Below are 72,089 nucleotides of genomic sequence, written 5' to 3'. Positions count from 1 at the left end.
ACAATAAAACAGTAAACAGATCTGCCTACCTGCTTTACTCACTACACACCTGAGTACATAGAACAGCTTCTGCCAGGTACTCAAAGGAGAATAACAAAGGATTCTGGAAGCAGAAACTCCTTTGTGTCTGGGTCCCAAACTTTACAGTCAAAAGGCCAAAGCCAGTGTCCAAAAATAACATAGAAGAGGGTGGTGCACTATCAGCTCTATTGTTCAGTGCATATGAATGGGAATACAGGAGGAAGAAATGGGGAGTATTGCCATCTCTTGGATGAATCCACAATTCTTCTGTAGGAACAGAACATGCAAGCTTTGATGCTTCCATTCAAAACCCAATCTTGATATGATATCGGTATTGCCACATGTTTTAAGGAAACAATACACAACAGGACAACAGGACAAACTCTGATGCTGTTTCTCTAGAAACCACAATACCTTGCTCAGCAACTGTACATTGCCTGCTTATCTGTTCTTTTTGATTAAAAACCAACCTACCCACAACACAATAATCACACAAAGCTTTTGAAAAATTCTAGGCCATGGAGAAGGGTCTGGTTGGAAACAGTATATTTAACCATTTCCCTTCTGCATTTATCCACAAAACCTTTCTACAAACCATTTTATAAGGACTAGAGATGGGATCTGTTACCCCATATTATTTTTTAAAAAATGGGTAGAAGGGGAGGGAAAGGTGGGGGGACAGGGAGAAAAATTAGGCATGTTCAGTTCTTCTTTTTCCCATCATTTTCCTTCTCAAAAATTTCATTCTCCAGTAACTGAAGACTGAATGAGGCAAAATATACAGATGATTGCATTTCCCGTGTAGCTTCTTAAGTATTCATATTACTCTGGCAAGATATATTGCTTTTCTATTATTCAAATTGTAGCAATTATTTATGAATTTGTATTGGTATGTGCACATTTTATGCTGTTTTCAATTTCCCTCCTCAGCCTAAACCCCACCCCACCCCACCCCACCACCACCACTATAGAGCTGTGTCTCAGCTGCCAAGGTGGCACAGTGGTTAGAGTGCAGTACTGCAGGCTACTTCAGCTGACTGCTAGTTCGGCAGTTCGGCTGTTCAAATCTCACTGGCTCAGGGTTGACTCAGCCTTCCATCCTTCCGAGGTGGGTAAAATGAGGACCCGGATTGTTGGGGGCAATATGCTGACTCTGTAAACCACTTAAAGAGGGCTGAAAGCCCTGTGAAGCGGTATATAAGTCTAACTGCTATTGCTATTGCTATTGCTAAAATGTAAATTGTTGGATATGATTGAGGCCTATTTGCCAATGTGCAATTTCTTAGTGGATATACATCAGAGGTGGTATTCAGGTTCTGGAGAACTGTAGCAGAAATGTTGAGTAATTCGGAGAACCAGCAAATAGGCTGGTCCTTCGCCCATTGCCTCCCAGCTGATCTTCTTTTGTTGCCCTGAACAGGAGAACGGAGCTGGAAAGCAGGTTAATGGGGTTGGGAGGGAAAGGGGATTTTGCAATAACCTTTCCCCAGGAGTGGGGAGGGAATGGGGATTTTGCAATATCCTTCCTCTGCCACATTCACAAAGCCATGCCATGTCCACAAAGCCAGTAGTAAAAAAAATTGAATCCCACCACTGGTATACATAAAGCTATACAGGGAGGGAATTAGAAAATCTGATTAACAATATCATATCTGACAATAAAACTGAACTCATCAAAGGAAACAAGTGATTTGTGGCTTCTGAGTTTATTTTATTTTGCCTCCAAGCAGTCACTTGATGCTGCTAATACAGCCAAGAAATATTGGTAGATAAGAATCATGACTTTAAGGGAAGGATGCTCATTAAAGGAAGTATCTGATGCCTTCTACAGCAAATTGTCACTAAGTGTAGATTTATGTCCTATCTTACTTCCTGGAGTCAAGGCATTGAATATTTGATATTTTTTATCATATCTGTTGTTCACAGGAAACCTGGATTAGAAGCTGAGTACTTATGTTAACAAGTACGTACAATGCTATTGATGAACTTAAAGAAATAAACAACCTAGGCTTTTTGGGCTATGTACAATAAACGTCTTTAGTGATCATAAAGGCATCCAGAAGCACCGGTGCCTATAATCATAGAAGCAACAATTCACTCATTAAAAAACATGCAATTTTGTGACTATATTGAAGACTCTTATCCTTCAGGGTTTTGCTCTGTTTTGTAGTCCTGTGATTATTGCCATTTGGAATTCAAAGTGTTCCTGAACAGGGAACACTGCGTAGATGTATTGTTAGATGAGATGAGTCATAAACTCCCAATTTAGTCTATAGCCCATAACTGAGTTTCACATTACCAGCTTTATGGAAGAAAAGTGTTTACACGTGGTCCTTATTTAGTGACCACAATTTGGACTGGAAACTCAGTTGTTAAGCAAAAATGGTTACTAAGTTAAACATCAAGATTTAACAATGGAACTTCAGACCTGCAAAGGATGTAAATGTAACATCTGATCACAAAGTCATCTCAAATGAGATGGGCACTAAACAAGGACTATCTGTGTGTCTGAAATTTGAGTCACAACAACTGGATTCCTTTTCTTTATTGGTTTGAAAACCTTCACTGCTTATCCCAAAAAGAAAGAAGTTCAGTTGCCATGACTTAGTTTCCAAAACAACACTACCTGGATTATTAAGAATCTACAAATGTGAGTTCAAGTTGCGAACAACCATGAGGGGGCCAAGTTTGGATAAATTTCCTTTCAAAGAGGGAAGCTATTTTGAAAACATCTTCTTAAATCCATCTAAGACTATGAGATTTCCTCTGGACTTAATATCAGGATTAACTATGATTTATTTCATCATGAGATGATCTGGCTGAGGGACTAGGAATGTAGAAGTGGACATTCATTATCCCATGCACTCAGAAGCAAGACAGTGAACAAGGAAAAATAAAATTCTATCAGAATTTGTTTTAGGATAATCTACCTTGCCCATAAAAATATCTATTGCACTTAATATAACTGCAATCTACATTTAGATAAAACACATTTACAATGAATTAGTAGAATCTGTGATTCTACTGGGTTAAAGTTCACCTGTTAACAAATACCATAATATTGTTGCATACAATAGACAGGTGTATGTTTTACTGTACATACATATGCATGTTGCAAGGAGGAGGTTGTGCTTTGCAAACATGCAGCATGAACAGTGGCAGCATGATTAGACATAATTCCTTCCAATCTGGGTCAGTCACCAGCACCAGAGGTTTACTCTTCTGAGCTTTTGGACTCATGCTGGAACCAATCCTCAGGGAATTTCTCTCTCACCAGAATGTAATTCCTTGTTTAGGCATTAACAAACTGGTAACCATATATTTATGATAAGAAAAAACAGAGATGAACATGCATTAATGATGACTATATTCAGTAAAGAAAGTAATGAGCCTAAATAATCTAGGCTGTCATTAGATGTAAGTACACATCCACCTAAGAGCGAATAGAGGCTTCATTATTACAATTATGGGTGTCAGAAGGAATCTGGGAGCAAATGCAATGCCAAGAGTTTAGCCATGTTGATTGAAGAGGACTCAGTTCCCTGTGCTTGATAATGCTCATAGGACTCTTCCCTAGGTGGAGGGACTCTTCCACATTAGTGACAATATAATAGCAATAGCAATAGCATGGATGGATGGAAGTCTGAGTCAACCTTGAGCCTGGTGAGACCCGAACTGCCAAATTGCAAATTGCACTGCTCCACCAGTGCTCAGTCCAACCTCACAACAAATCGGCCTAGGAAACTAGAACTGAACAAATCTGCCAGTTTTGATTTTCTTATTCTACTGATAAAGAATATGAGATCCATAGTTAGCTTTACTGTATAAATCTTACATTTTCCATTATTGTTAAAACTGTGCATACATTTCATAAATGAAGTTTCCAAAAACACATTTAAAAAATTCAACTTTGCAGCTACTAAGATCGTTAGTCTTAGGCTCCAACACAAGTCCGAAAGCTTCATTTTTCCCAATATATATTTCAACGTACTTTTCACAGAGATTGAATACTTCAGTTGAGTTCTGTCCAGATTTTTCTTGAAAGATCAAAGCCGCAGGGGCATTGTACTGGATCAGACACTGAATTAAGCATATCTGAGTTAGAGGTTCCCAACTCATGGCATCATGCTATCTCAATGTCAAAGTCTTCTCTGACTAATTGCTCTCCAGGTTCCTATGACAGGTTCCGAGATTTTAGTTTAAATATTTAATCATGAGACTCTATGTACATACCGTAGCTAACAATCAGTTTGCCTAAAATGTTTGCCAATTCTAGATTGGATTTCTCTTTCATAGTTTCCATCCCTTACTTCTTGTCCTTTCTTCAGGTGCTTATAGAGCAACCATCTTCCCCCCTACCCACTCAAAGTGTGGCTGGCTTCATCCCTTTTGATATTTTGGAAATCCCCCTTCTCTTAACCTTTCATTGTAATTGTATTTTTTTTTTTATACACACACACACACACACAGTATGCCGGTCAGAGTAATTTTTTTCAAGAAAAACCACTCTTCCACCTAGAGAAGAGTCCTATGAGCATTGTGCACCTACTTGTTGTGTTTTGCAAATCATAACCTATGGGATAGTTTAATGTGTAAACCATTAAATCAGGACCATCAGATCTGGATGCAAGAATCTGGAGGACCACTAGATGGCAGTAGAATTAGCATTCCCTCTTTCAATATTCTAGCAGTCACTCAGATTTACAGCCCAGATCTGGCAGTCTTCATCATAAAACAAAACTATAGTATTGCTTATGGCAATGTGTGAAAGGATTCACTTCGTCCTTTGAATTCTCACTGACATTTGTATATTCTCTGCAATCCTTCTTTAATCAAACTCTCAACTCTGTGGAGATTGAATAAGCAGTTAACTAGAAAAGGAATTCAGGAACTGGACTCAGCTATTCCCCAAGTACTGTACAAGTAAAGCAAGAAGTAGAATTGGGAGATTAATGCCAGTACAAGAATTTACTTCAAAGGCATTTTATTTTGCTATTTGTTTGCTTCAACTACTAAACAGGTGCTGCTTAGTAGAATTATAATAGTTTTCCCAGAGACCTGGTGTTTTTCTTCATGTTATATCTCAGGCATTTTTAAGAAGACAGATAGCCATCCAGCCTTTAATCTACAAAACAGCCAATATACATATATCCTACTCATACACCCTTTTTCTCCTTTTTTGCAAGACTGCCAAGCCATTCCATTCCAGAGTAGTAGAAATTGGAAACATTACTTCACTCTGAGGAACAGTAATCTATTCTACAAATTCTGTGACCTGGAGTGCCCATTAATCTGAACTGCAGATTTTCAGATTTTTGAGCTGTGTATAAGAGTTGAAGGATCTGAAAATCAGGCTGAGCAAATCTTTTAAAAGAAGTACTTCAGAACACATGGAAGCACGTAGAAAACAGCTCTTTTTGAGTCATTAGAACACTGGGTTTCCCCCCCAAAATTTGCAGGACTTCTTTAGAAGTTTCTCCCAGATGTCTCTGCAAAATCAGGTGGCTGTATGTCCACACAGATGTGAAGACAGGAAGAAGCAGCTTCTGAAACATGCCTGTTTTAACCATTCAGAAAGAGATGCTACATCCATATCGTATCATTCCTGTCAAGATTTTGCATGGTCCTCATAAGAATTACTTCTCTAATAAAGGCAAAATTATATTCTTTAAAAAACAAAAGTCCAACAAGTTCAGAGGGTTGTGTACTGATGGAGGAAGAAAAAACAAAGGATTTATTGGAAGGATAAGCTGTGCCTCTAGCTATGTATAACCTCTATATTTACAAATACATTCAGCTATTCTAAAGTACCATTAGCCTCCAGTGAACTCCTTGAAAATAAAATAAAACCTTGGAAATTGCTCATACAGCAGAGAAGTCAACTAATGTCTTGAAAACAATTGCATGAGAAGACAGGAAGAGAGGTCATTTTTCATAGGCCTTTACAGTATTAGGTCTGTGCAGCACTTCAGACTTGAAGGCAATACAATATTTCAGATGAGACATGACTGAAGATGTAGCATCTGTCTGAATTCAAACCACATATGTCATTTCCAGAGATTGTACAGCTACTATGGAGGGCATTCATATGATTCCAGGAAAACACCCAATCACGTTAAATAGTTACATTCACATACTTGCCAAAGGCCCTTTTTGCTTCATCTCCAAAATGGCAATAGCACTTAGACTTATTTACCCCTTCACAGTGCTTTACAACCCACTCTAAGTGGTTTTACAGTGTTAGCGTATTGCCCCCAACAATCTGGGTCCTCATTTTACTGACCTCAGAAGGATGGAAGGCTGAGTCAACCTTGAGCCAGTAAGACTCGAACTGCAGAACCGCTGGCAGCCAGCAGTCAGCAGAAGTAGCCTGCAGTACTGCATTCTAACCACTGAGCCACGACACCTTATATGCTACCTTACCCTGGCCCATATATTCCATGTACTCAATTATCAAGAAATATAATTACTTGTATTATTACTGTACAACTGTGGCTTCAAACTGAAAATTCTAATTTGACAATTGTGCACTTCTCATCCTGTTTAGAATTGAATTGCCTACAGAGGAACAAGTGTAAAGTTCTTTATTTTGACAATCCTTTCCTAATCTGGGTATTCTCAAAATATGTAGATTTCAGCTTCACTAAGTAGACTAAACCAGGAGATCAACTCCACAGTAAGAATAAAACTACTTTTATTGAGATTGGAAATAGCAGAATCCTATAAATCTTATTGTTCTAAAACTCCCATTCCTTCTCATATTTTATTGAATTAGGGAGACATCCAGAATTCATTGCTAAACATATCCATTGATAGGATCTGATGTCTGAAAGCATTCAAGTTGGGAAATGCTGATTGTCAAAAATAAGAATATTTGGTTGATCATATAGTGGAAAACAATTCCACTTTTTGGACAAAGGACTTTTTTCTATGCACCCATAAAGACAGTAATCTAACTTTGATATTAATCTGTTATTTTATACCTTAAATTCTAGATCTTGTAGTTTCATGTAATCCCCTTATGAATTATTTTTCATGAAATCCATGACAAGATCAAAATACAGTCTAGATTTTTTTTAAAAAAAAACTGCTATTTTTAGTTTAGGTTTATTTTGTATCACAATATGTGAGTCCTTATATTTTTAATATCAATAGTAAGAAAAATTCTTATAGTTAAATTTTGTAATAGAGTATTACAACTATATGTTAATAATGTCTATAATTATTTTACTGATTAATGATTTTATTAACTATTTTTTTATACTTTAAATTCTTATTCCTGAAATGATTGTAATTGTTTAGAATCCTATGTTTGCTAATCTTTCACATATCATGATTATAACTGAAGGAAAAATAGCAAACCTTTCCAAGTTTCATTACACTTCAGTTAATAAAAGCCATATACTGATACAGTAGAGGAATGCGTGGCAAATTATTGTGCTTACCATTCATAAATTTTCATTTCTAAAGGGAGTATAAATCCAAAGTGGCTTTACATAGCTGCTTTTTTCAATTACAAAATATCTGTACTTATGGACTGGTTTACGGTTTACGGTTTATTAGGATTTGTATGCTGCCCACTCTCGAGAGACTCAGGGCGGCTTACAGATAAAAGCAGGAAGGGGGAACATATAAAAAATTAAAAAGAACAAACATTAAAATTTCACAACATTCATATAGCTTAGAGTGGGGCTGGATAAATCAACAGCCCCAGGCCTGCCGGAACAGCCAGGTCTTAATCGCTTTGTGGAAGGCCGGAAGAGTAGTAAGGGTCCGGATCTCCATGGGGAGATCGTTCCATAGGGCCGGAGCAGCTACAGAGAAGGCCCTCCCACGGGGAGTCGCCAGCCGACATCCGGAGGAGGACTAGTCTGTGTGATCTTATAGGTCTCTGGGAGGTAAATGGCAGGAGGCGGTCTCTCAAGTAGCCAGGTCCTAAACCATGTAGGGACTATTTTGATAAAAAAAGAAATGTAAACCGCTCTCACCCAACTTGCTCTCATACTTTTTTTATTCTATCTGTCTGTCTGTCTGTCTGTCTGTCTGTCTGTCTGTCTGTCTATCTCTACATCTCTACATCTCTACATCTCTACATCTCTACATCTCTACATCTCTACATCTCTAGCTCTATTACCTAGCTAGCTAGCTATCATCTCCTACCTTTAATATTTTTACAAATAACTCAAGGCAGCAAGCATATCTAACATACCTTCCTCCTCCTATTCTCCACATAACAACAACCCTGTGAGATGGGTTGTGCTGGGAATGAGTGACGGACCGAAATCACCCAGCTGGTTTTCATGTGCTTTCTAAAGTCCTGCTTAATAGTGACAGTTACAACTTTCAACTCCTGAAACTTGTGAAGATTCTGAATTTCCAGTATGATGCCTGAAATACCAAAGACACCATGCTCAATGACACCTATTTTCACAACTACTGTCATCCACCTGCTTTACATTACTTTCATTATTTCCTTTCATTCGCTTTCATTGAAAACTAAATGAAAATTAGTATGCTGATTCACCATCTATTTCCAAAACTTCTTTCCATATATCCCTAGAAGAATTCATGGGATAATACATCTTGGTTGATTGAATTCTGGTATTATGAAAAGGTGTTCACCCATGCAGGGAAAAAAGACAGTGAACAATAAGTTGGTAGAGAGTCTTTTGAAAAGCTAAACGGTGATTAGGGGACTGAAGACTAAAATATATGAAGAACAATTGCAAGAATCGGCTGTGTCTAGGTTGTTTTTTTTTTTGAAAAGAAGGATTAGGGGTGGCATGCTAGCAGTGTTCCAATATCTTAACAGCTGCACAAAGAAGATGGGGGTCAACCTATTCTCCAAAGCACCTGAAGGCAGGACAAGAAGCAATGGATGAAAACAAAGAGAAAAGCAACCTAGAACTAAGGAGAAATTTCCTGGCAATGAAAACAATCAGTGGAGCAGCTTGCCTTCAGAAGTTGTGGGTGCGCTGACACTGGAGATTTTAAAGACAACATTGGACAACCATTTGAAATGGTATAGGGTTTCCTGCTTGATCACAGGGAGTTGGATCAGAAGACCTCCAAGGTTGCTTTCAACTCTATTATTCTGTTAAATAGGATACACTAGTGACAAGCAGCAAAATCCTCTATTGGTTTTCTAGTAAATGGGGTTTTATTAGTAGCCAAAGAATGCAATCACGGTTGCTAAGCGATGCAATGTTTGATTCATTAAAGACTTTAAGATAGTTGTGTTGTGACTGCAAGTAGTTTATTCCACTTTGCAGAAGACATCAAAACATTCACAAAACATTCTTTTGGGTTTGCTGTTCAAGATTTGTTTGTTTGTTTAAATTTCTACAGCCCTCATCTCACCTAAGTGATTCTGGGAAGTTTACAATAAAAATATACAGTATTGATTAAGAAATAGATATAAAACAAAATTAAAACAAGGTTAACTTAAGATAGGAATAGTAATAACATTTATATACCACTTCACAGTGCTTTACAGCCCTCTCTAAGAGGTTTACAGGGTTAGCATATTGCCCCCAACAATTTGGGTCCTCATTTTACCCACCTTGGAAGGATGGAAGGCTGAGTCAACCTTGAGCCTGGTGAGATTTGAACTGCCAAATTGTAGGCAGCCAGCAGTCTGCAGAAGTAGCCTGCACTACTGTACTCTAACTGCGCCACCACGGCTCATGATGTTAAAAAGTTGTGTTTTTTTTTAAAGGAGGAGGAGGAAGAACCATCTTCAAATCATCAACCACACCCAGGGTTGTATATTACTTTTGGACCTCGTGCCAATTGTTAGAGTCAAATCTTGACACTTTTCTGGGAAGCCAGAAAAATGGGGACCCAACTATGTCTGTGTAATGGCAGAAAAAGGTCTCTTCCTGGATCTTCCCAGTCAAGATTTCTTATCCAACAAAATCTGCAACATAGATTCTTGAAGACTGCATCATTTCATACTTATATGACAAAAATGAAAATGGTAAGACATAGATACTCTAAGAGGTTCTCATAGGTTCTCTCTGTTTCTCACTTGGCCTATTGTTAGTAAAATTAATCTTTGTGTTTAAGAGGCAAATGAATTTCTTATTTCTCTCTCTTTCTCTTTTGCTTCTTTCTCTTTCAGGTGTTCTTTAGGTAGAAGCAAGGCTTTTTTACAACTTCTAAACTGCTTACAATAGCAGAGTTGGAAGGCACCTTGGAGGTTTTCTAGTCCAACCCCCTGCCTAGGCAGGAACCCTATACTGTTTCAGACAAATGGCTATCCAACATCTTCTTAAAGACTTCCAGTGTTGTGGCATTCACAACTTCTGGAGGCAAGCTGTTCCACTGATTAATTGTTCTAACTGTCAGGAACTGTCAGTTCTAAGTTGCTTCTCTCCTTGATTAATTTCCACCCATTGCTTCTTGTTCTACCCTCAGGTGCCTTAGAGAATTGTTTAACTCCCTCTGCTTTGTGGCAATCAATCCTTCTTTTCATCCTCATATATTTCCCAATCTATTTTTATTTCATGTATAATGAACATCTGTTAGCATTCATTGATAACTGGACCAAGACCATTTTGCATCCAAGGCAACTATATCTTGAGCATTTATTTATGTCTATATCTGCCACTCTGCTACTTAACAAAGTTTGCTCTGCTCATGAACCAAAGCACGTATTATATCAAGGGATCATGCTAAATTCAAATTTCCACATATTTATGTGATCCAGCTCAGCCTCCAATGTGTTGATAACTGAAAATGAAAGATTATAAAAGTAAATGCACAATATGTAGAGAAAATAGCCAACTAGGTTTTTTGATTAGGTTGAGGGATCATAACTATAGTTTTTACTTTGACCATTAGCAAATAGCTGCAAGAGGTAACATGTTCTGGACTCCTGTTGTTTTGAAAAGCAAGGATTAGAAAGAATAGAGCAGTTTTGGCAAACCTTTTTGGCACCAAGTGTCAAAACGGGAACAAAACGGGTGGATGGGAACACCAGAAGAGCAGCAGTGCATGAGCCTCCAGTTTCCAGCACATGCATGTGTTCTGGTCACCTGCTGTTCTGGTTTCCAGTGCTCCCACGCAAAGACCAGCTGAACAGGTGCGCATGGGTGTTCCGCAACCTGGAAGAGCAATGGGCAACAGCTGACGTGCCTAGAGAAATGGCTCTGCGTGCCACTTCCTTAAGATGTGCCTTAAAATAAAGAATCCCAATATGAAGTTTGTGTGTGTGTCTATATCTCTGTGTGTGTGTGTGTGTGTGTGTGTGTGTGTGTGTGTGTGTGTGTGTGTGTTACCCATATGCATAAAACATGACAGGTGCAGTAATACTATTAGCCAACGATTAAGCCACTGTTTGGTAAGAAAGATACAGCAACAATTTTATGATGAGACACTAAATCCTTAGTGTGAACACTACAAAGAGGTGTTTTATACTTTGCTCAGGAATAAATATGCTAAGAATGTACAGGCCATTCAATCGTTTTTTAGCTCTCTAGTCTCCTAGGAAACAAGCTTTTCTCATAGATTAAGGAATGAGGTCCAGGAACCTCAGTCAAACCTAATTATGTGATTTCCAAAATATAATTAAGTCCTACCATTTGTTACGGGGATTAGAAAGTTGGAATAATGCTTTAATGTGAGATAACGAGCTCAGTATTTCTGTACGTATATATATCAATGCATATACACAGCACTGTGGATATATTGCATATTACCACATTACTAAATTTATGGTATGTTTGTTTCTTAAATGAAACATTTCAAGTGGCAAATTGGATCCTCATTTCTTTAAGTGGCTATACAAGGGATCACTGGGATATAGAGACAGTTTCTTCCAATTGCGGGTCAGTGGATTGTTCAACCAACTAGACCAGTCATGATAAATATTAGCCGTTCCATTTAATACAGAAAATACATCAGACACAGAGGAGGGATACAGTGAACAAAAGGATTAAAGCCATTTGAGATGCCAAACAGAAATGTTAAACTACCTGTTTGGAGTAAGCTAACCATAGCAGGCTAGCCACAGTGGAAAGGAATGAAAATAAAAAGTTTTTGAAGGCTTCCTGGCCCAGCATGGAAGAAGAGAGATTTTGTAAGATTTGCACTCATATCCTCTTAGGAGGGAGCACCGTTTACACAAGTACCATTTCACCTGGAAAATTATATTCTAAACATTTTAATTGGTAGCACCATTCCTTTAATATTTCTGTTTCTAAGTTCTCGTATATGCTGAAAAGCACATTAATTTTTTTCACTTACTCAACAACATCTACTAGAAAAATAAATTAAAGGTTTCTAAAAATATATGTTAGAATCAGAGAGCTTAAGTTATTAGATTTGACTGTATTGCTGTAATACTGTAGATTTGCCCCAATATTTGAACAAGTCAAAGGAAAACAGAAATGGAATCAGAATGCTTTCTTTGCTGTTTGATTATTTTTCAAGTTTTTTCTCTATATATTTTATGTAAGATAAAGGTTCCCCTCGAACATATATACTATTCATTCCCAACTTTAGGAGGTGGTGCTCATCTCCCTTTCAAAGCTGAAGAGCCAGCGCTGTCTGAATACATCTCCGTGGTCAAGTGGGCGGCATGACTAAATGCTGAAGGAGCACGGAACGCTGTTACCTTCCCACCTAAGTGGGCCCTATTTTTCTACTTGCATTTTTTATATGCTTTCGAACTGCTAGGTTGACAGAAACTGGGACAAATAATGGGAGCTCACTCCATTATGCAGTGCTAGGGATTCAAACTGTGAACTGCCAACCTTTCTGGTTTTATGTAGACAATTATTAAAAAAACAGAATAGTACAATTCTACAGTTAGATGAGACATGTTTCCATTTCTGTAGCCTTCATTGTATTGTGAACCATCAAGACTAATGCTTGCTATTAGGGTCAATTTTCTAGCTCAATATTATTATCATCACCTGTAAACCAGAAGCTTTTAGTGGTAGGCATGTCCAGCATTAGATGCTTCCTGCACAACATTAGAAAAGAAACAATACTGACGAAACACAGATATTTTTGTTGCCTTTTAAAAAAATCATTGAATGTTCTCAATGGCTCAAGTCAAACTCATCTCTTGATGAGATCTCAGACCTGTCATTATAAAACTGAGATCCTAGTTTTCCCAGCTTCTAATTGACATGTGAGGAGACAGTGTTAATTAGCTTAGGCTCCACAGTCCACAATCAGAGCTATAATTAGGATGGGAAATCTCAGAGTAATTTCCCTGCATTTTGAAAGTTAGTAGCTGGTGAACACAAGGGTAGGGAGGTTGTTTCTTTCCCCAAATAAAGTTTTCAATTCAACATGCTTGCACATGGATAGAGTAGCCCCCTCCGACTCCACAATCCATATGGTTGCAACCTGCCACATTCTATTACTTTTACTGAGATATTTCGACACTGAACGTTTCTCTCTGGGGGAAGGAAGTAAAGCCTCTTCTCATTCAGTTTCATGTCTTTCTATAGCTGTCCACCTAAACAGGGTATGTGGGAGTCAGAATTCTCTGACAGAATGAGACTTCTGATTTCAGAAGAATGTAACAGAATAACAGACTTGGAAGAGACCTTGGAGGTATTCAAATCAAACCCCCTGCTCAGGCAGGAAAGCCTATACAATTTCAGATAAATGGTTATCCAATCTCTTAAAAACCTCCAGTATTGGAGCAGCCACAACTTCCAGAGGCAAGGCTGATTAATTGTTCTAATTGCCAGAAAATTTCTCCTTAGTTCTAGGTTAGTTCTCTCCTTGATTAGTTTCAATCCATTGCTTCTTGCCCTGCCTTCTTTGTGGCAGCGCCTTAGATAGTAGAACACTGCTGTCTTGTCACCCCTAATACTTATTTTCATTAAACTAGACATACCCAATTCCTGCAATCCAGTGGTGGGATTCACTTACTTTCACTACCGGTTCGTAAATGTGAGCACGCTCGCATGTTAATTTAGGACTGCATTGACTTTTTGGTAGCTACAGCCCACTGCTGGCTCATATTCAAGTGATTGTCCACTAGGACTCCAAGATCCCTCTCACAGTCACGACTGTTGAATCAGGCACCACCTATTCTATATGTGCATTTAGTTTTTCTTGTCTAAATGTAAAACCTTACTTTTCTCTACATTGAATTTCATTTTGTTAGATAAGGCTCAGTGTTCAAGTCTGTCAAGATCCTTCTGTCAGCCAGTTACAAATTCATCTTTTGGTGATGCTATCTAACCCATATTTTTCTACCTTAACAAATAGCAGGTTGTGATCAACTTTATCAAATGCCTTACTGAAGTCCAAGTAAATTATATCCACAGCATTTTGCTGGTCCACTAATTTTGTCACTTTGTCAAAGAATGCAATAAGATGGCATGATCTGTTTTTGACAAATCCATGTTGGCTTCTGCTTATGATTTTGTTTGCCTCTAGGTGTTTGCAGATTTGTTGCTTGATTATATTTTCTAGGATCTTTCCAGGTACTGATGTCAGTTGATAGGTCTATAGTTTCCTGGATCCATTTTTTTCCCTTGTTTGTTGATGGGAACTACATCAGCCCTTTTCCAGTCATCTGGTAGTTTCCTAATGCTCCAGGATCTTTGAAATATATGGTTCAGTGGTTCTGAGATCTCATCTGCCAACTCCATTAGAACTTTGGGGTGTAATCCACCTGGACCTGGTGATTTGAATTCGTCTAGGGTGGATAGATGTTCTTTCAAGGTGTCATATATATTGTTCACTGTCATACCACCCATCAGTAAATTGCTTGCAAATTGAGGCAGAATATGTTAGCTCAGTATGAACCAAGACAGGAAGCAAAACACAGAGTCAAAGGGAGCCCCTCCCTGCCACTTTTAAAAGCTCATCTGGGCAAGTTATCTTCCTGCTCTCAATTAAGAGCTTAGAGTTTGAATTCTCAAGCTTTGCTAGCCTCCGGCCTTGATCTCGATTGATGCAACTAGTTTTGATTCATTAACTCCTCCCTTAGAATGTTTCCTCCCCCTTCATCAAGTACTCCAAAATGTGTGTGTATAGGAGAGAACAAAGCACAAATGTATAGTTTCTAAAAACATTTTTAAAATATCTGAAACTAATATGAAAATGAGACAAATTGAACTTTAAGTCTAGAAAAAATGAGTAACTAAGAGAATGGAAAAAATGAGATTTGCTAACTTTGTATTGCTTGGATAATACTGGAGTAATAGATAAGCAGGCATTCAGGAATGTAATGAAAAGATTTAGGGTAGTTTGCTTGCTTGCTTGATTAATTGATTGATTTACTAGATTTAAAAGCCATGTAACTCTAGAATGACTCTAGACAATGCATTTTTAAAATAAGTGGTTTTTTACTGTTATTTGGTCCAGGCAGGCCAAATATCAACCTGTCACTCAGGGCCTTACAAACACCTTATCCCAAGAGCTGGGAGAGCAGCCATGTTTTTAACGACTTGTGGAACCAAATCGAAATAGATATTAAATTAACCTCTTGAGATATTTTTTTAAAATAGCATATATGAATTAACTTTTTAGCAATTTCATATGTGGACCAGAATTATTATTATTTCCATACTTGTAAACGGTTAGACTGGGAGAGGGTAAATTGCTCAAACACATTTAATTAATATATAATTGAGCTGCAATCTGAACCAAGGATTGTTCAGTGTTTAATTCTTTTTAATCACACCTGTTTTACCCAAAGTTACAAATAGAGTTAAAACACCAACTGTTCAAATCTTCTTAATTGTAAGACAAATAAGTAGAAGTTTTTTTGTACACTGTTCTCCTAAGAATAAGGACAAGCAGATCAATAGAAAGGAGGCAAGGAACTAGTGGATGTTTTAAGGATGCAAATCTAACAGTTCTACAAGCACAAAAATGAAAAAAACTGTGGATGACACTGTGAATTCATGGAAGTCATAAAATGATGGAAAACAACAAAGGTCTTTGTAATTTACTGGATTGAAGATAACCTGCTAAATAATCTGGGAACAAATCTGTGATAATATGCCACAGGGATCCCCAACCCCCAGGCCCACTACTGGACCTTGATCTCTTCAGAACCGGGCCATGGAAATGTTAGGTGTGCATGCACGTGTGCAACCCCACCTATGCGAGCAGTGGGAAAGCACGGGCATGTGTGTTCCATCTGCTTGAGCAGCAGGAATTGTGCACATGTGCATGCTTCCCCTCTGCTCACACAGAACCATCCGCACTCCTCCCCCCAGCCAGTCACAAAGCCAGAAAGGTTGGGGAATTCTGATATGACAAATATAATACTGTGTATGCTTATTACAACAATTGTGGAGATAGTCTTCTCTGTTACTCCTCCATTAACATTTCTGTCATGCATTCCATTCCTTGGCATGCTTTTATTCTTCAGTATTCATTCAAACTGTGTTTTCTGGAGCCCCAGGGTTGCATGAGAATCAACCAGGGATTCTACATGACCATTTACTTTCATGTTTTTGTGAAATGATGAGATCTTTGTCTCTTTGGCTTGGTTTTTAAAAAGGTGTTTGTCACAAGATATTACATGAAACATAAATTAATGGGTTCTGCTGTCATTTTTCTCATTGAAAAAGGTTTCTTGGATGTCTCAAGGTTTGAAACAGTTGCCCTAGATCCGTGATGGTGAACCGATGACACGCATGCAGATGTGGCCTGCAGAGCCCTCTCTGTGGGCACACACCATCACCAGCTGCTCTTCCAGTGCGCATTGTCTTTGCAGGTGCCGGAAGGCCAGAAAATGGCCTGAAAACACCCCCAAAACAGGCCATTTTTGGGATGTTTTGGGGACATTTTCAGACCATTTTCTGTGCCATTTTCAAGCTAGTTTGTGGGCTGTTTTTGGCCTAAAAATGACCTGGAAATGGCCTGGAAAATGGGCAAAAATGACCCCAAAACAGGCATGCGGGCTCTTCAGGTTTCCAGTGCTCTGGGACATGCGAAGACCAACTAGCCAGCGCACATGTGCATGCCGAAACTCCAGCACACATGCACACACGTTCCATACAGTTAGAAAACTATGTCTCTGCCTCTTCAAAGTCTGAAGTCAGTCTCCAAGAAATTGTAGCTTTCTTATGAAAGTTGTAGAATACTGAAAACATAGGGGCACTTCCACACCATAACTAAAACAGTTTGAATGTGATCTGTAAATTGTCTTCACCTCTGACAATTTCAAATTGCTCAAGGAACAAAAACCACTCTCTTGTCTTGAGCACCTATAAATCCTATAGTAACAGGAATGTCTTCATCCTCATCCCATTAAAGAAAAAAGAAAAAGAAAAGAATGAAATACTTCATCCCTGCTTATTTTTCTCAATGCTATTAAGGAGAAACTGCTAACAAAGCAGCATTTGCAGCTAACAAAGAGCGGTGATGCGGTGGTTAGAGTGCAGTACTGCAGGCTACTTCTACTGACGGCCGACTGCCAGCAGTTTGGCAGTTCAAATCTCACCAGGCTCAAAGTTGACTCAGCCTTCCATCCAGGGGTGGGTTTCTCGCCCCGTTCCAACCGGATTGGTTGGAACAAGGCCGGCGGCGTCCTCACGCACGCACGCGGCGCGCGTGTGCATGCACGCGGCGTCCTCGCACACGCACGTGGCGCGCGCATGCGTACTAGCGTCTGTGCGATGCTCCAGCTGCTCCTGGAGGATCGCGCAGGCGTTCTGCACATGCGTGGAAAGCGCAAAATTCGAAAAAAACGGGTAAGGAGCGGGTGCGGGTGTGCGGGCGCGCGCGGGGGGGGGGCTTCGCCGTTCCCGGAAGTTACTTACTTCCAGGTTCGGCGACCAACCGGATCGCAGGGACCGGTGCGAACCGGTCGAAACCCAGCCCTGCTTCCATCCTTCCGAGGTTGGTAAAATGAGGACCCAGATTGTTGGGGGAAATATGCTGACTCTGTAAACTGCTTAGAGAGGATGGTAAAGCACTGCAAAGTCTAAGTGGTATTGCTAAGTGCTATTGCTATTTCCTTTAGAAAGCCCACAGTTCAGAGCAAAAACCTAGTTTCACAACAATGTCAGTTACGCTGAAGCTGAGCTGCTAATAAATTATCTCAACTCTCTAACCGCACTGACATGGTGGGAATCAAGAGGTTCAGAGCTGCTTTCAGACGGGCACTTAATTATTGCTGGAGGAACCTTTAAACAAATAAATGATATTGTATTGAAAAAGGATACAAATTTAGGATTTTAAGCCTGATGGTGGAGCTGACTCCTCTAGCCACTTCATCTCTCCAAACAGTTGTTGATTTCATGAACAGAAATCTCATTCCAAGAATGTTGTTTGCGTTGAATAAAATAAACTGTTATTGGGGAAATTGAGGTCATAGATGAATAAAATCCAGAAGGAAGTTATCCAGCTGCAGTCCTGACCTTTGAAGTTACTTAGAAATAGACAATTAGCCACTGTTTGCAACTACCAAACTCAGGAAAGTCTCTACTGGGTGTCTAAAAATGAATTAAATACAGGATATTAGTCAAACGTGCAGCAAATGTATGCTAATAGTAAGTTTTCCGATCGTTCACAGAGCAGGGCTATGCACAGCTCCTTGGATATAAGCACCCCTGCATTTAGCAGTCCTTATACAACTGTATCCTTGTACTTCATACCGATATTCTGAACTGGGTCCAGAAATGAGCTGAAAGCAAAGTACAGTATTGAGACAATCTAGTTAGTTCATTTCTATGAACAAAACTTTTGATCCATTTAGGTTTAACTAAAATTCAAATCCATTTTCAAAAGTAGCCTCATATATAATGGTTTGCAATTCCAGAACATATGTAATCCATAATATATTAACTTTGTCTGGATGTCTTATAGTCAGGACATAACCTATACTGATAAAAAGCACTCTGAATCACCATGACTACAGTACTTGCTCTTCTAATACTGGATCCAAGAGTACGATAAATTGCCTGCAATTTTTTCTTTGGCTCATTCATTCAAAAGTACTAGTAAATGAATTCAGTAGCATTCATTCCCATATCTGTGAGCTTAAAATGACATCTTTACTATTGGATGTGTTTGCGATGTTCCTTGTACTTTTACAAATTCACTTTGGTAATATTCTGTCTCTCAGGTAAATCCAATTTTCACCATGTATTCACTGAGTTAGACAGATTCATTTGAAAAATGACACAGTGCCAGCAGATTGTGGTAGAATTGGCAGAAAGAAATTGGTATGTATACAACAGTGTTTTTCAACCACTGTGCCGTGGCACACTAGTGTGCCATGACATAATGTAAGGTGTGCCGTGGGAGAATATATAGTCAATATAGGCACAGAGTTAATTTTTTTTAACATTTTCTAATGGTGGTGTGCCTCGTGATTTTTTTCATGAAAAAAGTGTGCCTTTGCACAAAAAAGGTTGAAAAACACTGGTATACAAGCACAACCCAGTCAGAAAACATGGTACCCTTCATCCATAGTCCGGAAGAATTTAAAGTTAATTAACATTGTTTCTTTTATTTCTGCTGAAATCTTCCAGATCTGAAGTTCTGTTTCTTCTGGCCATTTCTTTTTTTCATCCAGCTTGTCTGTCTTGGCATATTCGCAATGTTTTGTTTATAAATCATTCTTCAAACAGGAACTTAAGTGTAGAAATGATGACATTGTTATTTGCTCTTAATAAGAAAAAGACCACTCTGGACATCTGCAAATGTTTTCCACTTTCTTTGACAGTAACTCTAGGAGAAGAGCAATCATACAACTAAGGTGCAATATGTCATGAGATGTGGTAGAACAATACTAAGGCCCCCAAATAATGTACATTTTAAAATCCTCATATTTTTTGAAAGGAGCTAAGTGAAATAATAATTTTAAAATATATAACACTCATATTTAACAAGGAGAAAATGACAGCAATTCTCATTGCATATTTTAAAGACAGACTCAGTAATAAGGGATATAGTCTAACCACTCAGAGGTCCAGTTAGTGTTGCCCAATCTGTACTAGAAGCCCCTTGCTGACAGTCTGCAAAACATACATCTAACACACCATATAGTATATCATGAGACCTGTAATCATGTTCTTTGTTCTCTTTGCCATTTTCAACTATGATTTATTTATTTTTATTTATTTATTTTATTTCGTCACGCATGAATTAGATAACAGATATAAGTATAAACATGATTATGAATACATGAAATGAATACAAATGCAAGGGAATATTAGGGCAGGGATGGTAGGCACACCCCTTAAAGACTTATGCACACCCCTTTTCTAGTGAAGAAGAAAACACCAGTCACAGGACATCCTGCTCCACCAGCTGACAGCTCATATAATCTTAAATCTTCTTTAATTTATCCTTAGGTTATGGTCCTGAGATACTACAGAATAAGGGTTAAGATAATGTCCTGGACATAAATTATGCTGGCTAGCTATTATAATAGAGCACTAGAGTTGATCCATGCATAGATAGCAGTAGAAGAAAGGAAAGGAATCAAGCAGGTAAGTATACCTTCACACAGAAGCACATCCACATCCTCATTTGTTGTCAACAGCTGGGCATTAGGTTTGGCAACCAGAAAGATGTCTCACAGTATATAGAATTTGGAAGTAGATTTGATGATGCATCAAACCATTTGATGTAACCAGTAAAGTTGGGGCCAATATTCTCATCCATGTATTTTTGTGTCTAAGTGATATTCCTAATGCTATATTTTACATTTCAGGTCAAACTTGATAGATTTCTTCCATTACTGAAAAGAAGGTATGATGCACATGAAAATAGTTGTTACACTGAGGGTCTTTTAAATTGTTCCTCATGATGGATACTCTTATACAAAAGTTTTCTCCAAAACACTCATATGGGAGACCAATAAGACAATCTAAGCAACTAGCTTAAGTAGCAATTAAAAAGAACTTTTAAAATTTACAATAATATACTGAATATGGGGTGGGGGGCTTAAAATTAGCTCTCAAAGTTGCATCCGGTCTGTGATCCCACATTCACATGATCCCAATTCAGGCACTTGGCAATTGGCTTGCAATTACTACAATTACCCTGCTGCACAGTAATTTGATTGCTATTTGTGACCTTCTTGGCTTGACAGAAGCAAAGTCAATATGGAAGCCCACAGGAGGTTGCCAGTCACTCCTGGTCCTGCCATTTTTTCCCCTAGTGAATTCCTGTGTGGCATGGGATCTTGTACTCCATAATGCCTAGCTGTCCACATTACATAGTATCTGTTAATGGCATTTGCCTGGTCATGCTCTTAGTGCCTACCCATTCATACTTCATGGTGCCCACTCATGATACCTGCCCACCATCCTAGTTCCTAGTTCTCACTTGTTGGTCTGCTTGCCTGGGATGAAGTTTCAGTGGCATAAGGAAGGGTACCTGTATTTCCACCACTTCCTGCAACACAGTCATGTGAGGTTCTTACTTAATATGCCATGGGATCCTGGCTTAATGATAGCAACAGAGGGAAAGTGCTGCTCCTTCTAAGGTCCCATTGATAAATTAAAAGAACTCAGAATGCACCAACTCTGTAGGCTCCTATTAGTTGTGCAAATAATAAGAAAGGAAATGGTCGGGAAAGGCAATGTAGCATCCATTCATCTGTGTGTGTGTACCTCAGATCTTTTGAAGTCTACATGACTCCTTTGTTAGAAGGGGAAACTTCATTTATCACCTACCTTTGATGAGTACCACCTGATACCTGAACCTATTTGGTCACAGAAAGCTAAATAAATGTGCCATCTATGCGATCTATTGCAGAGGATTCACTTCCAAGAAATCTTCAAAACAGTTGGGAACCAAAGAGCTCTATGCCAGTTCTTACACTTTTGAAACATTTAACTATTCCTTTTATAGTAGCTGTAAAGTTCAACAGTTCCTAATTCTCACAGCATTTCTAAAGGGGCTAGTTGACCTGGCTCTCTGAATACAGCCTTTAAAAAAGAGTGTCATTATCTCTGGGATTTATTGCCATTTTATTTTATTTTATTTGATGTTAAATAACATGAAAGTACATTTGTTTCTATGCTGCCCAAAACAATGGCCTTGGACTGTGCTGCTGAAATCTATTACTTATCCCCAACTGAATTGAATTTTAAAGAGGTTTTGGAACAGTAGATAAATTTTAATACCGCAGAAAGAGGAGAGTCCTTGATATTCGAAAGACTTCACCGTAATTATAATGAAATCCCCCACATTTATCTGTGTAACACGGTTCTATTCTGTCACTTTTTTTTTCCTTCAGTCTTTGTCAAATTCTTGCTTATAACAAAAGAATCTTTCCTTTGATTTTTACGGTGAACACAGGTTGTTAATTGGAAAGGACACACTGATTTAATAGCTTGCTTAGAACTGAGAAAGTATATGTTGAACCTGTTGGCCAATGTTTCTCAATCCTGGCATCTTTAATTAAGATGCATGGACTTCAACTCATGCTGGCTGGGGACTTCTGGGAATTGAAGCCCACACATCTTAAAGCTGCCCAGAATGACAACACTTGCTACCTTATCAACTTTGTCTAATTATTTCTTGATTTTTGAGACTTTCTATTTGTTTTATATTTATGATCTGGCTTTTATTACTTCATAAATAACCCAAGATGGAGAACAGACATAATACTTAGTACCGTTCAAAAGTACATCTGACACAAAATTTAATTCAACTTGGAAACCATGAATTATAACACTACATTGATATAATTCTTAATTTCTCTTTATAATTGTTATTGTGGACTATTATTGATGTTCATATATTATTTGGATTTTAACAATGGATTTTTAGCTTATACTGTACATTTAGTTACTTAAAACATATCAGTGAAATAATCAAAATTTATATCTAATTCTATGATGTTTCTAAACTCTGTTTATCAATTTCCTGCGATACGTGATTCCTTTGGCTTCCCCACTCCCTCTTTTTGTTTTTGTGTCTGTTTTCCTTGCCTTAAAATGCTTAATAAAGCATATCATAGTTAAACAAAGAGGCTGAAGCTGAAGGGAAAACCAAAACAGGAAGCCTTCCACTTTCAGCGACCCAAGCATATACAGAAAGAGATTAAAACTCCCTTCCAGCTCTGTTTATTCTATTCTATTCTATTATTTCTACTCTACTCCACTCTACTCTACTCCACTCTACTCTACTCTATACTACACTACTCTACTCTATACTACACTACACTACTCTACTCTACTCCTGCAGATTTCATTGCCAGTTCATCCAAGTATTTGAAAACAGATGAGTTAAATGTGACAAGGGATAACTCAACAGCCGAGATTTCTGCCCCCAGGAGTAGACCTTCATCTAAAGCAGAGCTTTGACATTCCAAAGAGAAGAGATGTCTTCAGGGATTAACATTGCTGGCTATACCTACATTAAAGAGTGGGAACTAGTTAGCAATTTTTTTTCTGGCTTCATTTTCCTTTCCTCCGGATGGTCCTCCAAAATAAATTTGCATGTTTTAAAAATTGAGGAAGAATCACCTTCTCAGACAACCAACAATATTAGAGTTGTTAAATTTTTATTTGTTTGTTTGTTTTAGATCATTTATATAGCCGTCTACTTGCTCACAGTGACTCTAGGAGGCTTTCCCATTTGTAGGTCTGCTTATGCTAAATGGTTGCAAACAGTTATTTCTATTAACAAGAGATATTTTTACAAAATATTCCTGTCAGTTGAGCTTCTGCTGACAGAAAAATAAGATAATATTTTGAGAATGAAAGAAATTGAGAATTCAAGTCATGCGCACCAGAAGGTTCAAACAGAACAGAGTACAGGAACTGAAACATGAAAGCAGTTCGTTGAAATCATGAGTTAAAATAAGTAAGCCCCAGAGAGATAATTATTGTAAATTGGAAAGAATTATTTGAGCTTTCTCAACAAAATAAATATGGCTCAGTTAATGTTCATAAGTCACCTCTCAGGTGCAATTGGATCAAAGAAAACATATTTTGTTTATGAAAATATATGTACAGATCTTTGTACTTTTAGTTCTTCAGCTTTGGGGGCAGGCTTGGAAATAGGTTTCTAGCAGTGCCAGTCACCATCATTGAGTACAGCCACCAAGGTAGTAAAAATTGATCTTCTGTCTCCTTTGAGTAGGGTTTATATGCATGGTTGGAGAAATTAAATTGCACTTTCTATGGAAGGTCAGCACGATAGTACAAAACCTGGCTTTTAAAAGTTTCATCATAATTATCACGAAGAGATATCCCTGAGCATACATAATTAAAATGCCTACACTTTATTTTTATTGGTATACTCTTTTTTTAAAAAAGTACTACTACTTCTTTTTTTAAAACAAAAAGTGCTGATCCTACCATCATTAAGGGTTTTTTATGTCATAAGAAGTTCACTGTTCAGTTCTCAAACTGAGCAGATGTATCTTAGAAAATATTGATGTACTGTATGTTTATGTTTTCAACTGGGTTTTGTGATTTAATCTCTTATTGGTTACAATGTTGTGTTATGTGTCAAGTGAAACAAGACAAGTTGTCTAAGCATTTGAATAGATACATTACCAGATGGGCAGTAAAGTCCATTTGATATTTTTGCAGTTCGAAAAACAGATCATATTTCTACATTACCAGAGAGTATTAGTTTTGTAGCTTGGAATGTGACTAGCAAAAGAGATTAAGACATTGTTTTTACAGTTGCTGGCAACTAGCCTCAGGTAGTTACAAAAATAGAACTTGGGGGAAATAATTCCAGTACTGTATCTTAAGTTTCTACATTCAGACGCTTTCCTCTATTGCCCCTACTTAACTAATATTATAAATAAAAGGCAATTCCTCACAAGGCAATAAAAGTGTAAAAATGTTATGCTAATTACTGCTAGCTGATAAAATTCATCTTTCACCAGCTCCATTCCATGTGTGCCAAATTTGGCACTGTCCATGTTTGTATGTAAATTAGCAGATTAATCAAAAAGAAAAGCTCTTTCCAACTTAATGGACACTGACCTTCCACCTTAGGAATTTCACCACGGTGGAATCAATTTTAATTAAATTGGAAAGATTATGGATATCCATAATGGGAAGTTTAAATCTATTGGTCTTGACTCTTCATCACTTAATAATCTACTGGCCCCAAAGGAACTGTGGGAAGCAGGCAGTTAAGACTTTACTCTGTGTCTATCTCTCTCTGCTCTTTGTCTATGACACTGCTAATCTAAGGTCACTTCCTTCTGCCTTTCTTCCCTGTCATATACACATGAGACACATTCTCATTTATTCTTCTCCTAGTATGATGTCATGTTTTGTAGTTATAAAACCTGTTTCACTAATTCTTGTTAAAGTTATATTCTTAATCTCAGAAATAGTCACATGCACATACAGAATCCTTCAACCTCCTACAATTGCAAGAATGTCTTTGTGTTTTGGCATAGACTGTGTTCAAAAGTAGTACTATACCCCATCTTATTCTGTAATCTCAGTACTCTATCTATTAAATTGTTGTATTTAATGTGTTGTGCCCACCAATGCCCGGTGTTTTATCAGTGCCACTCATAAAAGTCAGTGTTTCCTCTGATATTCCCTTAAAATTCCTATTGTGTTCACTAATCTAAAAAAATTAGAGACTACAATTAGGAGGATGGTAAAATGAACCTTTGGCAGCGTGGTTGGTATTACATTCAATAATGCTATTATAAGAATAGATGTAATTCAGTGCTAGCACTGCATTATATTCATAGGTTGTTTCAAGATATGTGGTTCCATTTAGGGAAATGTCTGTAAGCATGCACAATCTTTTTTTGCTGCTTCATGAAATTATTTTAAAGGATTTGGCATAGAATATCTCAAATAATCATAGACACTGGAGTGGAAATACTATGCAATGAAATGTCAGAAGGGCAAAAGAATTACAAAGAACCCAAGGTCAAGACTAGTGAACTGGGAGAAATTATTTAAGAATGATGGGTCTTTAGAGAGACAATTCGCTACAAGCTCTACTAGGGAGAGAGGAGGAATTGATGTAAATGGTAAATTCTGCTGCCAATTTTAACAAATCCCTATTATTATAACTATTGTTATTATTAAATATATACTCTGCTTCTCTTATTATTTGTGTGCTCATGATGGCTTAGAGCAATTATAAAAACCCTAAAATGCATCAGTAAAATCAATACAAGAAAAACATTAAAATACAACAATTAAAACAGGTGCCCTCTCTGACATACCAGATGGTTGAGCTCTGGCAAAACTGTTAGCTAAGACTATGGGATGTTCATAGCAATAAAGGTGATCCCCCAGTGGTCAGACTGTAACTCTTATAGGGTTTTAAAGGACAATGCTGAGCATTTTCCATTCAGGAAGGATCAGATTTGTCATATTATTTATAGATGCATAATATGCTCCTTGCCACATTGCCCCCTGCAGATACAGCTGTGGAAATTGGGGAGTGAAGTAGCATGCCAAAACTGAAAACTGTTATTTCTGGAGCAGCTCCATATCAAAGAGATTTCATCTCTGTTCTCAAACCCCATTTTCTCTTTACCATCTAGTCCATTATCAAAATTAAGCAATGTTCAAAGACACAGGTTGTTTCCTTGGAGTTAAATGGCAGGAAGCATCTACAGCTAGGTGTTATCCATACACTGATAGTGCCCCACTCTTCCCTGGGTCCTGCCCGAAAACTACAATCCAAATTGAGGTGAATATGGTTGAGGTTCTCTATGGAGAATGATATAAAGTGCTGACAGAGTTGTTTTGAATTTTCTGGCTCCATTTTCAGTAGAGGTGTTATATAGAACATATTATTGGTGTATTCCATCTGGAGTGGAATGAATGGAATGGAGTGGAATGGAGGGGAGGGGAGGGGAAAGGAGTGGAGTGGAGCAGAATGGAACAGAACAGAACAGAACAGAACAGAAAATGCTTTACTTGGAATGCAGATGTAAAAGAAGTAGAGGTGAAAACCTTCTTTGCTGAGCCCCCATTGTGAAATAACATTTCATATGAGCCTTGTTCAAACTCCAAAAGTTCCTCCACTTGAGTTGCAGCATTCTATCTAACTCAGGGTTTATCTCTGCATCCTCCATGTTCAAGCTTCAAGACAATCACCTGTTGGAGAGATGACTTCACAACAGACCTGCCCTTTACTACTTGCCCATTGATATATCAGAGAATAGGGTCATCTGGTGGGAAAGTAATGTTTTCCATGGCAAAAGACAAGAAAACCTCCCATGGAAACCTAGAATCTTGTACAGAAGAAAGGAGAATCCTAACTAGTATAATTGGGGGGAGAGGGTGATGGGGGATTGCTGGGAAAATTTATTTTCTGGAAGACCTTCCACAGGGTCACTATTCCAATTGGAAAAATGTCTGTGAGCAGATCAGAGCAGCATCCATGACTGGGAACTGAAAGAAATAAAGCTGATTTAATGAATCATTCACAACTGTCATTGGAAAGCAATACCTAATTATCCCCTATTTGGAATGGCCATATGGGCCAATGAATAGTTGAAAGAGAAGAGGGGAATATAGTTATTCAACTAGCACCCCATTGGCCAATAGGCAGCAAGCTCTGAAGAACAGAGAGTACTCCTGTGCCTGGCTCCTTCTTCGTTATTTGCTGTATAGCATGTTGCTGTCCCCAGCAGCAGCAGCACAGGCTACTCAATTCAATTCAAACTTTTATTGTCAGAGTACAACGTGTGTACAATGAGTTTGGCTGAGCCTCCCTTCATGTGCGCGCACACTCCAACACAATACAACCCTCAGTGAAAAACAGAAAATCCCTCGCCCAGTAAACCCTACTCCTATGTTACAGCAACAATCCTACTGGCTTTCCTCTGGCAGCACAATAGAATGTATGTTGTGGGAGCAAGAGATTTTTAATGACAGAAGAAAAACACATTAAGGGGGCTGTGTGGATGAGCTCATAGTGTTAACTGCCTAGCCATCTTTTGTGTTGTACAGAATGGCTGCTAACATGAGATTCTCCAGAAAATCATCCAGATTCATTAGACAACTTGGTTAGACCATCTTGATTAATCATCCACTCCTGCTGAGGTTTATAGCAATTAGCAGCCTAAAACCGACCAGAGTTATTACAAAGAACACCTTCATCACTCTCAAATCATTGGCTCCAGCCAACCAGATGACCAAACCCAGCATGTGGCCTCTGTGGGGCCAGATACCAATTAAGACAAATCAATGGTTGATCATGGCCAGCATGACATTCTAAGTTACATTTGGTTGGTCAAACCGCCCTATGGACACTGAAGAATCCTGGCACTTAAAGGGAGGACTGCAATTTCATATCTTTGTTTCCACTTCAATAACTAGGAGAAAATACAAGTTTGAAGCAGCACATTTCAGCCTGATTCCCACCCACCCCCCAATTACTTCGAGCTTCATTGTTTCTTCTTGATAGGAAATTCAGGCAGCTTTTGAAAAAAAACCTCTTTAAAAGCAAGGTTCCACTAACCTATTAAACAGAAAGAGGATGAAAAAAATTGCCAAATCTTTTGCAAAGAGAGGGAGAAAAAAAATTCTTGGATTATTAATAACACCAAACGCTTTAAGGTCTCTTCACTCTGTCTGCAAACTGCCTGCTGCTTAGAGGCCACTCCAATATTTGATCAGGAGTCTGGGCGGGCACCAAGCTTGGCAAATTGCAACTTGCACACACATGGTTTTTAGTACCCAGGAGGATCACACCGTCAAATACTGAAGCTCTGGAAAAAGGAGTTCTCTGGGTATAGGTGAGTTGATTTTTGAACCACGTATTTTGTAAATTAATAAGCAATTCTTGGTATGCTGCACCAGAAGAATAGTTCTGGTTTCTTGTCATGGACTGGTAAAATATTAATCTAGGTGGTCAGCACAGAAATAAAATATGAATTGCATATTGAAGGGATGCAAATGTTTTAGGTTAAGAGAGACATTTTCACTTTTGCTAATAATGGTGAGGTTTGTGGGGGGAGACATAATTTGCAAAATTCTTGGGAATAAGTAATGACATGAAATAAGCTGCCAATATTGTCAACCCCCCCTCTCCCCTATCCAGTCTCCTTCCACTGGATGCTCAAGTCACTTTGGCTGCATTGTTACTGTAACAATCTGCCTCAGATTATTGATGCAGTTTATCAAACTATCTCAAGCAATTTCAGTTCAGATCTATTAATTAAAATGTATGATATAAATCCGATAGCTAATATAACTGAATTGTAGAAGGATACCCATAAGCAGAAGGCAATGCAACTTCCACAAATGTAGGATTGGAAGGAGAACTTCTGTGCAAGAGAATCCTGTCAGGAGTCATAAAATAAAGAAGAACCCTTTCTTAATATTGTTTTGAGGATGTGCAGAATTATTATTATTTTTGAAGCCGAGCGAAATGTCACAAAACAGTATGCAAATTTTCAAGTACTTTAATGCTCTTCATCAGGCCAGGTAATAAAAAAACACCTGGAGGTGAGAGGGGGAAAAAAATTAATGATAAAGCTTTTGCAGGGACCTGCACGTTTTAACTGAAATGTTTAAGGCAATATGACTCAAGGAATATTGAATTCAGCAACAGGGTCCCTATTGTGAAAGAAAAATAGTTTAGGTCACTGAAAGAAAGGAGATGATTCCTAAGAATAACTGCCTACTGATTGCTAGGTACTAATCTCTAAGTAGTAGTTCTTACTACACTACACACTCACTCTGAAGAGATTCAACAAGAATTCAGGATGCACAAAAGATAATTTTAGGTACAGCTAATGCAGTCAAATCAGAGCAACTATACATTTAGGTGTAGCCTAAAGCCAATGCTAGTTGATTATTTCCACCTCCTGTCTCATGATGAAATGGCTGGAACATCAATTCACTGGTCGCCTGATATGATTACCATGTAGCTTGACCAAGTGGTGTGAGGATTCGGAAGCTTGCATATAATTTTAATATTTGAATTGGCATTAAAAAAGGTTCCATAAAAGGGATTTGAGTATTTTTCCTTATGACTAACACAGCAACCTTTATACTTTCAATGTGGACAGTATTTTTTCAATGTGGACAGTAAGTGGCACAAGTCCATTTTCCAAGCAAGGAGAGGAATGTCTTGTTTTTTTGGGCAAAGTGACACTGGAATGGTATGAGAAGTTGCATTTACTGAAAAGCTGTTTGCACATCAAATTTCTCTACAGCATATAGTCTAAACAGCCTATGTAATTCCTCAGATATAGTTGTATGTGCAAGCAAAATCTATTCAGTATTAGTAGGAATCAGTGAAAAACAGATGCTTAATAGTTACTAAGCCAAATAAAAAGCAGACATAATACATCTGAGTAGCATTTTTGTGAAATTATATTTTTCTCCCAAGCAATAGTACTTATATACTGCTTTATAGTGCTTTACAGTCTTCTCTAAGCAGTTTACAAAGTCTGCTGCAGAGTTTACAGCATATTGCCTCTAACAATCTGGGTCCTCATTTTACCAACCTCAGAAGGATGGAAGGCCAAGTCAACCTTGAGCCGATGAGACTCAAACTGCCAAACTGCTGACAGCCAGCAGCCAGCAGAAGTAGCCTGCAGTACTGCATTTTAACCACTCGCCACCACAGCTCAAAGAATATTATTCCTTTGCTTCAAGGCTAGGCATCTATTGTAATTGTGAGCGTATAGTTGTGAACTCTTTGATGGGCAGTGTACAAATACTGACAATAAATACAATAACTAAATGGACTACAGCTGCATATTTTTTGTGATACTTATTTGGCTAGAGCCTCTAGCATTTTAGAGATAGCAGCACAACTTTCTGCTTCCAATTTGTGGGTCTTGTAAAAAGAAGTTGTACGTATTCTTCTAAATACCACTTCCTACTCTTATTTTTTTAAATATCAAGTGTGGTATGCCCATTCTTTCTACACATCTGTTGGATTATATAGTGGAGGGACAGGCACTCTGTTGCCTTTAAATAGTTTAGATGCCACATCAACAATCCCTTGCCTTTGGTCCTGGTGGCTGGCAGTGCTATATACAAAGCATCACAAATCTATTTCCTCCTCTCTATGCACAGCAGGCATTCTTTGATCACCCAGATACATGCTTCCCAAATGATTAAAGGTCCAAATGAAAGGTCCAAAATTTCTTGAGCAGCAGATGCAATACTGCCTCCTGTAACACATCATTAATTGCTCCTTCCACAGAATTATATATTCCACATTCTGGTCTCATCTAATCAACCTCCTTTAACTAAAACCAATCAGCCATGAGGGGCAGAGATTGAAAAGACATACACACTCTGTCTGTCTGTCTGTCTGTCTGTCTGTCTGTCTGTCTGTCTGTCTGTCTGTCTATCTATCTATCTATCTATCTATCTATCTATCTATCTATCTATCTATCTATCTATCTATCTATCTATCTATCTATCTATCTTTTTGTCTATATTCTTAGGCCTCAAATGCTGGAAATCACTTCATAAAAGTAGATTAGACAGTACATTGGACATCTTCCTTTGAACCTCCATGTTCTGTGGCATCCAGGTCACCACTGAGAAGAATAATTTGATCTCTAGAGCACCTTGCAAATTAGCACAGCCAGCGCCTATAGGCTCCAATGTTCATTTGGAGTGATTTATGTTAAATTCTCCTGCATTACATGAGAAAATTTAAAACTGGATGCCACACAACGAAGTGTTGGCAGTGAAGAAAATCTTTGCTGACTTCTTTTACAATATGCTCCCTCATTCATATTCTGTTGTCTTTGAACTGATTTTTTGCCACCTGTGCTCAAAAATGTTTGTTTTGGAATATATTAATTATTCCTCTTGGGAGGATTCTCATCCAAGATTTCTATCTAGAAAAGCTTTTCTAGCCTAACATGAGTGGTTAATAGAAGAGGATTGGGAAGCTCAAGGGAAATTGCAATATATACTTTGTCTACTGTGCAGGATTCAAAAGAAAAAAATTAAAAAGCCATAAATGTCTACTCCTGGCAAGCCACAGAATTATATGTCAACATAAGAACATTAGAAAAATATGGAATCCATTCTGGAAGGCTTTATGGTTAACTGCAGCATTACTCAGAGTTAGGAATATTCTATAGCTTTTTCATACATAAGAAGAAAATCGTTCTTCCTGAGATTACTGTATTGTGCATGAAAGGAAACCTGTTGGCTGAGATGGTCATTCACATTACACATGCTTTGTCTCTACTTTGTCACAGGAACATTTTTTTTACATAAATTGCAGGGCCAATGCCCTCATGTCCCAGTTAATGTATTAAATTATAGATATTGTGCATTCAGAAAGTATTCACTTTTGTCAATTTTATTATGCTGTAGCCTGATTCTACAGTTGCTGAAATTCATTTTTTTCCTCATTAATCTACAATCAGTGCTCCATAATAGCAAAGTGAAAACAGAATCTTAGGGATGTCTTTAGAAAAATCAAATCACACATTTTATTATACATATGTACTTGCAGTACTGTTCAGTTTCTGCTGTTCGTGGCTCTACTGTTACTATGTTATTGCACTATAGTTGGGAGTGCATTTTGGATGGTTCTTTGGAGAACAGAGCATTTATCATCTTGGTCTGTGTTTCCCTGGGCTATCTCTTTAGCATGTGGCTGTGTTGTGAGCTTTTGTTTAGCTTTTAGGGCTTCTGAAGGAATCAGGCCCTTATATTTTTTTTCAGTAGCTGAGCCTTATCCTTAATTTCTACACCCTTCTGTAGTTTCACAGATGTCTAATTTCTTTTTAAGTTGCCTTGATTTTAGCTACCAACTTTATTTTCCAAGGGGATGGAGAGTTGTAGTGCTGTTCTCCAGGATTACATGGCTGTACTATATACCAATTCATTGGTTTAAGTTATGGTGATAGTAGGGATTGTCATTCTATTGGCATCTTCTAGCATACTATTTGAAGGTACTTCTCCACAGAGTCTTGATAATTAGTCTTGAGGGTTGACTGTAGCTAGTTTATTCATGATCTTATGCTTCATATCAACTGCTGTGCTTTGTGGTGGGTGGGGTGGCTGTAATGTTCCAATGTCAGGTATTGGCTGCATATCCAATTGTTCTTCCTGGCCTCCTTCAGTTCAGGGTGATGTGTGGTTGGTCTACTTCAAATTGTGTTGATACTATGTTGATACATTGGGTAACTAGCTATTTCTCACTGTGGGTATATGTCTTTTATCTATCCATCATTCCCTCATACATTTCATATCTCCCTTCTCATTAAGTCTACTAGCATTCCAAAAATTACAGGATCTCTTGTTTTGTCTATATATGGTTTGTTCCATAGCTCATTTTTCATGAGATTGTCTTCATTTGTCATGGTTTCCAACATCTGATACAGATGTTGTTAATCAGATTATATCTAAATTGGGATAACTCTTAATTCATGTCACTCTCATATCCAAAGTAGGCAGGTATAGTGTCAGAGGGTTCTTTACCCAAAGACCCCCTACTGGAATCCAATTGGGATTCATCTCAAGGAACAGTATCTAACTACTATGCTACCCAGCAGCTAGATAGTACACACACATTGGATGAGCGCATGCACACATACACACACACACACACACACACACACACACACAATATAAGTATATATGTATCTACTGTGTATATGTATATATGATTGTGTATACATTTACATACATTGTATAAAATATAAGTTGTATGTTATATGTTGCATATTATATATGTGTGTGCAAATTTATACATGTGCTCGATATGCATATGATTTGCTCTCTTTTTCTCTTTTTATATGGGCAAGACGGCAGAAAGCTTTACCATAAACTCTCTTGCCCAAAGATCAATGACATTCCATAAATCTGATGCCTGTCCAGCCAAATAAAAGTATTATAATAAGGGATGGTGTTTAATTCATTGCCTACATCTACTCTAGACAATGCCTGAGCACTCTGCTAAATATGTCTATCCACTGAAGCAGCTCCCGCCCTATCACAATAACATATTGGTATTTGTTCTCTGTTTCCCAAACACTGAGAAGTTCCAAGGACACTGTGTAACAGGGTCAGACTTCCTTTGCAAGAAGAGATCATTGGAAATTTATGATACTTGTAATAGTTGGATTTGTTTTCCACATGTTGAAAATAGTGGAAGCAAATAGCACAGCACTTTTTGCAATGCAAAACTCCCTATATTTGAGGATATACAGTAGAAGATCTGTCAAAAGTGACCTCAATTCAGCTTATGGAACAACCACAGTGTCTTCTTCATTCTCTGCCTCAAAATTCTCTTTAAACCCTTTTTCCAATTTTTGAGATGAAATGTTCTGCCAACAAGTTTCTTTGTCATGGTGCCCAGTGGTAGAATGGGTTTCCCTGGAACTGGCATCTACATTGTTTTCCTCTGATGATAGCAGAATTGTTTCTGTTTTCTTGAGAATTTCACATATAATTTCAATCTTGCTATGTTTTCTAGGGAATTTATTGTTTTCTGAATTATCTTTTGTATAATTCAATTTCAGTGTTCATATTTTCATTCTTTTATTCATCTTATAGATTTCTCTGAAACTACAGTTGAAAAGATGGAATACACACACACACACACACACAGAGTAAATAGAGATTGGGATTTGTGAGTGTTTGTGTGTGTGTGTGACAACCCCTGGTATGCCCAAATATGGGAAGGAGCATATACATACATACCTATTTCCCTGGCTTAGCTGATAAAGGAGGAGAGCCTGCGGCTTAGTGGCTAATACAATGGCCTGATATGTAATATAGCCCAGGTTCAATTCCCAGTAAGGGTATGGCTAGCTGATGAGAGCTAAATAGCTTGAAATAGATCTATACTAGTCTCCCTTTGTTTATTTATCAGCACAAATGCAACACAGAGATAGATAGATAGATAGATAGATAGATAGATAGATAGATAGATAGATAGATAGATAGATAGATAGATAGATAGATAGATACATACATACATACATACATACATACAATAAATAGAGATTGGAATGTATATATATATACATATTAAATAATAAGGAATGCATTGCTACTGATCATTAAGGTAAATCATCTAGCTGTTAACTTTTTTCTCTTTTTGAGCAAGAATATTGATAGGATGGAAATAAGGTGCCAACTTTTATAATGATACTGTCAACCTGAATCTAAAGGGGAAAAAATTACATTGTGTCATGTAAAATAGATAACCATCCTAGTCAAATGTAATCTTGTCATCTTTGCTGTTATATCTCAGGAAACGAAGTTTGATATCAGTTAATAATTCTTATTTTTGTACACTGTTTTGCACAATAGTGATTAGATGAAGACATAGTTTCTTATTCAAATGTGGAAGTTCACTTTGGAATAAAATATAATTGGGAAATAATCCAACAATATAATGTGGAGCTCGTAGAATTTCTGGTATGATGGGATAATAATTTCCATGAACCCCCAGACAGTACACCAATGATAAAGGAGGCTGAGGGTTAACACAGAACTCCTAACTTTAGTCAACTCAGATGACGGTTTTACAAGCTTTCAGGTATAAGTAATTGCCTTACATGACTTTTTACTCTAGATGTCAGGAAGTTCCTCAAGCCAAGGAAAGAGTAGTTTCTCTAGTTATTAGCACAAAAGAGCTGATATATATAGAGCTGATAAGGAGAAGAACTCTGTGGCTTAATGGTTAACACATCTGCCTAAGATGCAATACAGCACAGGTTCTAATCCCTGTAAGGGTATGGCTAGCTGATGAGAGCTAAATAGCTTGAAATAGATCTATACTAGTCTCCCTTTATTTATTTATCAGCATAAATACAACACACACACACACACACACACACACACACACAAACACACATATGTGTGTGTGTGTGTGTGTGTATGTATGTATGTATGTGTATATATATTAGTTCAATAAATATATATTAGTTCTAGTGACCACAATTAGGAAGAGGATGGAAAGCTATGTTTCCTCACTTCATTCCTTTAATGCTATTTTCTCTCACTTGCACATTATTCTTAAAACAATTACGGTATCTTTTCAAATATCCTTACTATTTTAAGAAGTATTTTTGTTGATATATACTGGTCCATTAGATGCTAACTGGTTCATTTAAATTCAATCAGCATAGCAAAGATTTATTAATCAGGTTTTCCAAGGTGATGTTCTACATATGTGTGGATTGTCATCTCACATAAGTCCAATCAGCAGGAGTGACATGAGCTGCAATTCTTAATTCTTAAAGTTCAAATGAGTGGCATTCCCTTGAAGAACATTGATATAACTGGTACAGAATGGGGCTGTTCTCCTCCTACCCTTCTAGCTTTTCAAAACTTCTGTTTTGCTATCTGTGAGATGCCCTGGTGGTACCCTTTCCGCATACAAACTGGCAAATTCACTTGCTCCCCAAAGATGGAAAAGGTAAGTAGAACTAATATAAGGAAAATTCCATCAATTCCATGGGGACATAACCAGGATATTAATATTTAAATTTGATACTTTAACACAATCACTATCTCAATGTAATAGAATACCAATTTAAGGGAGCCTGGATATGTTTTCAAAAGGTGGAGTATACCTATGGTTGAAACGTGTTGGGGAATCTTACCACAGAACAATTGTGAACTCTTAATAATACACATTTAAGCCTGTGCATAGATAAAAGAGAGGGAAAAGGCCCTCTCAGCACAAAGAAATCTTCCCCAACATTTTGGGGTGGGGGAGTGCAAAGGATTTATTAGCTATTCCCCAACATTTTGGGGTGGGGGAAAGCAAATTAGCTATTTCCCAATATTTTGGGGTGGTGGTAAAGCAAAGGATTTATTAGCTATTCTCAACATTTTGGGATGTAGGGAATGCAAAGGATTTATTAGATTTTCTAGCTCGGACGCACACAAAATACTTTCTTCCTCCCTCTCTCTTTCTCCCTTCCCTTGCTCCGATTGGCTGGTGGCTAGCCAGTGGTGGGTTTCAAAAAAATTTCGAACCTACTCTGTGGGTGTGGCCTCCTTTGTGGGAGTGGCTTGCCGGCCATGTGACCTGGTGGGAGTGGCTTGCTGGCCATGTGTTCTCTCTCTCTCTCTCTCTCTCTCTCTCTCTCTCTCTCTCTCTCTCTCCTTCCTTTTGTCTCTCTGTCCCTTTTTCCTTTTTTTCTTTCATCTCTCTCACACTTTTTCTTTCTTTCTTTCTTTCTTTCCTTCCTTCCTTCCTTCCTTCCTTCCTTTCTCTTTCTCTTTCTCTTTCTCTTTCTCTTTCTCTGTGTGAGTCTGTCTGTCTGTCTGTCTGTGTGTGTGAGTGATGGGTTTCAAAAATTTTTGGAACCTCTTCTGTAGGTGTGGCCTGCTTTCTGGTGGAACCTCTTCTAACCGGTTCGGTAGATTTGACGAACCGGTTCTGCCGAACTGGTGCGAACTGGTAGGAACCCACCTCTGTGGCTAGCTGTCTCTTGAGCCCAAAAGACCGGGGTGAAGAGTATCTCTTCCAAAGGGCTGTGAGGAAAGGCCAGGGATGGAAGAGAATGAGTCCCATTATCCAGGATGAACAGCCAGGTCCCTAACAGCGGAAGCGAGTAGTAGAGGTGGATGACTGAGGGAGAAACCCTAGGGGCAAAATAGGCTCGGGCGAAGGGTAGGAGGAGAACAGTCCTAGACACTCTTGAAGACATTTAAGGTAAAAGATGTTGCATACATACAACATTTTTTCAGGGTGAAGACTACTGCTTTTAAACACTATTTTAAACACAATTCATATCATTACAACTTGTCTGCTTAACAAAGTTTCTTTTTCGTTACACTAAAAGTTACAATGCTTGAAAGAAGTATTGACCTGTACTCTAAATCCCAAGAACCTCATATTATGCACCCCTCTTTTATTGGCATTCCTACCAATATGAAACAGAAGCTCAATCCTCATTGTTTACAGCATCCTAAATTGCAATATCCCAAATAGGACCATACATTTGGAATTTATTCTTATAATAATGACATGTGATCTGTAAATGGAGGACACAGACATCAATTTGTGGTCAAACATATCTTCATTGCTCTCCCTGACTTCTGTAGATATAGTACACCAATTAAGATAGTTCATCCCAGGTGTCTGAGAGATCCAAATTAGTTTTCATTTTAGTTCCACCTTGCATCTGGTTACCAGGTGGAAAAAGGTGGCCAAGGTGTTGGATGTAATTGCTCCTGAGAAGTACACATATTAGGAGTACACGGATTAGTTTCCAAGGAACTCCAGGAAATTATGTGAATGAAGAGATGTGCAATGTAACAATGGTGAAAAAAGGGCAAATCCTACTTGCTCTTTCAGATATACCTCCTTTGCTGTGAAGAAAAGAATGATGAAGCCTGCTTAGTTATCTTACTCTTGGTTCACTTGCTCCATCCGTAGATTTTCATTCAGTGGTTGTGTTTAGGATAGTTCACCCCTACTACCAAAGGCTTGTGAGTTCAGCATCTTAACAGGCTGTTTTGTTGGTTTGCTACATTCTACACTGATAAAATCATAGATATGTATATGGAAAGACAGAGAATAAAGAAAATAAGCAATATGAGGAAAGTTCTTGGATCAAAATTCTTCTCTCTAAGAATTGGATAGACTACAACACAATGCTCTGTTTCTGTTATATCCAGTGTGTCTGTGTGCATGTATGTAAAACCAAGATGCTGAGAAAATGATTTAGTCTAGTCTTATAGGAAGGATCATTTTTTAAAATACAGTCCTAACATACAAATTGAAAATGGTATTCCAAGAGGTCATCTCCTACATCTACAAATAAGGGAATTAGATACTTCTCAAAGTTGGTTTTGACTGGAACAGTTTATTGAAGTCTCTATGCCGGACATTAAAAATCTAATAATTGTTTTTGAGGAAGGAGAAGCCAACGTCGCGACAACACAACGTGCGGTCTCGACAGTCGAGACCACTGTTGACACTTTTGCCACTGGCCAGTCCAGTTGGACCTAAAGCGTTCTGTAGAGATGGTGAACAGGAAGACAAAGCCTTGCTGGTCTCAGGGACATTGCAAAGTCCCTGATTGACCCAAGGGAAGTGCTTCAAGCCGGCGGCAAACAGGCAGCCCTAGGCTGACGAAGTCAGAGACGGTTCCGGAAGGAAGGAAGTGAAAGTGAGTCCATCGGGTAAGGTTTTTTTTTCTATTCTGAGAAAGTTTGCCCAAAGAAACTTTTTTAAAGATAAATTAGTCCTTTAAGTAAAAGAATAAAACGGCAAATTTAATTTTTATTGTACTGCCTTGGAAAGTTTTTGTTTTTTTTCTTTGTAAGAAAAAGATATTTTGTGGATTGAAGGGACCATAATGTTTTTTGTTTCTCCTCTAAAAGTGAATGGATTGATTTTTTCCCCTCTATTCTTTGTCACCTTATTTTTTGGCTTGAACTAAAATCTTCTTTTTTACTTATACAATTCTTCCAACCATTTGTTATTAAATTCCATTAAAGACAGTTAAAGATCTTTGTTTTCCATAAGCTTGAGACAAGTATGAAAAAGTGGAATCTGCCACTCGGAAGTCAGAGTCTGGAGTTCTTTTTTTGAAACAATGTATCCTTTGTTCTTTCTTCTTGGATCTTACTGACTTTGTAACTGAAGGGTTTGCAACTTGCTTACAAAATCTGATAAAGAGCCAAGGGCACGAATTGTTTTCGCAAGGGCTTTTGGAAAATATTTTGGCAAGGGAAGGAAAAGGAAAGAAAAAGATAGAACCTTCTTCTTTGAAGAGTACAAAAGAACTTGTGCTTAAGTCAACTTTATGTGTGTGTGTGTATGTGTGTGTGTGTGTGTTGACTTAAGCACAAGTTCTTTTGTCCTCTTCAAAGAAGAAGGTTTTATATATATATATATGTTGTATTTGTGCTGATAAATAAATAAAGGGAGACTAGTATAGATCTATTTCAAGCTATTTAGCTCTCATCAGCTAGACATACCCTTACTGGGATTCGAACCTGGGCTGTATTACATATTAGGCAGATGTGTTAACAGCCAGGGAAATAGGTATGTATTTAGTGTCACAACCGCTGGTATGCCCAAATATGGGAGGAAGCCTACTGCTTCCTTTCTCTGTCTATTGGCTCGTCACAAGAGACCATCCAAGAGACCATATTTATCAGCACAAATACAACACAAATGTAACAAAGGCAACAGTAAAAAATATTGGGTTTCTGTCTGTATACACAAACACACACACACACACACACACACACACACACACACACACAAGAGGCTTGGAAGGCTAGAGTGGCAGTGGCTATCAAATTCCTTTTTTTCTTTTTCTCTCCTCCTTTTTTTTGGAAAAATGGATCAATATTCAGATGAGGAAACCTTAAAATTTTGAAATATCCTGGCTGGAATTCAAAATATATTGGAAGGATTTGGGAGATTTGAGAAGAAGTTGGGTAGACTATTGTCTCTCACAGCAAAAGATGATGGGGTTGGAACCACAAAAATTAAAGAAGAGAATTAAAATATAGAAGATAAAGACAAGACAATAGATGAACTTATTAATGGAGCTAATATGGGTGAAAGTGGAAAGAAGGGAAGATGAAAAGTGAATTTGACAATTTGGAGTTTTATCCCAGATTTCAAGATACAGGAGGAAAAAAAGGGTGATAATGATGGAGTTAAGAAGAGAAACCTTTTCAGAAATAAGTCTGACAACCAAAGACAAGCTAATTTTAATAATTCAAGGGCAACAAAATTATCTGAGAGATCTTTTAAGAAATAAAGTGCGGAGAGAATTCTAAAAACTTTATAAAGGAGTTGAAAAGAGAATTGACACAACAACTGGCAAGAGAGATAAGACTGTTTTGCCACTGGAAAGATACAGGTTGATAATGAAAATTGATGATAAAAAGTTAGTTAATTTTTGGTGATTAATAAGTAGGAATTTTACTATTTTGTAGATTGTTTTAGATTGCTATTAAATGTTTATTCGTTAACATATAATTAACTATGATAACAATAATGAAATGATAACCAACTAGTAAAAGTAACTTGGATATAAATTATAAATTGGGACTTGGGGAAAAGATCTATAAATTTTTGTTTCGATCTTGCTATAAAGGTATAATTTCTTTTGGGTCTGATGAGAGGAGATGTGATATAAATAGTAAATAATTTTTAGCTAATTACAACAATAACAAGGAAATGTTAATGGATAATGTTTAATGATATATACATGTGTTGTAATGGTAAAAGCAAATTGGATACAAGCTTTAAATAGTGAGTTGGGAGAGGAAAGGGTGGGAATGCTTAGATATGTTATTAATTGATTTTTTTTCAGAATATGTTATAAAGGTATAATGTTATTGGAGGTTTATTGAAATTGCGAATGAATGCCAGTAGGTGGTTTTTAAATACAAATGATTTCAGATAAAAGCATGTTTAAATAATTGTAGTTAAATGAGAATTGTGGTACATTGATAGTAAAATACATAAAGATTTTTTATTTAAAATGTACAATTCAATATGAATGAAGTATAAGTAATGATTGTGGAAGAAACGCATGAAATGTATTTGTAACCAATCGACACGCTTTCTACAAGATGTAATGAAGGATGATTCTTTTTTTGTGTTTTTATTTAATTAAAACAATAAAAAAACTTTTCAAAAAAAATCTAATTATTGTTTTATTGGTTCCATAAACCTGACTCAACTAGTAAGTATGAAAAGTAAGTATGTTTAACTCATAAGTGATCTCAGTCCCTTTTATACACATTAGTAGCTGCTAATTAACAAGGAGCTGTGGTGGTACAGTGATTAGAATGCAGTATTTGAGGCTAACTCTGCTCACTGCCAGGAGTTCAATCCTGACCAATTCAAGGTTGACTCAGCCTTCCATCCTTCTGAGGTTGTAAAATGAGGAGCCAATATGCTAACTCTGTATACTGCTTAGAAAGTGTTGTAAAATACTATGAAGCAGTATATGAGGCTAAGTGCTATTGCTATTATGCCTTTGTTTTCCTGAGTTAATATTTCTGATGGTTGTTTTTTTTCCTCTTTTTCTTACTGTATTCTTTATAGGTTAAACCAAAGTTTGCGGCACAATGCATTGGGCTTCTGTTTTGATCCTAGTTGGCATCTGTGGAATATCCTTGAGCCAATATGATGATCAGTACGAGGACATATTCTGGTTACAGCAATATTTACGCAGCCGATCTTCCTACAGCTATTCACCATATTATGAAGATGAGAGTCCCCCATATTCTTTTTATTCTTCTGAGCCAGTTGGATCCTATGTCGGAGAGCCTGTGCCTGAACCACCTGTTTCTAGGGAGTGCCCCCAAGAATGTGAATGCCCCCCTCATTTCTCTTCTGCCTTGTATTGTGATACTCGCAATCTTAAGTATCTTCCATTTGTGCCTTCTCGGATGAAATATGCCTACTTCCAGAATAACCAAATTGTGGCAATCCAAGAGGGAGCTTTTGACAATGCAACCAACCTCGAGTGGTTAGCACTGCATGGCAATCAAATAACCAGTGAGAAATTAGGCAAGAGGGTCTTTGCCAAGCTCAAGAATCTAGAAAGGCTGTACCTTGACCATAACAACCTGACCAAAATGCCTCACCCCTTGCCGCCATCACTGAGAGAACTTCACCTGGCTTATAATCAGATCTCCAAGATCCCATCCAATGCCCTAGAAGGCTTAGACAACCTCACTGCCTTGTATCTCAGCCACAACCGTATCCAAGAAATGGGATCAAATCTCAAGTGGTTAAACTCTCTGATCCTTGCAGATTTGAGCTACAACCAGCTCACAAAAGTCCCTGGTGGGCTTCCAAGCACCTTAGAACAACTCTATTTGGAGCACAATCACATAAATGCAGTCCCTGATGATTACTTCAAGGTCTCCCCTAAATTGCTATATGTACGAATGTCTCACAACATCCTGACAAATGAAGGTCTCTCCCCAAATGCTTTCAATACAAGCAGCATTCTGGAACTTGACCTCTCTTATAACCAGCTTCAGAAGATCCCGCGAGTCAGTACAAGCCTTGAAAATCTTTATCTTCAAGGGAACAAAATAAATGGTGAGCTTTCATGTTCTGAACAGTGAGCTATTATGGGCTGGCATTGAAGCAGGATAGACTGGGTGGATAAGCTGTTTTGAAATGACAACAACTGTAGGTAAAAGGATGTCAGCTGCTTTCTTGGATGCAATGTTCAAAAAAATCACTGTACAATTATCCCATCTCTGCCTCCTTAATGGCCTTTCCTTGATAAAATCAAAGATGGAAGAAGTACTAGGAAAACTTCTAGGGAGATTTACAAATGAAAGAGAGACTGGGGGGTTACAAGACAGAGGTGCAGTTTAATTTTGACATGAGATAAGACTTGCTATCTGAACAATTGAAATATGTCTCAGTTGTTCCTTGTTAAGGAAATGAATAGAGAAGGAAGGTTACTCCCAAACTTACAGCTGGGAGAAAATGGTGTCTGAAGCCTGATGCTTTGTTCCTGAGAACTCACAGAATTCTCACAAAACAGCCTGAAGAGCAGACAGAAAGAGAGAGAGAGAGATTGGCTGCTGGTTATGAACACAGAGAGGGCATCCAGCAAAGCTCCTGGAAGTCCTTGAAAGCTGATCGTTAATTTGACTTTCTCCTCTATTGGAAGTTTTTCTTTCCCATATGATAAAGAGGAAGAAAAGGGGGCAGTTCTCTCATACTTAGTCAGAAAGTACATAAAACAATCAGGAATCGTTTGGGGGCTGGGTGTGTGTGTATTTTAGAATGGAATAGAATTCTTTATTGCCAAGTGTGATTGGACACACAAGGAATTTGTCTTTGGTGCATATGCTCTCAGTGTACATAAAAGAAAAGATACATTCATCAAGAATCAAAAGGTACAACACTTAATGATAATCATATTAGGAAACAAAATAAATTGTAAGATATGATCAACAAAGTTACAGACATACAGTCATAAGTGGGAGGAGATGGATGATATGAACGATGAGAAGATTAGTAGTAGTGCAGATTAGTAAATAGTTTGACAGTGTTTAGGGAGTTATTTGTTTAGCAGAGTGATGGCATTCTTGTCACACAACTGCTCTTTCTCTCTTTTTCCTTGGGGAGGGGGAAACATTTTCTCTTTGATTAGTTCCTGTTTTGGTCAAAGCACAAAATGACAGTACAGGAAATTGAAACCAGAAAGCAACGGGTCAGTTCCTCTCTTGGTTTTTCACTTTAGGGAATATTCTATGTTCTCCAAAGTCCACAACAGCTAGTTCTCAACTTACAACCATTCATTTAGTGATTATTCACTGCACAGATGATGTTGCCTAATTTAGCAATGCAATGTCTGCAAGAAAACAACGAAGTTCAGAGATTCATGTGTTTGGTTATTGGCGTGTATTCAGGAAGGTTGCAGTGTCCTTGGGTCATGTGATCACCATTTGCAACATGCCCAGCCAACTTCTGACAAGTGAAATTAATGATGAAAAATTCACATGACGACTGTGTGATTCATTTAACAACTGTGGCAAAAAAGGTTGTAAAATCAGATGCAGTCATATGATGGCTCACTTAACAACTGCATCACTTAGCAATGGAGGTTCCGGTCCCAATTATAGTCATAAGTCAAGAACTACCTCAACATATGGCCATCATGGAGCTTGGTCATTATGGTCATATGTCACAACAGACATGAGACCAACCTGAATTTATGACTTTTTGTGGCAGTCATTAAGTGAACATAGCAATAGCTCTTAGACTTATATACCATTTCAGTGCTTTACAGCCCTCTCTAACCAGTTTATAGAGTCAGCACATTGCCTCCAACAATCTGGGTCTTCATTTTTACTGAGCTTGGAAGGATGAAAGGCTAAGTTAATCTTGAGTCAATCGGGATTGAAGTCCTGACAGTGAGCAGTGAGTTAGCCTGCAATACTGCATTCTAACCACTGCGCACCCGCGGCTCTCTTGCTTTGCTTAACAAACACCAAAGCAAATGCCGAAGTCATTAAGCAAGCTAACACCATCGTAAAACACAGTCACACGACAGCAAGATACTGCAAATGACCATAAATGCAGCCACAGTGCTGAGTGCCTGAAGTTCAGTCACATGACTGCAAAGGTAGCCTGACCATTCAAATCCAAGTCATACAATTCCTTTTTTGGGGAGTCAGTCATAACTTCAAGGGGTTGCTAAGCAACTGATTGTAAGTCAAGGACTACCTGTATATTTAAACAGGTCCTTCATGAGAAGGAGGATGGCTAAGAACAAAGCAATCAAAGAATGGCAGACTTGCTGTGGGCAAGAGGAGCTGTTTTCCATCAGCCAATACCGCTGACACAGGAAAAGGCCATTCCTTTAATCATTGTCATCAGAAATTGAAGCACAGCTAGCAAATGGGATGTGGGGGCAGAGTTTCAAAATAATACAAACTTTGTAGTTCCGGATACTACTCTAAGGTGTTTGAAGGCAATGCACATTTTCTTCAGCCATTTGAAAGCCTCTACATTTAGAGAAGGATATCCAGGGGTCCCTTAGTGCAAGTGTCTCCAACCCCCAGTCCAAGGACCGGCACTGGTCTGCGACATGCCAGAAACCAGTCCATATAAACAAGCAAAGACCCATCTGTGGGATACAGGCAGCACATGAAACCATGCCCCCTCCGGTCCATTGAAAAATCAATGGAACTGATCCCTGGTGGCCAAAAGGTTGTGGACCGCCCGGGATGGGCTTCAAAAATTGCAGCACCAGGTTCACTGGCCTGTTGCTGGGTGGGCATGGCCATGGTGGGCATGGCCTAGTCGGCCACCTGCACCACACAGGGGGGGCACTTTTTGCCCTCCCCAATGTCCAGAGGCTTTCCTTGAGCCTCTGGGAGGGCAAAAACTGATTCCCCCAGGCTCTAGAGGCCCTCCAGAGGCTGGAAACAGGGCCATTTCCAGACTTCCAGAACCTCAGTTAGGCCCATTTTTCCCCCTCCCTGAGCTTCTGCACGGGCCCTACATTTACCTGGCATGACAAACGGGCCACGTGGAGACTCCTGAGAGGGGCGGGGAGGGGCAAGAGGAGCAAGGTGGGTGTGACCAGCCAGGGTTGGCATTTGTGCAATCCTAGCTAGAGGATCGTGCAAACCCCCAGCAGCCCACCCCAGGGGCCACTGTGTATGTGTAGAAGGCAAGAAATCCAGTGTTTTTTTGCTATCTCAACCCTCATTTGTGGCTTAATTTTCTCTCAATATTATCCATCTAGATACATTGTCTAAGATCAAAAGTTGACAGTTTTGCCTTAAGGGGAACTATAGTTTGACTTTTTAGCATTTAGCATTTTATGACATAATTCCAGTCATTATGGATACTAGTCAGTAACATACTCATATTTCAAAAAGAAATTAGTGTAGGTAAAGAATGTTTTTTTTAAAAAAAAACATTGCTTAGTAGCTAAAAAGGACTGCATTCTTTTACAATAGGTGAATTAAGTAACTCAGAAATGACAGCGTAAGTAGAAGCAAGCACATAAGAAAGGGAACTAAAAGATATTTCCTAATCTTCAAATGATTAATGTACAATGTAAAGTCCATTCATTTTTTTCACTAATCAATGGTGGCAATATCATATTAATAACACATCAGTTATCTTTCTGACATAATTTTCAGTGTTTGTATATGTTGGTTTGATATGAACCTCCAGGAATGCAAATAAGATTTACACCAGATTATGAATGTGTTAAGATTGCTACTTTAAGCATTGGTTTTATATCTACTTGCCTGGGAATAATCCTTACTAAATTCAAATGGGGCTTTAAATATGCATGTAGAAAGCTCTGGTAACTATTTTTTTTAATATTTTGACTGCATTGAAATTCTGATTGGAATTATGTTTTACAGGCTTGATAAAAAAGGATTTTTTTTCTAGAATGTTTGGCTCTATATAAATATACCTACGACAGGTGAAAAACAATAATTTTGAGTTGGAGAAAATATTTGCTTAAGTTGCATTCCAAGCTTAGTAGCAAATTCCCCATAGGCTTTGGGTCTCTTGCAACTCTTGAAAAACAGACAGCAGTCTGTCTTGTTTTAATTATTTTTTTATCTCCAACTGAGACTGATGTAAGGTTATTTGCTACTTTGCCTTATAAAGGCATGCCACGTATAGCTTCATTTACTTGACCTTTGGCCCCTGAGAGTTCAACCTCTTTTTTCCACTGCCCAGATCATCTAGACACAGGGAACCATTTCTATTCCCCTGTTGCTAATTTTAACTTCTGTCCCAATGTTTCCAGTATAACCAAAATAGCTACTTCTCCCACACCCACACCCCTGCAAAGTAGCTCTATTACTTTGCATTGGATCGCTTGGGGGGGGATGTAAGAGAGAGGGGGGAGTTAAAGTGTTCCCTGCTACAAGACCATCTCTGCTCAGTTTGTGTGTATAGGTTTGAAAGCTTGGGGAAGGGAGAGAGAAGAGAAATCAAGGGAGAGAAAATAAATAGTATATTAACAGATTTAGTGTAAGAATGGAAGTGTATAAAAATGTGCATATCTGTGAATGTGAGATCCGAGTACACAAGACCATATGTTTTACACATAGTGAGAGAGTTAATCCTGGCTCTGTCCACTGGAATGCAGCCCAATCACACCACATCATTACCCACTTGTGGTATATTGTTAGGCAGATAAGCCAAAATAAGCCATAAGTTCACACAGAAGGTGAGAAAATCTGAAGCTTGAGTTTGCCAAATCCTGTTTTATCTAAACAAAGGCGATTGTGGCATATTCTTAGTGTAATCAGTTGATAATGCAAGACTTCAAACTAATTATGGACTGTAGAAATCAGTTTAAATAGCAAATGTAGTTTGTAACAAACTGTATTCAGAAGCATTTCTATCCATCAGGAAGGACAAAAGCCTGAAGCCAATGTAAGAATATTCTCATAACATGCAATCATATTTTACAATTACAGATATCCTAGCACAAATCATAGCACAACCACACTGCAATTTTTGCTGGTTTTAGAAAACCACCTTTTAAAAACTCCATGAGATAGTCATTAGCTAAATCATAAGTTGATGACATAATTCCAATTCTTCTTCTAAGGACTATGACTTCTAACCAGTGGAACTTCTATCCACAATTTGTGAGATCCTTCACAGGTAAATTGAAAATGGGGGGACATTTTACATCAGAGATCTCTCTGCACCAGTTCCTGTCAAAGATCCAAAATGTAGCACAAGATGTTGACAAAATCTTAGATGTATCATTAGAATTTACCAAGATCTCTCACTAGATTTCTCCCTCCCCCCTTTTTTTAAAAAAATGGGTGGGCTTGGGAGCAGAGTAGATATTCTGATGCCAACCTCTGGCTAAGCTTTCATTTCCAGAGTGGCATCAGCTCTAAATTAAAGTCCTTTCCCCCAAATCACTCTAAAGTTATTCCCACATATTTACTGATTATGAATTTCAGACAAATTAACTGTGCCCTCCTAATTTTGCTTGGTTCTCTCCTGTTGCATTTATCTGTGTACGTATGTGTAATTTTTATTAAAGATTTTTTAAAGAAAAGTTGGAAAACTAATACATCCAAGAAAAAAATAAGAAAAAAAATCAGAAAAAGTTAAAAGTGCAAGAAAGGGAAAAACTAAGAGAAAAATAGAAAAGAAAGAAAAAGGATACAAAAAGTAGCTTCAATTCATCTTGAAAGCAGTAATAGGTACAATTATAAATTTGCCTCAGTCTATGGTTACAATATGGTTACAATTCTTTCTCTAATGTAGCTTGTCTAATCTTCAATACTGATGTCTTTATGTCTATTTATGTCTTTTCTATGAGTAAAGAAGTTGATTTAGCCATCTTGGCAAGTTCTACCCTTTTTCCAACTATCCCTTCACTATCAGTAGCACGGAATCTTCCCATCTTACAATAATCTTGCTGCAGTTGTCCTGTAGAAAAGTTCATGACTCCCCCCCCAACTGTTTTGCATCAATCCCAAAAGAAAAACTAAAAACTTCTGGTCTTAATTGTATATTAATCTTTAAAATCCTCTGAATCAGTGTGCCTGTTTCATTTATCAAGTTTACTCCTGCCAGGATCTAAAAAAGGTATCATCAAGTCATGGAGAAAGTTTACAAAAGTTACACAAACTTTTCTTCAAATCTCTGACTCTGTGTGTGACAGACAATTAAATTGTTTCTCCCTCTTTAAAGACTCCCTCATTTTTCAAGGAGTTCTGTCGTTAACCTTTGACGTATTTTTAACATTTTTTTATATGGCAGTTGCTTTTTTTCCTTCCCCAAAGTAAAAGAGGAAAACAGCAGAACAAGAAGACACAGGAGCAAAATTAGTGTTGCACATAGACCTGATAGTTGCTGGCTTTTATCTCTCACACAGACTCTTTTTATTGTTGTTCTTTTGGCCTCTCAAATGAAAGTAGACTATTTTCTTTTACCCATTTTCATTTCAACTCATCTGCAGAGGTCAAACTGTAATCTCAGCTAAGGCCCTGAATTGAAAATGTGAAGGCTAGAGACAAAAAAAAAATAGTTATTTCAGAAGGATGAAGGCATTTTGAAAACAGCATACACAGTGTTTGTCCTGCTACAAATGCTAGGGTAGGATACTCTTTTAGATTCGGGCAAACAGGCTTTGCAGGCAATTTGTTTCTAAAAATCAGCCAGAACCGTTTGGCCCAAGGCCTGTAATACTGCAAAAACACAGCAGTGTGTAGTAAGTCAGGTTCCAAAAGCTCTCAGCTCTCTTAAAAAAAAATAAAAGAATGCCGGCTGCTTCCCATTTCAGGCCTTTTCCCAACTCCTGTATATCAATGGGTGCAGCAGAGGCTTAACAGGTGGCATGAGTTACTACTCTACTTTCTCTGGTAGTCCTGTAGCAACATGCAGAGTTCTGCACATGCACTGATGAGTTCTAAAATAACAGCAATTTGATAAAATAGAGTGGAGGACCTGTTCCAGTGGTGTTTTTACACATCCCATTATAGTTTACTATGGAAGCAAAAAAAAATTGCTCTACTTCGTTATGTCATTATATAGCAAATTGAAGTTATGTTAGACCCCCTAATGTTCCTGCTCCTGATGATTGCTGCTTCTCCTTACATTTTACCTTTTAAATGCGTTCATAGTTCTAAACGTTGCTGCTTTAAAATGCAGCTAATGGTTTTTCTTTTAGAAGCTGTTCAGCCATCATGTAGCCCATTCAGTTTGACTACCTAGTGACATTTAAAGAGCAAATAAAGTTTACAGGCCATGGCATTGGTTTATCTTCACTCAAACCATCATGAGGCCAAGTCTGGTTTGACTATTTGTAGAAAGTGAAAGGCTAAAGATCTGTAAAGCATATGGGTAGTCCTCGACTTACAACAGTTCATTTGGTGACTGTTCAGAGCAGAGGTGGGTTCCTACCAGTGTGGATCAGTGCGGCCAAGAAGGTAGTAACTCAGCCTGCCACGCCCCCAAACCGCGGTGCCATCTTGTGTTTTTTTAGTACTATGCATGCGCGCATAGCAAGCATCTAGTGCACGCAGCTCATCCCTGAGCAAACTGGCAGTAGCAGCAGCCAGAACCCACCCCTGGTTCAGAGTTACAACAGCACTGGAAAAAGTGACTTATGATTATGTCTCACAGTTAGACCTTTGCAGCATCTCCATGGTCAGGTGACCAAAATTCAGGTCTATGACAACTGACTCCTATTTATGACGGCTGCTGATCATGTGATCACCTTTTGTGACCTTCTGACCAGCAAAGTCAATAGGGAAGCCAGATTCACTGAACGACTGGGTTACTAACTTAACAACTGCAGTGATTCACTGAACAACTGCAGCAAGAAATGTCATAAAATGGGGCAAACTTAACAAATGTCTCACTTATCAACACTTATTTGCTCAGTTGTGGTCATAAACAGAGGACTTTGTATTTCATTCTTTCTTATCATTACCATCAACAACATTTTTTTTTTACATAAGTCAAATTTGAATGTAAGAGTGTAGCAGAATTAACCTACAGACTGATTGATTTGGGATTGAGGACTACAGAATAACAGAATAGTAGAATTGGGAGGGACCTTGGAGGTAATCTAGACCAAGCCCCTGCTCAAACAGAAAGCCCTATATAATTTCAGACAAACGGCTTTCCAATCGCCTCTTTAAAACCTCCAGTGATGGAACACCCACAATTTCTGAAGGCAAACCATTCCACTAATTAATTGTTCTGTCAGGAAATCTCTTAGTTTTAGTTTGGCTCTCTCTTTGATAAATTTCCATCTATTGCTTCTTCAGGTTCTTTGCAGAATAGTTTGGCTCTTTCTTTCCTTGCGGCAGCCCAGGGGAGGGTTCCTGCCAGTTCTAACCTCTTCTATAGAAGAGGTTCCACAAATCTACAGTGCCGTTTAGAAGTGGTTCCAGCTCCCTCTCTCTGCCCATCCGCACATCATCAAGATGAAGAGTGAGAGGAGGAATTCTGGGAGTTGAAGTCCACAGGTCTTAAAGCTGTCACGTTTGAACACCCCTGGGTTTTTTTCTAAAGAGTTAGGGGTGCAAGGGTCTTGTAACTTGACAGCTTTAAGACTTGTGCGCTTCGACCTCTCTCGAGGCTTCGAGGGGAGGGGCTGCCGCCGTCGGGAGCTCAATAAAGCTCCTGCCAGGACTCTGGTTCGTATATCTTAATTAAGATCTATAGATATCTCCCCTTTCTGGCAGAAAGGGGCAGGGAGAAGGTCAGTCGTTAGGATCTCTTTGTAATTCATAGCTTTTTTTTTTGCTGTGAATGGAGAAGAGGTTCAACATTAGCTGAGCCTTTACTCCGGCCAGTTTTCCGCGCTGCTTTTTTTTTGCAGCCTAGGCAGATTGCCTCCCCCCCCAGGACAAAGCTAAGCTATTTAAAAGCCAATCCGGGCGGGGAACATTCCCGAGGAACTTTCTCTATTACTATCTAAAATACCAGCTTCAATTTCGCAAAAGGCTCCCTTTCTTTTTTAACTGCGTCACAAGATGGCGATCTCGTAGCTTTTGTGTTTGATCTGACGCAGCTAGCTGACTCTACCCTCCTGAAGGCTTCTCCGTACTAATTGCTAAAAGATTATCTGAGGGGAGCACAGACTTTGATTTTTGGCTCGCTGGATTGCTTGTCTTTTAATTTTATTCTGGAATGGCTCCCAAACCTAAACAGAAGCGCCTTCTTAATAAGCCGCTACCCTTGTCTCCTACACCCTCCACGGGAGAATTGCTAACACAAGAATTCCTTCTCAAAACGCTTAATGATTTCAGACAGGAGATTAATCAACTGATTTCGGATCTATCTGATCAATTTGATGCCAAAATTGCTCAGGCAAAGCAGGATATGATCGGAGTAATGACAGTCATGACAGATTATATTGCTGAAACGGAGGACAAATTGGAACTTTTGGAAGAAACTAACCTTAATTTGATATCAAAAATTCAATCGTTAGAACAGGAAATTGAATCTGCACAAAAAGAACTTGTCAAATTAAATTATAACAAGACTGCCTTTGCCATACGTGTTAGAGGATTGCGTGAAAACCAACAGGAGAATTTGAAACAGACATTCTTTGAGGCTTTCAGCCGCTTGGTGGGAAGTCCGGGACTCAACTTTGATTGGCAGATTCAAAGAATTTACCGCCAGAATTCCTGGGTAGCAAAACAGCGACAGCTTCCGAGGGACATAATAATATACTTTACTACAAGGGAATCTAGAAATGAGATAACACAGAGGCTCTACGGAAAGAGGTTGAGAATTGACGGGGACGACTTGGTTGTTTTTAAGGAGATACCATTTCAAATGTTAAGAACAAGGAGACAGTATGCTTTCTTAACCGAAGAACTCAGAAACTCTCAGATTTCATATAGATGGGAAGTCCCAGCTGGTATTACAGTTACATTTGGCAACCAAAAACACCGCATTAACTCTGTCTGTGAAGCCCGAAAATTTTACTACGAGACCCTGAAGGCGGGACTTCCTGATTCATCCGGATCTGGGGAGAGACAGGGAGAAGGAGAAGACAAACAGTGAGACACGTGGCTACAAGGTGGAGCGTGTTGCTTTTCTCTTCCGGAAGGGCAGAAGACTAAAGAATAAAGACTAAGCGATGTTTTTAAAGCTTTATGATTTCCGTCTGGGATAAAATGGAAAAGTGGCATATTGATGATGAGACATGGAGACTGAAAGAAGCGTTGATGATTGGGGACATATATTGTACAGAAATTTTGTCTGAACTCTAACTTTAATTGCGCATGAACTATTCTTTCAGGCGAAGAGAGCGGATATTGTGATCTTTTTGAGTTGCGGTTTGGGACAAACGGAGTTGGGAGGTGCGTGGGAGAGAGAAGGGCAGCGAAAGTTTAATTAGATTATATGGGGCTAGAACGCAAGCTGATGTTTGTTTGAGTTGCTATATTAATATAAGGTTAAGAAAGTTTGGTCGGAGAATCTTCAGGAAAGTGGAGTAAATATAGGAGGAGCAATGAATGTGGATAAAATATATATGTGGATATGGATAAAGGCAGGGTGGAAGGTAAAAAATTTATATGTGGAGGTGGGTAAGGATAGAAAGGGAGGTGTTGGAAATGAAAAATGAAAGAAGTATTTGAGTTAATGGTGTTATAGAAAGGTTTGGATACTTGGATAAAAAAGAGATAAATTAAAGGTTTGAATAGATAGACAAAGCAAGGAGATTTTTAGTTGGGGAATTCTAATTGATCAACTTACCTGGCTCTAATACAGTTTGAAACCCTGCAAGTAGCAAAATAATCGAAATTTGGAATGAGTCACATTGATTAAGATTTATAGATAATGGGAAGCTGTGGTAACGTAGTGGGTTTATGACCCTTTTTGTTTTTTTCTCTTTTTTTTTGTGTGTGAGTGTGGGTGTTTTTTTTTTATTTTTTTTTTTTTTTTTTTATTATTATTTTTCCTTTTTCTTTTTGGCTTTACTTTTATCTTACTTTCTTTTAAATTTTAAAGTTAGCTGGCCTTATTATACTTAAATGCTTGTTAAAGAATTATGCCGGGCATGGGACCTGCGAAGCCGTAAGGGGGTTAGGGAGGGGGGATTATAGGGGGGAGGGGGGAGGGTGGAATTACAGTTTCAATCCTTAGAACAATAAGAATTCACTTGTGTACTGTCGTTTTTTTTTCTTTTTCTTTTTTTTCTTTTTCTACACCAAAGTGGGGAGAAGAGGGAAAGAGAAGGGAGAAGTAAAGAGGGAGTGAGAGGGAATGTAAGGAGGGTAAATGGAGGGAGGGGGAGATGTCTGAGGGGGAAGGGAAGTAGAAGAGGGGAATGTTGGAGGGGTGAAAGGAAAGTTGGAGGGGGAGAAGAGAGGGTGTATGGGGGAATGAAGTGTTATGTTGGGGGTTTTTTTTTTTTCTTTTTTCTTTGCACAGTATATAAGTGATTGTATAAAATGAAAATGAAAATGAAATAAAAATATTTAGATATTAAGACTTGTGCGCTTCAAATGCCAGAGGTCCTGAGCCAACATTTTGGTTGCTAAGCAAGAGCGTTGTTAAGTGAGTTTCACCACATTTTACAAGTTGGCCACGCCCACCCAGTCACATGGCCGGCAAGCCACTCCCACAAAGCAGGCCACACCTATAGAAGAGGTTCTAAAAAAAATTGAAACCCACCACTGCGGCAGCCCCTTAGATATTGGAAGTCTGTTACCATGTCATCCTTAGTCCTTTTCTTCATCAGACTAGACCAGTGTTGGAGAACCTTTTCGGCACCAAGTGCCAAAACAAGAGTGTGTGTGTGCATGCGCGCGTGCACGGGGGGGGGGGGAGCTGGAAACCGGAAGAGCAGATCCCTGGTGTGCATGCGCGGGAACATTGGAAACTGGAAGAGCAGTTCCATGGCGTGCATGTGCACCAGGGAGCTCCATAATCTCCATAGTCACATCATCCAAATTCAAACACTTGGCAACTGACTCATATTTATGACGGTTGTAGTGTTCCTGTGTCATGTGGTTACCTTTTGTGACCTTCTGACAAGCAAAGTCAATGGGGAAACCAGTTTCACTTAACAACAATGTTACTAATTTAACAACTGTAGTTTTTCACTTAACAACTATGGTAAGAAAGGTCATAAAATGGGACAAAGCTCACCTCACACCTATCTTGTTTAGCAAAAGAAATTTGGGGCTCAGTTTTGGTCATAAGTTGAGGACTACTACCTGTATCCAGTTCCTGCAATCCTGTGAATTCTAGTCCCATCTTAGGTGTGAATACAGGGGGACGGGAGGTGACCTTGGGCCAGTCTCTCTCTCTCAGCCTTTAGAAAGAGGCAGTGGGAAATCACTTCTGAAATCTTAGCAAGGTAACTGCAAGGACTTGTCTACCCAATTACCAGGATTCAAGATTGATGAAGAGTAGAATCTATTTCAAATAACTAGGCCTTGGATTCCCTCTGGCTGCTTAAAGGGAGCAATACAACTTATTCCCTCCAACATATATCTGTCTATCAATCTGCCTTGGAAGCACTCAGAATTTCACTGTAAAAACAATCACTTCTGAGCTTCTGAGTTACTTTTATTCTTCAAGGCGAGATTTTTGGGCAACACAATACATATATCTCCCAATTACCTATGATGATTTTAACTCAATAGTCATCAAGTTTAATAATACTGCCTAGGTCCATGATGGCAAACCTATGGCACATGTGGAGCCATATCTGCTGGCATGTAAGCGGTCACTCCAGCACCCATGTGCATGCTGGCCAGCTGATTTTCGGCCTTCCGGAGGGCTGGGGGAGGCAGCTTTTACCCTCTCCAGACTTCAGGAAAGCCTCCGGAGCCTGGGGAGAGCAAAAAACAGGCCCAGCGTGCCAACCAGAAGTTCAGAAAGGATCTGTTTCCGGCTTCCGGAGAGCCTCCAGAGGGCTGAGGGAGGAAGTTTTTGCCCTCCCCAGGCTTCAGGAAAGTCTCCGGAGGCTTGGGAGGGCAAAAAATGGGCCCAATTTGCACAGGTGGGAGGGACACATTGTATTGTGGGTGTGGGGCACATGCGCACTATCATGCACGCATGCACAATTTTGGCACGCGTTTACAAAAAGGTTCCCCATCCCTAGCAAAGTTATTGATAGATTAAATCCACAAAGAGATTCCTGCCCAAATAATTTAAAAACTAAAATCCAATCCAAAAGAAAATAGAAGGGATAGTAAATAAGAAAATAATAAACTATTTAAAACTCTGAAGTTTTTTTTTCATGGAAGTAGTCTAATAAAACACTGCTCCCATTATATATCATTTGAAGTTTCTCAATAAATTATTTATTTCTCCCCAGAACCCAAGCTAATCTCTACATACAAAATGGCTTTTCAGTGACAGCTCCAAAGCCTGAATGATGCCTATTTCAATTTTCAGTTCTTAAAGTAAAGCTTGCTGGGGTTTTTTTCCCCCTTGGTTTATTTAAATACAGTTTTAAACTGCTTCTCACCCATTGTGGTGATATTTTCTTTCAACTTTGGTTTTCAATGGATTCCTTGTCATTTTAATATTCTTTTCTTAATTATTTTTCATTAGCCTTTTAGAGTGCTTCTTAGAACACAACCTATTACTGGTTTGACAAGTGATAAAAGAAGATCTTGGAATAATATCAGTGTTTTTAAATCTCGGCAACTTTAAGATATCTGGACTTCAACTCCCCATATTCCCCAGCTAGTCTATACTGTGGCCATGAAAACACAGCTAAATCCAGGTAGTCACAAGGACTCAATCTGACTCAAAAAAGATTTTAACTTTTATATAATATGAAATTGGATTTAATGACCTACTGGTCTTTTTAAACTCTATGTTCAGTGGTGGGTTTCCAAAAAAATTAGAACCTCTTCTGTAGGTGTGGCCTGCTTTGTGGGAGTGGCTTGCCAGCCATGTGACTGGGTGGGAGTGGCTTACCAGCCATGTGACCAAGTGGGAGTGGCTTGGCAGTCATGTGGCTGGGTGGCATGGCCAACTTGTAAAATGTGGTGAAACTCACTTAACAACACTCTTGCTTAGCAACCAAAATGCTGGCTCAGAAACTCTGGCATTGAAGTGTGCAAGTCTTAAAGCTGTCAAGTTACAAGACCCCTGCACCCCTAACCCTTTAGGAAAAAAACCCAGGGGTGTTCAAACTTGACAGCTGTAAGACTTGTGGACTTCAACTCCCAGAATTCCTCCTCCAGTCATGCTGACTCGGGAATTCTGGCATTGAAGTGTGCAAGTCTTAAAGCTGTCAAGTTACAAGACCCCTGCACCCATAACCCTTTAGAAAAAAGACCCCAGGGGTGTTCAAACTTGACAGCTTTAAGACTTGTGGACTTCAACTCCCAGAATTCCTCCTCTCGCTCTTCACCTTCATGATGTGCGGACGGGCGGGGGGAGGGAGCTGGAACTGGTTCTAAACGGCACTGTAGATTTGTGGAATCTCTTCTATAGAAGAAGTTAGAACTGGCAGGAACCCACTCATGTCTATGTTCATGATAAAAGCCTCCAATTAAATGTAACAATGATGTTTATATATATTACAGATATATATTCATGAATTATGTGCTGCTTTAGTTACCTATGAATAAGAATGGATTTGAATAGGTACATTGGTACCATTAAAGGGAAAAGGCACAGGTGGGCATTCATGATGAAAATAGTTGTAGAAGAAAATTATCCTAGTTTCAATTTTTTTGAATTTATAATGGCATATTATACAATTCAAATAATTTTTCAATAATATGTATGGAAATGTTTTAAATGTTAATCTCCTAGTAGCCTCCAACTTTGCAACTAGAGATGCACTGCTTAACCCAATAAAATCTGGATCAGAAATGTTATTATTACAAAAAAAAATGAGTTACCATATTTGGGCTGAAAATGTCAACCTCTAGATGGCAGCAAAGATATACACTGGCCTCCTTTCTGCCATCTGATGGCCATCCAGATGTGTGCAGCCTAGATCTTGTACTAATAGTTAAAGGCCAAGCGTAGCTCATTTTATATTTGTTGCTTGTTCAATCTCTACCCAATACATAGGGAGACTAGTAGCCTTACCTTACACCACAGTCCATAATACCATTGTTGCCTTGCAGACCTACTGGACCTCAAGATCTAAAATACCCAAGAGAATGTCCAAAATCCATACTGACTTAGGGAATTTTGGGGCTTAATCCAACAGTTCTGGAAGGCATTAGGAGAGGAATGCTGATTTATGTCTTCAGAGTAACTGAAGCTCCCTTTGAACTAGCTAATCCTTGAAGTTGCATAAGGGATTCGAGCTAATGAGATTTGTCTCTGTTGATAAGAATGTGACACATAATTCTTTAGCTACATAAAGGAAAACTGTAAATGAGACATAATTCTTTTTTTTTTTTTGTCCCCAGAATTCACCATCAAGAGTTTTTGCAGCTTTGTAGACATCATGAATTTTTCAAAGCTACAAGTCTTGAGACTGGATGGGAATGAGATCCGTCGCAATCATATGCCCTCAGATGCCCCACTATGCCTGCGGTGGGCCAATGTCATAGACATTTAGCTACTACACTTGCTTCTTTCCTTAAACCGTCTCCATCATAGGAACAAGGCCAAATACTTCCTGCAATCCTACAGCACATTGAGGAGTCTTCCTCATTTTTTTTACTGCTTCATTTGACTGAGCTTCTGCAGTGGTATAATGTAGGAAGAATTGGTAACCTGGACGCAGAGGTGTTGTTTATAGTAGTCAATTCAGTAACAACACATAGGCCAACCAAATCTTTGCTTACCTCTTTCCCACTTTCTCTTTACCATGCTCTCCATTTTTCAGCAATCACTTACCCAGTTTTCATGACATGCTGTTGGGTGGTGCTCACTCTCTTTAATGAGCAGTACAGAAGTATTATTCTTTACAAGTGTTTCATGTGTGTAGCATTAGAAAGCCAATGCCAGCTAGGATACCTCTGGGATTTAGTTTTCCATGTAGGGGGACTGCAATGAAAAAGTACTGTAGCGTGTGTGTAGTGGCGGTGGACAAGACTACATCCAAACAAATTGAAAACAGATTAAAGGGTTGGCCACCCAGCAAGGAACAATTAGAAAGATTAGTTCAGGAAACAGAAAAAAGCAATGGAAAAAACAGTAACAAGTTAGTTGACAGCATAACTCTCCAAGTATTAGTTGCCAACCAAGTAGCATCATTTTGTTTATTCTTCTTTCTTGTCCATTAGTTTTAACATACACAATACAACAACACACATTACCAGGAAGGAATCAAAACTCCAACAAGCTTAGCAACACATAAGAATTGCATATTGAGCTAATCATGATGCTATACATCAAATGTCACCATTATGTTTCCAAAGCCCAATAGAGGCTTGCTATTTATAATAGTCATAATTCAGCCCCCTGAAAGACCCAAATATAGTTTTGCACTTAAATAGTTTCAGCAAGACCCTTTCTCCCCACCTTTTTTCCATTTTTGCTTTGTTCTAATGCACTCCTATTTAATCTCCTAATGTTCTGCAATCAGTGCTGTTGTGGCAGAAGGACTTTAAGTAATATTTCCGCCTCTGATTTGGAGACCATTGCACTTTGAGAGATTAAAAGGAGTAACAGAGCCTTCAACCCTAACATTTTCTCACAGTTTGAAGGCAGCCTTACATGAATAGGAAAGCTTCATTCATATCACATCCTGGAGGGGTGGGAAAAAAGAGTATCCTTTTCATTTTCAGGAAAAAAGAACATTTTACTATGTAAACTTCTGATGGCATCGAGCCCCATTTGTGGCTTCCTACACACTGCATATTATTAACTTTTTCCAGCCACCAGGTTTCTCCCCACCTCCTCTTTCTTCTGTTATAGCGCAATGCAATGCATTACTCAATGCTTTCACCATGCATATTTCATATTCCTTTCCATGTGCTGCTTGAGTGCATATAAACAATGCTACTGTTTGAAGGCATGCTTCTAGATAGTAATAAAATGCAACGAGAACCATAAGCATTAAAACGGTTGGTAAGACTCAGTATCATTCAAGCAAGGTATTTAGTCAGTATATAATAAAGAACTGAGAGTTTTAGGCTTGTACTACTCTGTATGTTCCCATTTCAACACAATAATCCAATAAAAGGTGCATCCTAAATCCTTGTTATAATAGCATTGCTTTCTTGGCTCCTGTAAGTCTAATTACATTTGCTGTAATTTGTTTGCTTGACTGTAGAACTGCCTGTGTTAAATTTCATGCATGTCGTAGTACCAGCCAGTGCCATAAGAATCTATGGTGCTTTTGGCTATAATCCACTGAGTTATTTCATTTCCATAAAATTCATGGAGGGAAAAACAAGAACAAGGAAGAAGTAGGTCTTGAAAGATTCTGAGATGCTCAAAATATCGTCAAAACCTTTTTGTATATGTAAAATGCATGCTGATAATATTTTTTAAATGTATATGCATGAACTGTAGATACCATTATTGTTCAATAAAATCCTTTTTATAATTGCATGGAATAACTTGAAAACTACCAATTGTTGAGAGGAAGTCTGAAACATCTGGTGTTAATGAGTAATTATCAGGAATTAAATCCACCATGGAAACATTTAATGCTGCACTTTGAAAGGAAGGTGTCTGCATGGCTATTTAAGGGATCAGATATATTGATTTAGTGAATGGATTCAGCAAATTAAACCAAGGTTTTATAAGCCATGATTTGCTAGGTTCACATATTATAAGTGTATAAAATGGCTAGGTTCATACAATATGTTAAGACACAAACAGACAGGAACACAAAAACTCTATTATGTTTGGTTCAGAGATAAGCAACTTTTCTAAGCAGACACCATCATCACACAATTTTGCATGGTACTTGCAAGCACCAAATGATATAAAAGAAAAATAGGAGCTGGAATGTTCTGAGACCTTATATGAGAACACAGGTACTATTGTGATTATTGGGAGATTTTGGGAATGTTAATTTTTCTCCATGTTTTGGTATGCAGTGGACTCTCCATTCAGGTATAATAGATCCCAAAAATGCTTCAGTTCTAATCTGATATATTTGCTTAGCAATTTCATTCTTTCCAGCCAGTTGGGAATTAATGATCACCAAGCCTAAGTAAGAGAAACGTTCTCATTTGTAGAAAAGGCTTCCATCAGTAATATGTTCTGGGGAAAACACTGGTTCTCCTTCTCATGCCTTAGCATTAATATTTGACTGCCAAACTGGATGGTTCAAGGCAGATAGATCTTATAGGGGATCAGTGTAACCATTATAAAACTGGTTCAAAAAACCAGTCTTTCCCTTGAAATGTCACCTCCATTGGATTTCCAGGTAAGACTGTCAGATATGTGCTGCAAAAATTTGAACCTTTATTAGATGGCAGCAATGAGCTAAAATGCTCAGTATTTCTTCCATCTAGTGTTTGTTTGGGGGGTTTTTTGTTTTTTGTTTTTTTTTAGTTTCTGCAACCCAAATCTGGTAGACGAGTGTTTTTCAATCTCGCCAACTAAAATGTTGGCTAGGGGATTCTGGGAGTTGAAATTCGCAGATCTTAAAGTTGGCGATGACCAGAAATGCTGTGGTACAGTAGACCCTGCATATGAAATTGTTCAGCAGCAGAAACCGTGATAGAAACAGTGATCTAACTTTGCCCTCTGGTGGCTAAACTATGGAATTTCTTACAACATACACCTTTTCTTCCACCAAATAATGTTTCACCTTTAAATGCTAACGTTTCACCATAATTGCAAACAAGCGCAGCACCTTTTAGATGATACGTGTGCTGTGTTGATTACAATACTGTATTGCCAAAGATGAATATTTGCTGGGAGGAACTATCTTATCTACACTACAGTAAGAATTACAGTGTACATGAAATTTGCACAGAGCAAGACAATTGCTGGCTTCTAGTTACGATGGTGGTATGTTTTTCTACCCGTAGCAGAATTACAAATTGAGAGTGAAATTACAGATAATCCTAGACTTACAATAGTTCATTTTGGTGAATGTTCGAAGTTACAGTGACACTGAAAAAAGTAACTTATGATCAGTTTTCACACTTATGACTCTTGCAGCATCTCCATGGTCACTCAATCAAAATTCAGGTGCTTGGCAACTGGTATGTATTTATGATGGTGTCTCAGGCTCATTTAATCACCTTTTGTGACCTTCTGACGAGCCAAGTGAATAGGAAGCAGATTCACTTAACAACTATGTTACTATCTTTTAAAACTGCAGTGATTTGCTTAACAACTGTGATAAGAAAGGGCATAAAATGGGGCAAAACTCATTTAACAAACAAAAGCATCAGAAATTTTGGACTTACCTGTGATCTTTAGTCAGGGACTACCTGTACTATTTTGTTGTTGGGTGGGGGGAAGTTTGCAGATTTTCCATTGATTTCAATTTCCTATTGCAGGAGTAAAATTCTGGAACAGATGGCCTGTATTTTGATCCAGCCCAGCTCTTCTGAGATCCCAAAGCAAAGGGCAGGGGCATCAAAATCTCATGTTCAGCATAATTTATTTTCATGTCCCCTAGATAATCTAGCACACATTAATTCTATTCATGTAGGCACGGGTGTCAAATGCACAGCGTCACGTTTCCATCACATGACGTATCACAACTTTTTCTCTTTTGCAGAGCTGGGGTGGGCATGGCCTGTGTGTGATGCATCCAGCTCGCGGACCACCAGTTTGACACCCCTGATGTAGGGTCTTTCACTGCAGTCCCAGAAGGCCATGATTCTGCTCCTTTTCTGGTGCAGACATTATTCATTGATAAGGTTTTGTAATCCAGCATTAGAACTCTATCCATTGCAGGACTTCTGGTGAGGATTATGGTGGACTTGATGTCTCTGAAGAAGCAGTGACGGCTGACAGCACTGATTGGTGGGCAGGTGCTGGCTGACAAAACGTGTCTGGATGAAGGAGAGATTGTGAGAAAGTCCACTTGTACTCTGAGCAGCTGCTTCTCATGAGTAAACTACAGGAATAGAAGGTTTTGTGGTTGACTCATATATTAAACAGCGGGGAGTCACAGAATCCCATCTAAGCCCACAACCATAATGAAGCCTATATGCACAATAAGTTCAGCCAACTTGATTTTTTTAATTCTTAATTTCTTAACCATGTTTCATTTCATCAGTCTATAGATAAACAGATTTTCTTTGTGGCGCTATTCCTCTAAGTGAGTGCAACTTTTTTTTTCTGGATTACAATAAACAAGAGACTTTGAAGATTTAAAGACTCAAAAACTTTTGACAAAAAACCCCAAAGAGATGATTTAACAAAGTTTAAGGTGGATTAAAAAAACAGTTATATTTTTATTTGTACTATTTTTACTTTTGGTGACAGTACTTTTAAATAAACTTGAATTAAGCTAGACAAATAGACCAGACCTTTCTGGAAATGCTTTTTGTTTATTACTAAAGAGTGCAAGTGATTGGCAGATTTAATATAACAAAAGATAAAGATAATATCAGCCAGACTCTGATGCTTTGTTGCTATGGGTATGTGGATTGTGATGTGGATTGAAAGACACAGAAAGAGAAAAGTGAGAAAAAAAATCATGAGACCTTGTTTTTATACATGATCACTGCAATCAGACTAGTATTATTGTCTGCACAAAAGTGACATGGTTTGGCACTACCCACAATGGTGGAATGGCTGGTGAAGAGGGTGGAACTTGCAGAAATGGCTACATTTATTTCCTTGATTAAAGAAAAGACAGTAGACAGTATCTGTGCTTATTATTGACCCGAAATCGCCTATAAACATTTTGCATGAAACAGAAAATAATGAACTTATGATTTTAAAAAATAGGAAAAGAGGGATTTTTGTACCAATAGAGGTAATTTTGCACTATACTGGTACTTAAAATTGATGTTGAGAAAATGGAAGCTATTTCTATTACTTTTCATTGTTTCTTATGCTTTTTTTGCTTTTTCTCCACTCCCCCCCCCCTTTTTTCTATTATTTACTTTGCATTAGTTCATGTTAATTTTTATATCTTTTAAAATATTTAATAAACATTCTATGAAATAAGGGGGAGGGATTATCCGTAGCTATTCAAATTTAATATACCATATATTTCAATCACACCACCCAGTATATTCTAGCCATTTTGAAACTGGAGTTTTTCCCATAGGCTAGATCATAGTTCCCATCATCTCCTTTTAACATTCAAAGAATCATGAGCAGTACGTCACATCTCCATCTTCAGTTCAAAACCTCTTTATTTCTGCCACAAGATGTCAATGTTGACACTCAAATGCAATGGCTTGGTAGGGTTGATGTTAATAAATTCTAGTATCACAGCTGATTTTGCCTGATGCAGCAAAAGCAAAATAACTTAGAGGTGAAGAAAGATGCATGGCATTTATGTGCCTAGTCCAGTGTTTCTCAACCTTGGCAACTTGAAGATGTCTGGCTGGGGAATTCTGGGAGTTGAAGTCCAGACATCTTCAAGTTGCCAAGGTTGAGAAACACTGGACTAGTCTATTTCACAATCAGAAAAATATCAGGAATAATTGAGTAGGCAAGGAAGCTTTTCTCATGAAGGAAATGCTCTTTTTTCCCCTCAATGCTTTATTAATATTGGCTATGCCAAAAGACATTGCATGAAAGAAGGTCTAGGAATAGAGATTTTTTTTATGGAGCAATGATAATTAGTTCATAAAATAATATATATTAGGCAGAATACACTGCAGAAGTCTATGATTATGTAACCAAGGCATGAGCAAGTAAGACTGGATCTAGGTCCCGTAAATGAAATTGTGCAAACCACCTGAGGATTCTCAAAGACTGATGTACAAGAAGTATTCATAGACTAAGGGCATGCTCTTCCAGCAAAGGTCAGTCCCACTTAGAGAATATTAGATTCCACTTTCCTATTGGCCAATAAGAATCGGCAGTGTGCAGCAGCAGCCAAAAAAGCTAATACAATCCTTGGTTGTATAAATAGAGGCATAGAATTAAAATCACATGAATTTTTAACACTGCTTTATAAACCTTAGTAAGGCCATACCTGGAATACTGCATACAGTTTTGGTCACCACATTACAAAAAAGATGTTGAGACTTTGGAAAAAGTGCAGAGAAGAGCAACTAAGATGATTAAAGGCCTGGAGACTAAAACATATGAGGAACCGTTGCAGGATTTGGGTTTGCCTAGTCTAGAGAAAAAAAGGATCAGGAGGGACATAATAGCTATATTCCAGTATTTGAGGGGCTGCCACAAACAGGACCAGGCAACTTATTTTCCAAAGCACCAGAGGACAGGACAAGAAACAATGGATGGAAACTAATCAAGGAGAGAAGCAACCTGAAATTAAGGAGAAACTTCCTAACAGTGAGAACAATTAACAGCTTGCCTTTGGAAGTTGTAGGTGCTTTATCAATGGTGACTGGACATTGGACATACACCTGTCTGAAATGGTATAGAGTCTTCTGCTTGAGCAGGAGGTTAGACCTCCAAGGACTCTTCTAGCTCTATTCTGACATCTAAATCCTGTTTGTATTAGAAAAAAAATAAGAAAATGAGATTCAGAGGCATTCAAGAAGGAAAAAGACAGCCATGAATTTTTTTTCCCATGTGTATTTTTCCACATTCCAAGTGCCATCAGAATACAAACACCAAGATAAATGAATTCAAAATTAAGAAATTGTGGATGGGATAGAGATTAAACAGCTTCTCATTGCTATATTTCCTATATCAACGGTCTCAATGGCATTCATTTTTCCACTCACATTAAAGATTATACGATTGTAATTAATTTGTAGCTGGGCCTCCATTGCCACATTAACTTTTGTAAAGTTTGTGCAGTCTCAATCTTCTGATCAGCAGCAACTATTATTTTCATTGTTTGGAATCACTTACAGACAATAATCAATTGCCGAGGGGTGGGGAGAATGCCATCCAACGCCTATATGGTTGGGGGTTTTTTTCCTGAATGCAAAATAAAAAATTTCCCTATGATATTTTAACAATTAGTTGGCTCTGTTAACTGGGAATTGTAGATGCCCTGTTCCTAACACAGGTGGAATATCAACTTGAGGAAGCTTGCCTAGTGGATCTAATGAAAAAGACAGCTAGCCAATTCACTGCTATCTTCACAAATTAGGTTTAAATTGGCTTTGTTCTATACAAGGATAAGAAAATCTGGAGGTGTAGGAAACTGCCCCAAACAAGTTGGATGTCAGCAGCTACATTATCAAATTCATTGTTCATGTTATTATAGTGTAATAATTTTGTGGTTTATTTAATTGTGGTTTTGCATGTTGCAGTCATTCTAGTAAAGCATGAACCAACAGAGTTTTGACTTGTGTTTATCTACAAGCCCATAGTGGTTTAGTCAATAAATCATGACTAAACGAAACATTGATTCGTGTGTATGAACTCCGTGAGGGATATATGGATCACATGCTAGGCCAAGGCTATGCTAGGACCTTGCTTATATGTTAATATCTACAAGAAGTGCACTGCCATATATCTTTTTATCCCCTTTAGCTTTAGCAGCATTTGGAACAGTAATAAAGGAGTTGTAGGGAAACAAATCTCACCTTTACTGGTGTTTCAAAGTTGCATAAAAATTTTCTCCCCCCTCTTAATCACTGCTAGTAAGAGACCGTAATGTTTGGCTACTTGCTCTTTTTCATTACTTAGTTTCAGTGTATCCGGCTTGTATTCAACTGAGTAGGCTGGAAAATATGCTGTTGAGGGAGAGCCTGTGTGTCACAGACTACTTGTGCTTCAAGTAAGATTGCAGATCCTTAGACCTGCCGGTGCCTTCCTCCCTTTTCCTGTGCTGGGAAACCCAATATGCTCCAGCCTTTGTTCCTTGGGCAGAACCTTACCTTAGAGTGCCAAGATCCCTTACAAAACTAACACATTTTACAGCAGCAAAAGAATGTAGGCAGCATCCCGGCACAAAAATGTACATGTTTCTAGTAGAGGACTCCTCCTCTTCTGAGTCACTCCCTAGCCCTAAGGCTAGGCTTTTGGCTTAAATACAAGAACAGAAGCAAACGGATGAGTAATATTTTTGGGTTGGGGGGGGGGGTAGAGGAGTTCTACTGTGGTCCACCCATTTTTTTCAAAAGGCTTGCTTAAGAAAGGTTGGAGCAGTTGTAGGAAGCAATGCAGGCATGAAATGCTCTAATCTTCGCTACTGGTTTGGAACCAGGAGTGCTCGCTCGCGCAGGGCTTCTGCGCATGCACAGAACATCTGCGATGATGTCTGGGCAGGTGGGCAGAGCCTCCCGCCCCTACCACTACCAGTTCAGCCAAACCAGGGCAAACTGGCAGAATATCACCTCTGTAGCAATATAGTGTAGCGATGACTTGTATTATCAATGAAAGATGAAAAAAATGAAAAGAGGGACTAGGGGAGACATAGTAGTGTTCCAATATCTCAGGGGCTTCCACAAAGAAGAGGGAGTCAAGTTATTCTCCAAAGCACCTGAGGGCAGGACAAGAAGCAATAGGTGGAAAGTAATCAAGGAGAGAAGCAACTTAGAACTGTGGAGAAATTTCCTGACAGAACAATTAATCAGTGGAACAACTTAGCCTCCAAAAGTTGTGAGTGCTCCAACACTGGAAGTTTTTAAGAAGATGTTAGTTAACCAATTGTCTGAAGTGGTGTAGGGTTTCCTGCCTAAGCAAGGGATTGGACTAGAAGACCTCCAAAGTGTTGTGGCCCAACAGTGGCCTGCTGAGCTGTTGGTGGAATCTGACAGCAATGAACACTATGGGACTGCCCAGGAGGCTGAGGAAGACTCTGGGGGGTGTTCAGAGTCAGAGCAGGGACTAGAGAGACATGTTGGCCACCAGGTGGCATCTGAGTCAAGGAGCAGTGAGGAAGAACAGAGGGAGGCTGTACCTGACGTACGTATGCGTATGACTGCGAGGAGGAGAGAGCAGCTTTGGAAAAAGAGTCACAGAAGGAAATAGGAACAGGTGGCTACGATTGGCCCCTTTCGGCGAGCTTATAGGTGGGGTGACGGGAGGGGAATTTTGCAGGAAACAACAATTTACTGATCCAGCTGTAGAGAGAGATTGGGAGAATTTCGTGAGTTCAAGCCTTGTTTCATAGAGATAGCTTTCTGGGCTCCCAGCCAAGGGGTTGCTTATCTCCCTCCTTAGTTGTGGCAGACAGCCAAGTCTGCGTCCGTATATATTGTAGAGCAGTGATGGCGAACCTATGGCACGCATGCCACAGGTGGCATGCAGAACCATTTGTCAGGGTACGTGAGGCGCTGCCCTATCAGCTGGCCAGTGCGCATGTGCACGCTGGCCAGCTGAGTTCACCCTTTTTTAAAGCCATTTTTCGCCCTCCCCAGGTTCCAGAGGCTTTATAGGAGCCTGGGGAGGGTGAAAAAAGCTTCCCTGCCCCCCCCAGAGGCCCTCCAGGGGATTCATGAGTTTCCCTGAAGCCTCCGGAGCGCAAAAAATCGGCCCTATGAGCAAACCGGAAGTTCGGGAACAGACTTCCAGTTTGCTCGGAGGGTCGTTTTGACTGCTCCGGAGGCTTCAGGGAAGCCTCCTGAAGGTGCCTGAAGCCTTCGGAGCACTCAAAACAACCCTCCGAGCAAACTGGAAATGACTTCCGGTTTGCTCAGAGAGTCATTTTGACTGCTCCAAAGGCTTCATGGAAGCCTCCTGAAGGTTCCTGAAGCCTTTGGAGCGCTTAAAACGACCCTCCAAGCAAACCGGAAGTCACTTCCGGTTTGCTCAGAAGGTCATTTTGACTGCTCTGGAGGCTTCAGGGAAGCCTCCTGAAGGTCCCCAAAGCCTCCAGAGGGCTTCTGGGGGGCGGGGGAGGCTGTTTTCGCCCTCCCCAGGCTCATATAAAGCCTTTGGAGCCTGGGGAGGGCAAAAAATGGGGGGGGACGCCTGTAGTACGTGCATGCGCACTGAGGGGGTCATTATGGGTGGGGCACACCCGCACGCAACCCCCCCATGCTCCCCCCATTTATGGCACGCAAGCCAAAAAAGGTTCACCATCGCTGTTGTAGAGCATTGGCACAGAACACAAGGTCCCTTCCAACTCTGTTATTCTATCATTCTATCAAGAGATCTTAGAACTTCACACTCTAGATTTTTGAGTAAGAAGAATTTCAGCTCTGAGTGTTATTTCCTTAGCATGAACTCACTATGGGCTTATTGTGATTTTCTGAAATGCAATTTATTTATTACCTGTTGAGATAGTTACATTAATATCTCAACAAATACCAACCCCCCAACCTATAGGATTTTCACTAAATAAAACCACTTATCTCTCAATCCTAGACTTACTCCAGTGCAGGCTGTTCCCTTGTTTCCTACTCATACAAAACAGTGCCCTGGCCTCTCCCTTCTGTCGAATCATGATGATTTTTCTCTGCCCATCATTTGCTAAATTCTGAGGCCACCTTATCTTCTGCTGATATACCTTATCTCAATACTATGGACTGCCAACTATCTTATGACAAAGCCCTAAAAGCATTGCTTCAGGGCAACCCACATTGACAGCTCTTTTCTCAGAACAAGATAAGAATCATGGAACTAGAAAATATGCCAATGGGGCACGGACCGCAACCTATCAAATATTGCTCAAAGAGATCTAACCAAACTCAGCTGCTCTTTTTCCCCCCCAAAATTTAACATCAGTATAGTCCTTGAGGTGTGATCAACAATGAAATTATTTTGATCTACACAGAACATGACCATCACAGTGAGCAAACCATTATGGATATATATTTATTCCTGGGAACAATTCAAATGCTAATTATTACTCATAATACTCTGGCTTAGGTTAAGTCATCAGAGCAGGAGTGTCAAATTCGCATCATCACGTTATGTATCGCGACTTTTTCCCCTTTCACTAAACCAGGTGTGGGTGTGGCCAACGTGTGACACATCTGGGCCGTGAGTTTGACAGCCCTGCCTTAGAGGATATCTCATCTTTTGGAATCTTTCTCTTTCTTAAGAACTGGTGCTAAAGCATTCATATGTATACCAAGACTTTTTGAATACTGTATGACTAATAGTAACATGCAAAATGTGTATTTTTGCAATAGTATATTATCTCCTGTGAAAAGAATATTTTTTAGTTTATTGGAGTTTCATCTACTTTAAAAAAAAAAGAATTATCTTTTGGAAATCTTTTGTTATTATTCTTTGAAAGTTTTGGCTAAGTAGTATTTTACAATTTACTTCATTTTTAACCATATATTTTATATGTATGTGTATTATGATTAGGAATGGAATTTCTTAGCCATTATCAAGAACTTTATTAGAAGAAGAAAGCATAGTAATTCTCAGGAATCTCTTTTTTGTGTCAAGTTTCTGTTTTGATATCAGGAAAATGTACTGAAAACAATCACTGTTCAAACTGAAATATAAACTGTATTTTACAGAATATTAAGTTTTATAACCATAAAGTAGAAGCAGCATATATCAATCCTGAGGAACATAAATGCACATACAACAAAATGTGGTGTACAAATGTTGTTTATATTGTATATTTCATGTAGACTAATAGATCTGAATGTTCAACTAGCTTCTATGTCTTCTACATCCAAAAACTCAGGCAACGCATAGACACAAGAGCCTGCTGTAAAAATTGGAGAATGAGTAGTAGATTGTACAACAACCATTTTCAGGATCGTAAGTAGGAAACCCATGTATTTTCCTTTCCTTTTTCAGGAAAGAGTCACAAACCATTATATAAATTATACAATTACAACTATAGAAAGAGCAGCAAATTATCACACACATTATTAGATAATTCTGTAATAATTCTTAAAATAATCTTAAAATAAATCTGCCTGCTGCCAAGTTTTTTAACCCATGATGAAGGAAGGGATCTTTGGGAGTAGAGGGAATCATTTTAAACTGAATTTTCCCAGCATCACTCAAGAAATTGTGTGAAACCTGGTTGGAGTGTACCCAGCTTAACCTGAATAAGTTTATTATACTAACTAAGACACAGTCTCATATCCAAGCTCAAGATGCAGAAGACCCAGCCAGTGCTTTCTCTAGGTGCACCCCTTATGAAAAAATCTAAGATCAGAAAATTCAAATGTATGTAGAAATCATCTAATCCAATGCCACTCATTGTGGGATCTAGCTTCTGACAACCTCCAGCAGAGAATTCAATCCTTCATGTGACAGCATGTTCCACAGGTTGATGATCTATGCACTCAGGAAGTTCTCTTGATATCTAGCCAGAATCTATTTCCTTGTAATTTTAACCAGCTGCTTCTTGCTTTGCAACAACAGAAATACGTTTTAGCCCCTCTTCTATGTGACAAGATAGTTGAAGAATACTATCATATCTCTCCTCAACTATCTTTTCTGTAGGCAAAAAAACCCATATTTTAGCCAGTCCTTATATGGCTTGATTTTGAAACTGCTCGCCATCTTGATAGCCCTTCTGTTGAGTCACTTACTCTAATTTGTTATTTTCCTTTCTGAACTATAATGCCCTGAACTGGGATAAACCCAGTTTTTCAAATGGGCCTGACTGGAGCAAATGTTTCTTATGATCTGGCTCCTATATCCCCATTAAGGCACCCAGTGATAATGTTTGTCTTTTTAGCAGCAGGATTCGAGTCAGCTCATGTTTTACTTGCAACCAACAAGACACCTGAATCTCTTTCACAAATGGTACTGCATCCTTGCCAGATTTCTATCACCTGCAAACTTGGTAAATATATCCCTCATCCAAGTCATTGATAGGCCAGACACATCTCTCAATACTTCCCTCATTAATGAGTGCTCTTTGGATACAGTCATTCAGCCAATTGTGAGTCCAACCCACAGTAGTTATCATCTAACCCATACTAAGCCAGTTTATTAAGGAGAATGTCATAAGCTTTCCTACTGAAGGCTTTACTGAGGTCCAGATGCATTATGTTTAAGATATTCCCATGATATATTAACCTAATAGCTCTGTCAAAGAAGTATATATGGGCAGCTGGGACAATTTTTTGTCCAAAATTTGTTCTGGTTTTTGTTAGTTAGCGCATGGGTATTGAACTGCTTACAAACACATTGTTTACACTGTGTTTGAGTTTATTTAGAGAAAAGCCCTCTGGAGTTACATACTTCTTTAAACTGCCTTGAGAAAAGCAATCTACTCCCAACAACCTTAATTGTATCTTCTTGGGACTTTAGCCTTCCAAACTAATTTCTCCATTCTAAGTGATCCATACCCACTAACATTCCAATGCTATTGTGTGAGTTTGTTTCATCTGAAAAGCAAGCAAACAAAAATAATTGGAACAAGACTGAGTTAC

General features: G+C 38.7%; 1 protein-coding gene across 1 annotated transcript; it reads left to right on the top strand.

The window, feature by feature from the left end:
- Window positions 1-28,536: 28,536 nt before the first annotated feature.
- On the top strand, window positions 28,537-60,272 carry FMOD (fibromodulin). Its single transcript, XM_014058173.2, has 3 exons — window positions 28,537-28,669; window positions 41,914-42,921; window positions 58,218-60,272. The coding sequence occupies exons 2-3, from the start codon at window positions 41,937-41,939 to the stop codon at window positions 58,367-58,369; spliced, it is 1,137 nt and encodes a 378-aa protein (XP_013913648.2). The 5' UTR covers window positions 28,537-28,669; window positions 41,914-41,936; the 3' UTR covers window positions 58,370-60,272.
- Window positions 60,273-72,089: the final 11,817 nt, after the last annotated feature.

The sequence above is a fragment of the Thamnophis sirtalis genome, unplaced genomic scaffold, assembly GCF_051295495.1.
Source record: "Thamnophis sirtalis isolate CommonGarterSnake01/CBP01778 unplaced genomic scaffold, rThaSir2_p1.2 scaffold_7, whole genome shotgun sequence".
In the NCBI taxonomy this organism is placed as follows: Eukaryota; Metazoa; Chordata; class Lepidosauria; order Squamata; family Natricidae; genus Thamnophis; species Thamnophis sirtalis.
This window is presented reverse-complemented; position numbering and strand designations above follow the sequence as displayed.

Coding starts and splice junctions, on each gene's coding strand:
- FMOD (XM_014058173.2), top strand. CDS start 41,937: ATGCATTGGGCTTCTGTTTTGATCCTAGTTGGCATCTGTGGAATATCC. Junction 42,922..58,217: donor TCAAGGGAACAAAATAAATG/GTGAGCTTTCAT, acceptor TTTTGTCCCCAG/AATTCACCATCAAGAGTTTT.